Genomic DNA, 72,089 nt, shown 5'->3' with positions numbered 1-72,089 from the left:
GTGGAACTTGCTTGGCACCAGTGGGACACTAAATTTAGTATAGCAGACACTGTTTGGATGCCACTAAGTTTAAGAACTGTTTGCTATAAAAAATAGCGTAGCAAAATGTGCAGGAGGCTAGAATGCAGAGGTGATGAAACTTGCTTGGCACCAGTGGGACACTAAATTTAGAATAGGAGACACTGGATGCCACTAAGTTTCAGAACTGTTTGCTATAAAAATAGCATAGCAAAATGTGCAGGAGACTAGATTGCAGAGGTGGAGGAACTTGCTTTGCACCAGTGGGACACTAATTTAGTATAGCAGACACTGTTTGGATGCCACTATGTTTCAGCACTGTTTGCTATAAACATAGCGTAGCAAAATGTGCAGGATGCTAGAATGCAGAGGTGCTGAAACTTACTTGGCACCAGTGGGACAATAAATTTAGTATAGCAGACACTGTTTGGATGCCACTAAGTTTCAGCACTGGTTTCTATTAAAAATAGCATAGCAAAATGTGCAGGAGGCTAGAATGCAGAGGTGGTGGAACTTGCTTGGCACCAGTGGGAAACAAAATTTAGAATGGCGACACTGTTTGGATGCCACTAAGTTTCAGCACTGTTTGCTATAAAAAAAAAAGCGTAGCAAAATGTGCAGGAGGCTAGAATGTAGAGTTGGTGGAACTTGCTTGGCACCAGTGGGACACAAAATTTAGTATAGCAGACACTGTTTGGATGCCACTAAATTTCAGCATTGTTTGCTATAAAAATAGCGTAGCAAAATGTGCAGGAAGCTAGAATGCAGAGGTGGTGGAACTTGCTTTGCACCAGTGAGACACTAAATTTAGTATAGCAGACACTGTTTGGATGCCACTAAGTTTTAGCATTGTTTGCTATAAAAATAGCGTAGCAAAATGTGCAGGAAGCTAGAATGCAGAGGTGGTGGAACTTGCTTGGCACCAGTGGGACACTACTTTAGTATAGCAGACACTGTTTGGATGCCACTAAGTTTCAGCACTGTTTGCTATAAAAAAAAGCGTAGCAAAATGTGCAGGAGGCTAGAATGCAGAGTTGGTGGAACTTGCTTGGCACCAGTGGGACACAAAATTTAGTATAGCAGACACTGTTTGGATGCCACTAAGTTTCAGCACTGTTTGCTATAAAAATAGCGTAGCAAAATGTGCAGGAGGGTAGATTGCAGAGGTGGTGAAACTTGCTTGGCACCAGTGAGACACTAAATGTAGTATAGCAGACACTGTTTGGATGCCACTAATTTGTAGCACTGTTTGCCATAAAAATAGCGTAGCAAAATGTGCAGGAGTCTAGAATGCAGAGATGGTGGAACTTGCTTGGCACCCATGGGACACTAAATTTTGTATAGCAGACACTGTTTGGATGCCACTTAGTTTCAGCACTATTTGCTATAAAAATAGCGTAGCAAAATGTGCAAGAGGGTAGATTGCAGAGGTGGTGGAACTTGCTTTGCACCAGTGACACACTAAATGTAGTATAGCAGACACTGTTTGGATGCCACTAAGTTTCAGCACTGTTTGCTATAAAAATAGCGTAGAAAAAATGGGCAAAAGGGTAGCAGGCAGAGGTGGTGGAACTTGCTTGGCACCAGTGGGACACTAATTTGATATATCAGAGACTGTTTAGATGCCACTAAGTTTCAGCAGTGTTTGCTCTAAGAATAGTGTAGCAAAATGTGCAGGAGTCTAGAATGCAAAGATGGTGGAACTTGCTTGGCACCAGTGGGACACAATATTTAGTATAGCAGACACTGTTTAGATACCACTAAGTTTCAGCACTGTTTGCTATAAAAATAGAGTAGCAAAATGTTCAGGAGGGTAGAATACAGAGGTGGTGGAACTTGCTTGGCACCAGTGGGACACTAATTTAGTATAGCAGACACTGTTTAGATGCCACTAAGTTTCAGCACTGTTTGCTATAAAAATAGTGTAGCAAAATGTGCAGGAGGGTAGAATGCAGAGGTGGTATAGCTTGCTTGGCACCAGTGAGACACTAAATGAAGTATAGCAGACACTGTTTGGATGCCACTAAGTTTCAGCACTGTTTGCTATAAAAAATAGCGCAGCAAAATGTGCAGGAGGCTAAAATGCAGGGGTGATGAAACTTACTTTGCACCAGTGGGACACTAAACTTTGTACAGCAGACACTGTTTGGATGCCACTAAGTTTCAGCACAGTTTGCTATAAAAATAGCGTAGCTAAATGTGCAGGAGGCTAGAATGCAGAGGTGGTGGAACTTGCTTGGCACCAGTGTGACACTAATTTAGTATAGCAGACACTGTTTGGATGCCACTTAGTTTCAGCACTGTTTGCTATAAAAAATAGCTTAGCAAAATTTGCAGGAGGCTAGATTGCAGAGGTGGTGGAACTTACTTGGCACCAGTGGGACAATAAATTAAGTATAGCAGACACTGTTTGGATGCCACTAAGTTTCAGCACTGGTTTTTATTAAAAATAGCGTAGCAAAATGTGCAGGAGGCTAGAATGCAGAGGTGGTGGAACTTGCTTGGCACCAGTGGGAAACTAAATTTAGAATGGCAGACACTGTTTGGATGCCAATAAGTTTCAGCACTGTTTGCTATAAAAAATAGCGTAGCAAAACTTGCAGGAGGCTAGAATGCAGAGGTGGTGGAACTTGCTTGGCACCAGTGGGACACTAAATTTAGTATAGCAGACACTGTTTGGATGCCACTAAGTTTCAGCACTGTTTGCTATAAAAAATAGCGTAGCAAATTGTGCAGGAGGCTAGAATGCAGAGGTGGTGGAACTTGCTTGGCACCAGTGGGACACTACTTTAGTATAGCAGACACTGTTTGGATGCCACTAAGTTTCAGCACTGTTTGCTATAGAAATAGCGTAGCAAAATGTGCAGGAGGCTAGAATGCAGAGGTGGTGGAACTTGCTTGGCACCAGTGGGACACTAAATTTAGAATAGCAGACACTGTTTGGATGCCACTAACTTTCAGCACTGTTTGCTATAAAAAATAGCGTAGCAAAATTTGCAGGAGGCTAGAATACAGGGGTGATGAAACTTACTTGGCACCAGTGGGACACTAAACTTTGTAAAGCAGACACTGTTTGGATGCCACTAAGTTTAAGCACTGTTTGCTATAAAAAATAGCGTAGCAAAATGTGCAGGAGGCTAGATTGCAGAGGTGGAGGAACTTGCTTTGCACCAGTGGGACACTAATTTAGTATAGCAGACACTGTTTGGATGCCACTATGTTTTAGCACTGTTTGCTATAAAAATAGCGTAGCAAAATGTGCAGGATGCTAGAATGCAGAGGTGCTGAAACTTACTTGGCACCAGTGGGACAATAAATTTAGTATAGCAGACACTGTTTGGATGCCACTAAGTTTTAGCACTGGTTTCTATTAAAAATAGCGTAGCAAAATGTGCAGGAGGCTAGAATGCAGAGGTGGTGGAACTTGCTTGGCACCAGTGGGAAACAAAATTTAGAATGGCAGACACTGTTTGGATGCCACTAAGTTTCAGCATTGTTTGCTATAAAAATAGCGTAGCAAAATGTGCAGGAAGCTAGAATGCAGAGGTGGTGGAACTTGCTTGGCACCAGTGGGACACTAAACTTTGTCCAGCAGACACTGTTTTGATGCCACTAAGTTTCAGCACTGTTTGCTATAAAAAAAAGCGTAGCAAAATGTGCCAGAGGGTAGATTGAAGAGGTGGTGGAACTTGCTTGGCACCAGTTAGACACTACTTTAGTATAGCAGACACTGTTTGGATGCCACTAAGTTTCAGCACTATTTGCTATAAAAAATAGCGTAGCAAAATGTGCAGGAGGCTAGAATGCAGAGGTGGTGGAACTTGCTTGGCACCAGTGGGACACTAAATTTAGAATAGCAGACACTGTTTGGATGCCACTAAGTTTCACCATTGTTTGCTATAAAAATAGCGTAGCAAAATGTGCAGGAAGCTAGAATGCAGAGGTGGTGGAACTTGCTTGGCACCAGTGGGACACTAAATTTAGAATGGCAGACACTGTTATGATGCCACTCAGTTTCAGCACTGTTTGCTATAAAAAAAAGCGTAGCAAAATGTGCAGGAGGCTAGAATGCAGAGTTGGTGGAACTTGCTTGGCACCAGTGGGACACAAAATTTAGTTTAGCAGACACTGTTTGGATGCCACTAAGTTTCAGCACTGTTTGCAATAAAAATAGCGTAGCAAAATGTGCAGGAGGGTAGATTGCAGAGGTGGTGAAACTTGCTTTGCCCCAGTGAGACACTAAATGTAGTATAGCAGACAATGTTTGGATGCCACTAAGTTTCAGCACAGTTTGCTATAAAAATAGCGTAGCTAAATGTGCAGGAGGCTAGAATGCAGAGGTGGTGGAACTTGCTTGGCACCAGTGGGACACGAATTTAGTATAGCAGACACTGTTTGGATGCCACTAAGTTTCAGCACTGTTTGCTGTAAAACTAGCGTAGCAAAATGTGCAGGAGGCTAGAATGCAGAGGTGGTGGAACTTACTTGGCACCAGTGGGACACAAAATTTAGTATAGCAGACACTGTTTGGATGCCACTAAGTTTCAGCATTGTTTGCTATAAAAATAGCGTAGCAAAATGTGCAGGAAGCTAGAATGCAGAGGTGGTGTAACTTGCTTGGCACCAGTGGGACACTAAATTTAGAATAGCAGACACTGTTTGGATGCCACTAAGTTTCAGCACTGTTTGCTATAAAAAATAGCGTAGCAAAATTTGCAGGAGGCTAGAATACAGGGGTGATGAAACTTACTTGGCACCAGTGGGACACTAAACTTTGTACAGCAGACACTGTTTGGATGCCACTAAGTTTCAGCAGTGTTTTCTATAAAAAAAAGCGTAGCAAAATGTGCAAGAGAGTAGATTGAAGAGGTGGTGGAACTTGCTTGGCACCAGTGGGACACTAAATTTAGAATAGCAGACACTGTTTGGATGCCACTAAGTTTCAGCACTGTTTGCTATAAAAAATACCGTAGAAAAATGTGCAGGAGGCTAGAATGCAGAGGTGATGAAACTTGCTTGGCACCAGTGGGACACTAAATTTAGAATAGGAGACACTGGATGCCACTAAGTTTCAGAACTGTTTGCTATAAAAATAGCGTAGCAAAATGTGCAGGAGGCTAGAATGGCAGAGGTGGTGGAACTTGCTTGGCACCAGTGGGACACTAATTTAGTATAGCAGACACTGTTTGGATGCCACTAAGTTTCAGCACTGTTTGCTATAAAAAAAAAAGCGTAGCAAAATGTGCAGGAGGCTAAAATGCAGAGTTGGTGGAACTTGCTTGGCACCAGTGGGACACAAAATTTAGTATAGCAGACACTGTATGGATGCCACTAAATTTCAGCATTGTTTGCTATAAAAATAGCGTAGCAAAATGTGCAGGAAGCTATAATGCAGAGGTGGTGGAACTTGCTTGGCACCAGTGGGACACTAAACTTTGTCCAGCAGACACTGTTTGGATGCCACTAAGTTTCAGCACTGTTTGCTATAAAAAAAAGCGTAGCAAAATGTGCCAGAGGGTAGATTGAAGAGGTGGTGGAACTTGCTTGGCACCAGTGGGACACTACTTTAGTATAGCAGACACTGTTTGGATGCCACTAAGTTTCAGCACTATTTGCTATAAAAAATAGCGTAGCAAAATGTGCAGGAGGCTAGAATGCAGAGGTGGTGGAACTTGCTTGGCACCAGTGGGACACTAAATTTAGAATAGCAGACACTGTTTGGATTCCACTAAGTTTCAGCACTGTTTGCTATAAAAAATAGCGTAACAAAATGTGCAGGAGGCTGGAATGCAGAGGTGGTGGAACTTGCTTGGCACCAGTGGGACACTAAATTTTGAATAGGAGACACTGGATGCCACTCAGTTTCAGCACTGTTTGCTATAAAAAAAAGCGTAGCAAAATGTGCAGGAGGCTAGAATGCAGAGTTGGTGGAACTTGCTTGGCACCAGTGGGACACAAAATTTAGTTTAGCAGACACTGTTTGGATGCCACTAAGTTTCAGCACTGTTTTCAATAAAAATAGCGTAGCAAAATGTGCAGGAGGGTAGATTGCAGAGGTGGTGAAACTTGCTTTGCACCAGTGAGACACTAAATGTAGTATAGCAGACACTGTTTGGATGCCACTAAGTTTCAGCACAGTTTGCTATAAAAATAGCGTAGCTAAATGTGCAGGAGGCTAGAATGCAGGGGTGATGAAACTTAATTGGCACCAGTGGGACACTAAACTTTGTACAGCAGACACTGTTTGGATGCCACTAAGTTTCAGCACAGTTTGCTATAAAAATATCGTAGCGAAATATGCAAGAGGCTAGAATGCAGAGGTGGTGGAAGTTGCTTGGCACCAGTGGGACACTAATTTAGTATATCTGACACTGTTTGGATGCCACTAAGTTTCAGCACTGTTTGCTATAAAAATAGCGTAGCAAAATGTGCAGGAGGGTAGATTGCAGAGGTGGTGAAACTTGCTTGGCACCAGTGAGACACTAAATGTAGTATAGCAGACACTGTTTGGATGCCACTAATTTGTAGCACTGTTTGCCATAAAAATAGCGTAGCAAAACGTGCAGGAGTCTAGAATGCAGAGATGGTGGAACTTGCTTGGCACCCATGGGACACTAAATTTTGTATAGCAGACACTGTTTGGATGCCACTTAGTTTCAGCACTATTTGCTATAAAAATAGCGTAGCAAAATGTGCAAGAGGGTAGATTGCAGAGGTGGTGGAACTTGCTTTGCACCAGTGACACACTAAATGTAGTATAGCAGACACTGTTTGGATGCCACTAAGTTTCAGCACTGTTTGCTATAAAAATAGCGTAGAAAAAATGGGCAAAAGAGTAGAAGGCAGAGGTGGTGGAACTTGCTTGGCACCAGTGGGACACTAATTTGATATATCAGAGACTGTTTAGATGCCACTAAGTTTCAGCAGTGTTTGCTCTAAGAATAGCGTAGCAAAATGTGCAGGAGTCTAGAATGCAGAGGTGGTTGAACTTGCTTGGCACCATTGGGACACAATATTTAGTATAGCAGACACTGTTTAGATACCACTAAGTTTCAGCACTGTTTGCTATAAAAATAGAGTAGCAAAATGTTCAGGAGGGTAGAATACAGAGGTGGTGGAACTTGCTTGGCACCAGTGGGACACTAATTTAGTATAGCAGACACTGTTTAGATGTCACTAAGTTTCAGCACTGTTTGCTATAAAAATAGTGTAGCAAAATGTGCAGGAGGGTAGAATGCAGAGGTGGTATAACTTGCTTGGCACCAGTGAGACACTAAATGAAGTATAGCAGACACTGTTTGGATGCCACTAAGTTTCAGCACTGTTTGCTATAAAAAATAGCGCAGAAAAATGTGCAGGAGGCTAGAATGCAGAGGTAGTGGAACTTGCTTGGCACCAGTGGGACACAAAATTTAGTATAGCAGACACTGTTTGGATGCCACTAAGTTTCAGCACTGTTTGCTATAAAAATAGCGTAGCAAAATGTGCAGGAAGCTAGAATGCAGAGGTGGTGGAACTTGCTTGGCACCAGTGGGACACTAAATTTAGAATAGCAGACACTGTTTGGATGCCACTAAGTTGCAGCACTGTTTGCTATAAAAAATAGCGTAGCAAAATTTTCCGGAGGCTAGAATGCAGAGGTGTTGGAACTTGCTTGGCACCAGTGGGACACTAAATTTAGCATAGTAGACACTGTTTGGATGCCACTAAGTTTCAGCACTGTTTGCTATAAAAATAGCATAGCAAAATGTGCAGGAGGCTAGAATGCAGGGGTGATGAAACTTACTTTGCACCAGTGGGACACTAAACTTTGTACAGCAGACACTGTTTGGATGCCACTAAGTTTCAGCACAGTTTGCTATAAAAATAGCGTAGCTAAATGTGCAGGAGGCAAGAATGCAGAGGTGGTGGAACTTGCTTGGCACCAGTGGGACACAAAATTTAGTATAGCAGACACTGTTTGGATGCCACTAAGTTTCAGCATTGTTTGCTATAAAAATAGCGTAGCAAAATGTGCAGAAAGCTAGAATGCAGAGGTGGTGGAACTTGCTTGGCACCAGTGTGACACTAATTTAGTATAGCAGACACTGTTTGGATGCCACTAAGTTTCAGCACTTTTTGCTATAAAACGAGCGTAGCAAAATGTGCAGGAGGCTAGAATGCAGAGGTGGTGGAACTTGCTTGGCACCAGTGGGACACAAAATTTAGTATAGCAGACACTGTTTGGATGCCACTAAGTTTCAGCATTGTTTGCTATAAAAATAGCGTAGCAAAATGTGCAGAAAGCTAGAATGCAGAGGTGGTGGAACTTACTTGGCACCAGTGGGACAATAAATTAAGTATAGCAGACACTGTTTGGATGCCACTAAGTTTCAGCACTGGTTTTTATTAAAAATAGCGTAGCAAAATGTGCAGGAGGCTAGAATGCAGAGGTGGTGGAACTTGCTTGGCACCAGTGGGAAACTAAATTTAGAATGGCAGACACTGTTTGGATACCACTAAGTTTCAGCACTGTTTGCTATAAAAAATAGCGTAGCAAAATTTGCAGGAGGCTAGAATGCAGAGGTGGTGGAACTTGCTTGGCACCAGTGGGACACTAAATTTAGTATAGCAGACACTGTTTGGATGCCACTAAGTTTCAGCACTGTTTGCTATAAAAAATAGCGTAGCAAACTGTGCAGGAGGCTAGAACGCAGAGGTGGTGGAACTTGCTTGGCACCAGTGGGAAACTAAATTTAGAATGGCAGACACTGTTTGGATGCCACTAAGTTTCAGCACTGTTTGCTATAAAAAATAGCGTAGCAAAATTTGCAGGAGGCTAGAATGCAGAGGTGGTGGAACTTGCTTGGCACCAGTGGGACACTAAATTTAGTATAGCAGACACTGTTTGGATGCCACTAAGTTTCAGCACTGTTTGCTATAAAAAATAGCGTAGCAAATTGTGCAGGAGGCTGGAATGCAGAGGTGGTGGAACTTGCTTGGCACCAGTGGGACACTACTTTAGTATAGCAGACACTGTTTGGATGCCACTAAGTTTCAGCACTGTTTGCTATAGAAATAGCGTAGCAAAATGTGCAGGAGGGTAGATTGCAGAGGTGGTGGAACTTGCTTTGCACCAGTGAGACACTAAGTGTAGTATAGCAGACACTGTTGTGATGCCACTAAGTTTGAGCACTGTTTGCTATAAAAATAGCGTAGCAAAATGTGCAGGAGGCTAGAATGCAGGGGTGATGAAACTTACTTGGCACCAGTGGGACACTAAACTTTGTACAGCAGACACTGTTTGGATGCCACTAAGTTTCAGCACTGTTTGCTATAAAAAAAAAGCGTAGCAAAATGTGCAGGAGGCTATAATGCAGAGTTGGTGGAACTTGCTTGGCACCAGTGGGACACAAAATTTAGTATAGCAGACACTGTTTGGATGCCACTAAGTTTCAGCATTGTTTGCTATAAAAATAACGTAGCAAAATGTGGAGGAAGCTAGAATGCAGAGGTGGTGGAACTTGCTTGGCATCAGTGGGACACTAAATTTAGAATAGCAGACACTGTTTGGATGCCACTAAGTTTCAGCACTGTTTGCTATAAAAAATAGCGTAGCAAAATTTTCAGGAGGCTAAAATGCAGAGGTGTTGGAACTTGCTTGGCACCAGTGGGACACTAAATTTAGCATAGCAGACACTGTTTGGATGCCACTAAGTTTCAGCACTGTTTGCTATAAAAATAGCGTAGCAAAATGTGCAGGAGGGTAGATTGCAGAGGTGGTGAAACTTGCTTTGCACCAGTCAGACACTAAATGTAGTATAGCAGACACTGTTTGGATGCCACTAAGTTTCAACACAGTTTGCTATAAAAATAGCGTAGCTAAATGTGCAGGAGGCTGGAATGCAGAGGTGGTGGAACTTGCTTGGCACCAGTGTGACACTAATTTAGTATAGCAGACACTGTTTGGATGCCACTAAGTTTCAGCACTGTTTGCTATAAAACGAGCGTAGCAAAATGTGCAGGAGGCTAGAATGCAGAGGTGGTGGAACTTGCTTGGCACCAGTGGGACACAAAATTTAGTATAGCAGACACTGTTTGGATGCAACTAAGTTTTAGCATTGTTTGCTATAAAAATAGCGTAGCAAAATGTGCAGGAAGCTAGAATGCAGAGGTGGTGGAACTTGCTTGGCACCAGTGGGACACTAAATTTAGAATAGCAGACACTGTTTGGATGCCACTAAGTTTCAGCACTGTTTGCTATAAAAAATAGCGTAGCAAAATTTGCAGGAGGCTAGAATACAGGGGTGATGAAACTTACTTGGCACCAGTGGGACACTAAACTTTGTACAGCAGACACTGTTTGGATGCCACTAAGTTTCAGCAGTGTTTTCTATAAAAAAAAGCGTAGCAAAATGTGCAAGAGAGTAGATTGAAGAGGTGGTGGAACTTGCTTGGCACCAGTGGGACACTAAATTTAGAATAGCAGACACTGTTTGGATGCCACTAAGTTTCAGCACTGTTTGCTATAAAAAATACCGTAGCAAAATTTGCAGGAGGCTAGAATGCAGAGGTGGTGGAACTTGCTTGGCACCAGTGGGACACTAAACTTTGTAAAGCAGACACTGTTTGGATGCCACTAAGTTTCAGCACTGTTTGCTATAAAAATAGCGTAGCAAAATGTGCAGGAGGCTAGAATGGCAGAGGTGGTGGAACTTGCTTGGCACCAGTGGGACACGAATTCAGTATAGCAGACACTGTTTGGATGCCACTAAGTTTCAGCACTGTTTGCTATAAAAATAGCATAGCAAAATGTGCAGGAAGCTAGAATGCAGAGGTGGTGGAACTTGCTTGGCACCAGTGGGACACTAAATTTAGAATAGCAGACACTGTTTGGATGCCACTAACTTTCAGCACTGTTTGCTATAAAAAATAGCGTAGCAAAATTTGCAGGAGGCTAGAATACAGGGGTGATGAAACTTACTTGGCACTAGTGGGACACTAAACTTTGTAAAGCAGACACTGTTTGGATGCCACTAAGTTTAAGCACTGTTTGCTATAAAAAATAGCGTAGCAAAATGTGCAGGAGGCTAGATTGCAGAGGTGGAGGAACTTGCTTTGCACCAGTGGGACACTAATTTAGTATAGCAGACACTGTTTGGATGCCACTAAGTTTCAGCACTGTTTGCTATAAAACGAGCGTAGCAAAATGTGCAGGAGGCTAGAATGCAGAGGTGGTGGAACTTGCTTGGCACCAGTGGGACACAAAATTTAGTATAGCAGACACTGTTTGGATGCCACTAAGTTTCAGCATTGTTTGCTATAAAAATAGCGTAGCAAAATGTGCAGAAAGCTAGAATGCAGAGGTGGTGGAACTTGCTTGGCACCAGTGGGACACTAAATTTAGAATAGCAGACACTGTTTGGATGCCACTTAGTTTCAGCACTGTTGGCTATAAAAAATAGCTTAGCAAAATTTGCAGGAGGCTAGATTGCAGAGGTGGAGGAACTTGCTTTGCACCAGTGGGACACTAATTTAGTATAACAGACACTGTTTGGATGCCACTAAGTTTCAGCACTGTTTGCTATGAAAATAGCGTAGCAAAATGTGCAGGAGGCTAGAATGCAGAGGTGGTGGAACTTACTTGGCACCAGTGGGACAATAAATTAAGTATAGCAGACACTGTTTGGATGCCACTAAGTTTCAGCACTGGTTTTTATTAAAAATAGCGTAGCAAAATGTGCAGGAGGCTAGAATGCAGAGGTGGTGGAACTTGCTTGGCACCAGTGGGAAACTAAATTTAGAATGGCAGACACTGTTTGGATGCCACTAAGTTTCAGTACTGTTTGCTATAAAAAATAGCGTAGCAAAATTTGCAGGAGGCTAGAATGCAGAGGTGGTGGAACTTGCTTGGCACCAGTGGGACACTAAATTTAGTATAGCAGACACTGTTTGGATGCCACTAAGTTTCAGCACTGTTTGCTATAAAAAATAGCGTAGCAAATTGTGCAGGAGGCTAGAATGCAGAGGTGGTGGAACTTGCTTGGCACCAGTGGGACACTACTTTAGTATAGCAGACACTGTTTGGATGCCACTAAGTTTCAGCACTGTTTGCTATAGAAATAGCGTAGCAAAATGTGCAGGAGGGTAGATTGCAGAGGTGGTGGAACTTGCTTTGCACCAGTGAGACACTAAGTGTAGTATAGCAGACACTGTTGTGATGCCACTAAGTTTGAGCACTGTTTGCTATAAAAATAGCGTAGCAAAATGTGCAGGAGGCTAGAATGCAGGGGTGATGAAACTTACTTGGCACCAGTGGGACACTAAACTTTGTACAGCAGACACTGTTTGGATGCCACTAAGTTTCAGCACTGTTTGCTATAAAAAAAAAGCGTAGCAAAATGTGCAGGAGGCTATAATGCAGAGTTGGTGGAACTTGCTTGGCACCAGTGGGACACAAAATTTAGTATAGCAGACACTGTTTGGATGCCACTAAGTTTCAGCATTGTTTGCTATAAAAATAACGTAGCAAAATGTGGAGGAAGCTAGAATGCAGAGGTGGTGGAACTTGCTTGGCATCAGTGGGACACTAAATTTAGAATAGCAGACACTGTTTGGATGCCACTAAGTTTCAGCACTGTTTGCTATAAAAAATAGCGTAGCAAAATTTTCAGGAGGCTAAAATGCAGAGGTGTTGGAACTTGCTTGGCACCAGTGGGACACTAAATTTAGCATAGCAGACACTGTTTGGATGCCACTAAGTTTCAGCACTGTTTGCTATAAAAATAGCGTAGCAAAATGTGCAGGAGGGTAGATTGCAGAGGTGGTGAAACTTGCTTTGCACCAGTCAGACACTAAATGTAGTATAGCAGACACTGTTTGGATGCCACTAAGTTTCAGCACAGTTTGCTATAAAAATAGCGTAGCTAAATGTGCAGGAGGCTGGAATGCAGAGGTGGTGGAACTTGCTTGGCACCAGTGGGACACGAATTTAGTATAGCAGACACTGTTTGGATGCCACTAAGTTTCAGCACTGTTTGCTGTAAAACTAGCGTAGCAAAATGTGCAGGAGGCTAGAATGCAGAGGTGGTGGAACTTGCTTGGCACCAGTGGGACACAAAATTTAGTATAGCAGACACTGTTTGGATGCAACTAAGTTTTAGCATTGTTTGCTATAAAAATAGCGTAGCAAAATGTGCAGGAAGCTAGAATGCAGAGGTGGTGGAACTTGCTTGGCACCAGTGGGACACAAAATTTAGAATAGCAGACACTGTTTGGATGCCACTAAGTTTCAGCACTGTTTGCTATAAAAAATACCGTAGCAAAATGTGCAAGAGAGTAGATTGAAGAGGTGGTGGAACTTGCTTGGCACCAGTGGGACACTAAATTTAGAATAGCAGACACTGTTTGGATGCCACTAAGTTTCAGCACTGTTTGCTATAAAAAATACCGTAGCAAAATTTGCAGGAGGCTAGAATGCAGAGGTGGTGGAACTTGCTTGGCACCAGTGGGACACTAAACTTTGTAAAGCAGACACTGTTTGGATGCCACTAAGTTTCAGCACTGTTTGCTATAAAAATAGCGTAGCAAAATGTGCAGGAGGCTAGAATGGCAGAGGTGGTGGAACTTGCTTGGCACCAGTGGGACACGAATTCAGTATAGCAGACACTGTTTGGATGCCACTAAGTTTCAGCACTGTTTGCTATAAAAATAGCATAGCAAAATGTGCAGGAAGCTAGAATGCAGAGGTGGTGGAACTTGCTTGGCACCAGTGGGACACTAAATTTAGAATAGCAGACACTGTTTGGATGCCACTAACTTTCAGCACTGTTTGCTATAAAAAATAGCGTTGCAAAATTTGCAGGAGGCTAGAATACAGGGGTGATGAAACTTACTTGGCACTAGTGGGACACTAAACTTTGTAAAGCAGACACTGTTTGGATGCCACTAAGTTTAAGCACTGTTTGCTATAAAAAATAGCGTAGCAAAATGTGCAGGAGGCTAGATTGCAGAGGTGGAGGAACTTGCTTTGCACCAGTGGGGCACTAATTTAGTATAGCAGACACTGTTTGGATGCCAATATGTTTTAGCACTGTTTGCTATAAAAATAGCGTAGCAAAATGTGCAGGATGCTAGAATGCAGAGGTGCTGAAACTTACTTGGCACCAGTGGGACACTAATTTAGTATAGCAGACACTGTTTGGATGCCACTAAGTTTCAGCACTGGTTTCTATTAAAAATAGCGTAGCAAAATGTGCAGGAGGCTAGAATGCAGAGGTGGTGGAACTTGCTTGGCACCAGTGGGACACTAAACTTTGTCCAGCAGACACTGTTTGGATGCCACTAAGTTTCAGCACTGTTTGCTATAAAAAAAAAGCGTAGCAAAATGTGCAAGAGAGTAGATTGAAGAGGTGGTGGAACTTGCTTGGCACCAGTGGGACACTAAATTTAGAATAGCAGACACTGTTTGGATGCCACTAAGTTTCAGCACTGTTTGCTATAAAAAATACCGTAGCAAAATGTGCAGGAGGCTAGAATGCAGAGGTGATGAAACTTGCTTGGCACCAGTGGGACACTAAATTTAGAATAGGAGACACTGGATGCCACTAAGTTTCAGAACTGTTTGCTATAAAAATAGCTTAGCAAAATTTGCAGGAGGCTAGATTGCAGAGGTGGAGGAACTTGCTTTGCACCAGTGGGACACTAATTTAGTATAACAGACACTGTTTGGAAGCCACTAAGTTTCAGCACTGTTTGCTATGAAAATAGCGTAGCAAAATGTGCAGGAGGCTAGAATGCAGAGGTGGTGGAACTTACTTGGCACCAGTGGGACAATAAATTAAGTATAGCAGACACTGTTTGGATGCCACTAAGTTTCAGCACTGGTTTTTATTAAAAATAGCATAGCAAAATGTGCAGGAGGCTAGAATGCAGAGGTGGTGGAACTTGCTTGGCACCAGTGGGAAACTAAATTTAGAATGGCAGACACTGTTTGGATACCACTAAGTTTCAGCACTGTTTGCTATAAAAAATAGCGTAGCAAAATTTGCAGGAGGCTAGAATGCAGAGGTGGTGGAACTTGCTTGGCACCAGTGGGACACTAAATTTAGTATAGCAGACACTGTTTGGATGCCACTAAGTTTCAGCACTGTTTGCTATAAAAAATAGCGTAGCAAATTGTGCAGGAGGCTAGAACGCAGAGGTGGTGGAACTTGCTTGGCACCAGTGGGAAACTAAATTTAGAATGGCAGACACTGTTTGGATGCCACTAAGTTTCAGCACTGTTTGCTATAAAAAATATATTCTAAAATGCCTGCAGGCAAATGGCAGCGCTTAACCCTGAAAAAAACCTGCTGCAAGAGCAGCTTGATTCTATTGGCAAAGACACCCCTTTACTTAGCCAGGTTTTAATAAGTAATATAAGGGATTTTATACAAAAAATCCACAAAGAACCAGCGCTAAATGGGTTTTTTTATATATATAGATTTATTAAAGAAAATATTGCTATCCTTGTTCCAAGGCAAGGTGTTTAATAGTACACAATACACTAAAAAAAAATTTAAAACCACATATACCAAAAAAACACAAATTGAATATATCAGAATTGAAAATAAAAAATAAAAATAAAAATAAAAATAATAATATTAAAAATAATAGTGAAAATAATATGACACAGATAAATCAAAATCCACACAAAGGGTTTTGGTATAAACGCGTTTCCTCAGAGGTGATCCGAAATTCACAATAATTAATTTCTCACTCAGCTATCGTAATGCCCCGGCCGGTGGCATATACTTGATTTAGTAAAATATTGTGACTGATAGCATATAGGTGTACCACACCACCTCTGACTAATTTGCAAGCCTATTTTGCACACATCAAGCTTTGCACAATCTGTTGTAGAAATCAGAAACCCTCAATCCACAATGTGAGATCAGTGGGATTTGTCAGCAGATTTTGGTCTGCAGTAATATAGACTTGATTCCTCCGTTAGATAAACTGAAGTCGTTGTCAATGCAGGATTAACTTGTTAAATTTTCCAAGCACCTACTTGGAAGCATGTGGTCGTGAACAATACAGGTTGTGGAGGAGATGTCAGGTTACCACAACCCCCTTAGTTAGAGTCTCTAGACCACTTTACGGTGCCACAACTAAGCGGTTCCGTATTGTCCCAGTTACCCAGCAGCTAGGTACAGCCGCTGGAAGCACCGATTATTTGCTGCAATTAGAATGTATGATCAGCTTTTTTGCCTGCGACCATCCTCCAGTGGTGCCCTCTACGGCTACTCATTGTTCACATTGGAAGTGGACTGGATTGGAATCTTGCACTGTCTGCTTTACCTGTGTAGTGACAGCTTGCCAAGTAAACTCCTTCGGTGTGTGGACACATTCAGCTCACACTGGACACAGATCGGACTGTCCGCTGGAGAGGTTGAGTAAAACCGCTGATCATACATTCTAATTGCAGCAAATAATCGGTGCTTCCAGCGGCTGTACCTAGCTGCTGGGTAACTGGGACAATACGGAACCGCTTAGTTGTGGCACCGTAAAGTGGTCTAGAGACTCTAACTAAGGGGGTTGTGGTAACCTGACATCTCCTCCACAACCTGTATTGTTCACGACCACATGCTTCCAAGTAGGTGCTTGGAAAATTTAACAAGTTAATCCTGCATTGACAACGACTTCAGTTTATCTAACGGAGGAATCAAGTCTATATTACTGCAGACCAAAATCTGCTGGCAAATCCCACTGATCTCACATTGTGGATTGAGGGTTTCTGATTTCTACAACAGATTGTGCAAAGCTTGATGTGTGCAAAATAGGCTTGCAAATTAGTCAGAGGTGGTGTGGTACACCTATATGCTATCAGTCACAATATTTTACTAAATCAAGTATATGCCACCGGCCGGGGCATTACGATAGCTGAGTGAGAAATTAATTATTGTGAATTTCGGATCACCTCTGAGGAAACGCGTTTATACCAAAACCCTTTGTGTGGATTTTGATTTATCTGTGTCATATTATTTTCACTATTATTTTTAATATTATTATTTTTATTTTTATTTTTATTTTTATTTTTTATTTTCAATTCTGATATATTCAATTTGTGTTTTTTTGGTATATGTGGTTTTAAAATTTTTTTTAGTGTATTGTGTACTATTAAACACCTTGCCTTGGAACAAGGATAGCAATATTTTCTTTAATAAATCTATATATATAAAAAAACCCATTTAGCGCTGGTTCTTTGTGGATTTTTTGTATAAAATCCCTTATATTGCTATAAAAAATAGCGTAGCAAAATTTGCAGGAGGCTAGAATGCAGAGGTGGTGGAACTTGCTTGGCACCAGTGGGACACTAAATTTAGTATAGCAGACACTGTTTGGATGCCACTAAGTTTCAGCACTGTTTGCTATAAAAAATAGCGTAGCAAATTGTGCAGGAGGCTAGAATGCAGAGGTGGTGGAACTTGCTTGGCACCAGTGGGACACTACTTTAGTATAGCAGACACTGTTTGGATGCCACTAAGTTTCAGCACTGTTTGCTATAGAAATAGCGTAGCAAAATGTGCAGGAGGGTAGATTGCAGAGGTGGTGGAACTTGCTTTGCACCAGTGAGACACTAAGTGTAGTATAGCAGACACTGTTGTGATGCCACTAAGTTTGAGCACTGTTTGCTATAAAAATAGCGTAGCAAAATGTGCAGGAGGCTAGAATGCAGGGGTGATGAAACTTACTTGGCACCAGTGGGACACTAAACTTTGTACAGCAGACACTGTTTGGATGCCACTAAGTTTCAGCACTGTTTGCTATAAAAAAAAAGCGTAGCAAAATGTGCAGGAGGCTATAATGCAGAGTTGGTGGAACTTGCTTGGCACCAGTGGGACACAAAATTTAGTATAGCAGACACTGTTTGGATACCACTAAGTTTCAGCATTGTTTGCTATAAAAATAACGTAGCAAAATGTGGAGGAAGCTAGAATGCAGAGGTGGTGGAACTTGCTTGGCATCAGTGGGACACTAAATTTAGAATAGCAGACACTGTTTGGATGCCACTAAGTTTCAGCACTGTTTGCTATAAAAAATAGCGTAGCAAAATTTTCAGGAGGCTAAAATGCAGAGGTGTTGGAACTTGCTTGGCACCAGTGGGACACTAAATTTAGCATAGCAGACACTGTTTGGATGCCACTAAGTTTCAGCACTGTTTGCTATAAAAATAGCGTAGCAAAATGTGCAGGAGGGTAGATTGCAGAGGTGGTGAAACTTGCTTTGCACCAGTCAGACACTAAATGTAGTATAGCAGACACTGTTTGGATGCCACTAAGTTTCAGCACAGTTTGCTATAAAAATAGCGTAGCTAAATGTGCAGGAGGCTGGAATGCAGAGGTGGTGGAACTTGCTTGGCACCAGTGGGACACGAATTTAGTATAGCAGACACTGTTTGGATGCCACTAAGTTTCAGCACTGTTTGCTGTAAAACTAGCGTAGCAAAATGTGCAGGAGGCTAGAATGCAGAGGTGGTGGAACTTGCTTGGCACCAGTGGGACACAAAATTTAGTATAGCAGACACTGTTTGGATGCCACTAAGTTTTAGCATTGTTTGCTATAAAAATAGCGTAGCAAAATGTGCAGGAAGCTAGAATGCAGAGGTGGTGGAACTTGCTTGGCACCAGTGGGACACTAAATTTAGAATAGCAGACACTGTTTGGATGCCACTAAGTTTCAGCAGTGTTTTCTATAAAAAATACCGTAGCAAAATTTGCAGGAGGCTAGAATGCAGAGGTGGTGGAACTTGCTTGGCACCAGTGGGACACTAAACTTTGTAAAGCAGACACTGTTTGGATGCCACTAAGTTTCAGCAAGGATTTCTGTGTCTGACTTGATGTGCCTAAAGGGAGTGTGGGGTGTGGTGGTGTTGTTACCTGTGGCACCTGGCTTGTCCAGGGCGCCACATATGTAGCGCACCATGGGGCAGGTGGTTAACTTACTCGACGCCGGGCCGTTTCAGATCGGGTCGGGCGATGTCACGGGTGGCCTTGTCCGGTTCCGTTGCCCCAAGGCGTACAGTAAATGGTGAGGGATGTGGGGTATTTGGGAGAGTTTGTCGTGACGCCACCTGTGGTATACGGCCAGGAGTAGTTGCTGCTGCAGGATACCGGGGAAGGTGTTACAGCAGCCGGGAGGGTGTCGCTCCCCACAGGCGGAGCGAGCCCCGGGTGGATGATCAGGGATTTAACAGGCGTTAGCGCCTAAGCGCTGGGCGGCTGTGCCGGTAAGAACGAGCCAACATAGTCTCTGCGGGTTCAGGGTGTAGTTTACTCACAACTTCAGCTGCCAGCACGGTCGCACTGGTCACTGCCGTTATGGGCTCCGGTCAATCCCAGGCAGGTAAGGAGCCAACACCGGTGTTTAAAGAAAGAGAAGGATTGGAAGGAGGCGGGTTGTAATGTCGCGCTATTCACCAATCCAGAATCATAAATGATTAATGTCTTTTTATTTCATGCACAGGTCTACGTGTTTCAGGAGTACTCAGCTCCCTTCAACGGAACCGGACAAGGCCACCCGTGACATCGCCTGACCCGATCCGAAACGGCCTGGCGTCGAGTAAGTTAACCACCTGCCCCATGGTGCGCTACATACACATGACACCTAATTTTGAAACATTACCTGAAATGAGAGGTATGATTTAACCCCTTGCCGACAACCGCCGTACATGGCGGCTATGATGTATACTATACACAGTAAACAGAAAAAGAGGCTGTGGCAGTGACCAAAGCCCCTGCCCCCAATCACAACTCAATTCACTATCGATTCTCAAATGCTAAAATGCAGAGGTGTTGGAACTTGCTTGGCACCAGTGGGACACTAAATTTAGCATAGCAGACACTGTTTGGATGCCACTAAGTTTCAGCACTGTTTGCTATAAAAATAGCGTAGCAAAATGTGCAGGAGGGTAGATTGCAGAGGTGGTGAAACTTGCTTTGCACCAGTCAGACACTAAATGTAGTATAGCAGACACTGTTTGGATGCCACTAAGTTTCAGCACAGTTTGCTATAAAAATAGCGTAGCTAAATGTGCAGGAGGCTGGAATGCAGAGGTGGTGGAACTTGCTTGGCACCAGTGGGACACGAATTTAGTATAGCAGACACTGTTTGGATGCCACTAAGTTTCAGCACTGTTTGCTGTAAAACTAGCGTAGCAAAATGTGCAGGAGGCTAGAATGCAGAGGTGGTGGAACTTGCTTGGCACCAGTGGGACACAAAATTTAGTATAGCAGACACTGTTTGGATGCAACTAAGTTTTAGCATTGTTTGCTATAAAAATAGCGTAGCAAAATGTGCAGGAAGCTAGAATGCAGAGGTGGTGGAACTTGCTTGGCACCAGTGGGACACAAAATTTAGAATAGCAGACACTGTTTGGATGCCACTAAGTTTCAGCACTGTTTGCTATAAAAAATACCGTAGCAAAATGTGCAAGAGAGTAGATTGAAGAGGTGGTGGAACTTGCTTGGCACCAGTGGGACACTAAATTTAGAATAGCAGACACTGTTTGGATGCCACTAAGTTTCAGCACTGTTTGCTATAAAAAATACCGTAGCAAAATTTGCAGGAGGCTAGAATGCAGAGGTGGTGGAACTTGCTTGGCACCAGTGGGACACTAAACTTTGTAAAGCAGACACTGTTTGGATGCCACTAAGTTTCAGCACTGTTTGCTATAAAAATAGCGTAGCAAAATGTGCAGGAGGCTAGAATGGCAGAGGTGGTGGAACTTGCTTGGCACCAGTGGGACACGAATTCAGTATAGCAGACACTGTTTGGATGCCACTAAGTTTCAGCACTGTTTGCTATAAAAATAGCATAGCAAAATGTGCAGGAAGCTAGAATGCAGAGGTGGTGGAACTTGCTTGGCACCAGTGGGACACTAAATTTAGAATAGCAGACACTGTTTGGATGCCACTAACTTTCAGCACTGTTTGCTATAAAAAATAGCGTTGCAAAATTTGCAGGAGGCTAGAATACAGGGGTGATGAAACTTACTTGGCACTAGTGGGACACTAAACTTTGTAAAGCAGACACTGTTTGGATGCCACTAAGTTTAAGCACTGTTTGCTATAAAAAATAGCGTAGCAAAATGTGCAGGAGGCTAGATTGCAGAGGTGGAGGAACTTGCTTTGCACCAGTGGGGCACTAATTTAGTATAGCAGACACTGTTTGGATGCCAATATGTTTTAGCACTGTTTGCTATAAAAATAGCGTAGCAAAATGTGCAGGATGCTAGAATGCAGAGGTGCTGAAACTTACTTGGCACCAGTGGGACACTAATTTAGTATAGCAGACACTGTTTGGATGCCACTAAGTTTCAGCACTGGTTTCTATTAAAAATAGCGTAGCAAAATGTGCAGGAGGCTAGAATGCAGAGGTGGTGGAACTTGCTTGGCACCAGTGGGACACTAAACTTTGTCCAGCAGACACTGTTTGGATGCCACTAAGTTTCAGCACTGTTTGCTATAAAAAAAAAGCGTAGCAAAATGTGCAAGAGAGTAGATTGAAGAGGTGGTGGAACTTGCTTGGCACCAGTGGGACACTAAATTTAGAATAGCAGACACTGTTTGGATGCCACTAAGTTTCAGCACTGTTTGCTATAAAAAATACCGTAGCAAAATGTGCAGGAGGCTAGAATGCAGAGGTGATGAAACTTGCTTGGCACCAGTGGGACACTAAATTTAGAATAGGAGACACTGGATGCCACTAAGTTTCAGAACTGTTTGCTATAAAAATAGCTTAGCAAAATTTGCAGGAGGCTAGATTGCAGAGGTGGAGGAACTTGCTTTGCACCAGTGGGACACTAATTTAGTATAACAGACACTGTTTGGAAGCCACTAAGTTTCAGCACTGTTTGCTATGAAAATAGCGTAGCAAAATGTGCAGGAGGCTAGAATGCAGAGGTGGTGGAACTTACTTGGCACCAGTGGGACAATAAATTAAGTATAGCAGACACTGTTTGGATGCCACTAAGTTTCAGCACTGGTTTTTATTAAAAATAGCATAGCAAAATCTGCAGGAGGCTAGAATGCAGAGGTGGTGGAACTTGCTTGGCACCAGTGGGAAACTAAATTTAGAATGGCAGACACTGTTTGGATACCACTAAGTTTCAGCACTGTTTGCTATAAAAAATAGCGTAGCAAAATTTGCAGGAGGCTAGAATGCAGAGGTGGTGGAACTTGCTTGGCACCAGTGGGACACTAAATTTAGTATAGCAGACACTGTTTGGATGCCACTAAGTTTCAGCACTGTTTGCTATAAAAAATAGCGTAGCAAATTGTGCAGGAGGCTAGAACGCAGAGGTGGTGGAACTTGCTTGGCACCAGTGGGAAACTAAATTTAGAATGGCAGACACTGTTTGGATGCCACTAAGTTTCAGCACTGTTTGCTATAAAAAATATATTCTAAAATGCCTGCAGGCAAATGGCAGCGCTTAACCCTGAAAAAAACCTGCTGCAAGAGCAGCTTGGTTCTATTGGCAAAGACACCCCTTTACTTAGCCAGGTTTTAATAAGTAATATAAGGGATTTTATACAAAAAATCCACAAAGAACCAGCGCTAAATGGGTTTTTTTATATATATAGATTTATTAAAGAAAATATTGCTATCCTTGTTCCAAGGCAAGGTGTTTAATAGTACACAATACACTAAAAAAAAATTTAAAACCACATATACCAAAAAAACACAAATTGAATATATCAGAATTGAAAATAAAAAATAAAAATAAAAATAAAAATAATAATATTAAAAATAATAGTGAAAATAATATGACACAGATAAATCAAAATCCACACAAAGGGTTTTGGTATAAACGCGTTTCCTCAGAGGTGATCCGAAATTCACAATAATTAATTTCTCACTCAGCTATCGTAATGCCCCGGCCGGTGGCATATACTTGATTTAGTAAAATATTGTGACTGATAGCATATAGGTGTACCACACCACCTCTGACTAATTTGCAAGCCTATTTTGCACACATCAAGCTTTGCACAATCTGTTGTAGAAATCAGAAACCCTCAATCCACAATGTGAGATCAGTGGGATTTGTCAGCAGATTTTGGTCTGCAGTAATATAGACTTGATTCCTCCGTTAGATAAACTGAAGTCGTTGTCAATGCAGGATTAACTTGTTAAATTTTCCAAGCACCTACTTGGAAGCATGTGGTCGTGAACAATACAGGTTGTGGAGGAGATGTCAGGTTACCACAACCCCCTTAGTTAGAGTCTCTAGACCACTTTACGGTGCCACAACTAAGCGGTTCCGTATTGTCCCAGTTACCCAGCAGCTAGGTACAGCCGCTGGAAGCACCGATTATTTGCTGCAATTAGAATGTATGATCAGCTTTTTTGCCTGCGACCATCCTCCAGTGGTGCCCTCTACGGCTACTCATTGTTCACATTGGAAGTGGACTGGATTGGAATCTTGCACTGTCTGCTTTACCTGTGTAGTGACAGCTTGCCAAGTAAACTCCTTCGGTGTGTGGACACATTCAGCTCACACTGGACACAGATCGGACTGTCCGCTGGAGAGGTTGAGTAAAACCGCTGATCATACATTCTAATTGCAGCAAATAATCGGTGCTTCCAGCGGCTGTACCTAGCTGCTGGGTAACTGGGACAATACGGAACCGCTTAGTTGTGGCACCGTAAAGTGGTCTAGAGACTCTAACTAAGGGGGTTGTGGTAACCTGACATCTCCTCCACAACCTGTATTGTTCACGACCACATGCTTCCAAGTAGGTGCTTGGAAAATTTAACAAGTTAATCCTGCATTGACAACGACTTCAGTTTATCTAACGGAGGAATCAAGTCTATATTACTGCAGACCAAAATCTGCTGGCAAATCCCACTGATCTCACATTGTGGATTGAGGGTTTCTGATTTCTACAACAGATTGTGCAAAGCTTGATGTGTGCAAAATAGGCTTGCAAATTAGTCAGAGGTGGTGTGGTACACCTATATGCTATCAGTCACAATATTTTACTAAATCAAGTATATGCCACCGGCCGGGGCATTACGATAGCTGAGTGAGAAATTAATTATTGTGAATTTCGGATCACCTCTGAGGAAACGCGTTTATACCAAAACCCTTTGTGTGGATTTTGATTTATCTGTGTCATATTATTTTCACTATTATTTTTAATATTATTATTTTTATTTTTATTTTTATTTTTATTTTTTATTTTCAATTCTGATATATTCAATTTGTGTTTTTTTGGTATATGTGGTTTTAAAAATTTTTTTAGTGTATTGTGTACTATTAAACACCTTGCCTTGGAACAAGGATAGCAATATTTTCTTTAATAAATCTATATATATAAAAAAACCCATTTAGCGCTGGTTCTTTGTGGATTTTTTGTATAAAATCCCTTATATTGCTATAAAAAATAGCGTAGCAAAATTTGCAGGAGGCTAGAATGCAGAGGTGGTGGAACTTGCTTGGCACCAGTGGGACACTAAATTTAGTATAGCAGACACTGTTTGGATGCCACTAAGTTTCAGCACTGTTTGCTATAAAAAATAGCGTAGCAAATTGTGCAGGAGGCTAGAATGCAGAGGTGGTGGAACTTGCTTGGCACCAGTGGGACACTACTTTAGTATAGCAGACACTGTTTGGATGCCACTAAGTTTCAGCACTGTTTGCTATAGAAATAGCGTAGCAAAATGTGCAGGAGGGTAGATTGCAGAGGTGGTGGAACTTGCTTTGCACCAGTGAGACACTAAGTGTAGTATAGCAGACACTGTTGTGATGCCACTAAGTTTGAGCACTGTTTGCTATAAAAATAGCGTAGCAAAATGTGCAGGAGGCTAGAATGCAGGGGTGATGAAACTTACTTGGCACCAGTGGGACACTAAACTTTGTACAGCAGACACTGTTTGGATGCCACTAAGTTTCAGCACTGTTTGCTATAAAAAAAAAGCGTAGCAAAATGTGCAGGAGGCTATAATGCAGAGTTGGTGGAACTTGCTTGGCACCAGTGGGACACAAAATTTAGTATAGCAGACACTGTTTGGATACCACTAAGTTTCAGCATTGTTTGCTATAAAAATAACGTAGCAAAATGTGGAGGAAGCTAGAATGCAGAGGTGGTGGAACTTGCTTGGCATCAGTGGGACACTAAATTTAGAATAGCAGACACTGTTTGGATGCCACTAAGTTTCAGCACTGTTTGCTATAAAAAATAGCGTAGCAAAATTTTCAGGAGGCTAAAATGCAGAGGTGTTGGAACTTGCTTGGCACCAGTGGGACACTAAATTTAGCATAGCAGACACTGTTTGGATGCCACTAAGTTTCAGCACTGTTTGCTATAAAAATAGCGTAGCAAAATGTGCAGGAGGGTAGATTGCAGAGGTGGTGAAACTTGCTTTGCACCAGTCAGACACTAAATGTAGTATAGCAGACACTGTTTGGATGCCACTAAGTTTCAGCACAGTTTGCTATAAAAATAGCGTAGCTAAATGTGCAGGAGGCTGGAATGCAGAGGTGGTGGAACTTGCTTGGCACCAGTGGGACACGAATTTAGTATAGCAGACACTGTTTGGATGCCACTAAGTTTCAGCACTGTTTGCTGTAAAACTAGCGTAGCAAAATGTGCAGGAGGCTAGAATGCAGAGGTGGTGGAACTTGCTTGGCACCAGTGGGACACAAAATTTAGTATAGCAGACACTGTTTGGATGCCACTAAGTTTTAGCATTGTTTGCTATAAAAATAGCGTAGCAAAATGTGCAGGAAGCTAGAATGCAGAGGTGGTGGAACTTGCTTGGCACCAGTGGGACACTAAATTTAGAATAGCAGACACTGTTTGGATGCCACTAAGTTTCAGCAGTGTTTTCTATAAAAAATACCGTAGCAAAATTTGCAGGAGGCTAGAATGCAGAGGTGGTGGAACTTGCTTGGCACCAGTGGGACACTAAACTTTGTAAAGCAGACACTGTTTGGATGCCACTAAGTTTCAGCAAGGATTTCTGTGTCTGACTTGATGTGCCTAAAGGGAGTGTGGGGTGTGGTGGTGTTGTTACCTGTGGCACCTGGCTTGTCCAGGGCGCCACATATGTAGCGCACCATGGGGCAGGTGGTTAACTTACTCGACGCCGGGCCGTTTCAGATCGGGTCGGGCGATGTCACGGGTGGCCTTGTCCGGTTCCGTTGCCCCAAGGCGTACAGTAAATGGTGAGGGATGTGGGGTATTTGGGAGAGTTTGTCGTGACGCCACCTGTGGTATACGGCCAGGAGTAGTTGCTGCTGCAGGATACCGGGGAAGGTGTTACAGCAGCCGGGAGGGTGTCGCTCCCCACAGGCGGAGCGAGCCCCGGGTGGATGATCAGGGATTTAACAGGCGTTAGCGCCTAAGCGCTGGGCGGCTGTGCCGGTAAGAACGAGCCAACATAGTCTCTGCGGGTTCAGGGTGTAGTTTACTCACAACTTCAGCTGCCAGCACGGTCGCACTGGTCACTGCCGTTATGGGCTCCGGTCAATCCCAGGCAGGTAAGGAGCCAACACCGGTGTTTAAAGAAAGAGAAGGATTGGAAGGAGGCGGGTTGTAATGTCGCGCTATTCACCAATCCAGAATCATAAATGATTAATGTCTTTTTATTTCATGCACAGGTCTACGTGTTTCAGGAGTACTCAGCTCCCTTCAACGGAACCGGACAAGGCCACCCGTGACATCGCCTGACCCGATCCGAAACGGCCTGGCGTCGAGTAAGTTAACCACCTGCCCCATGGTGCGCTACATACACATGACACCTAATTTTGAAACATTACCTGAAATGAGAGGTATGATTTAACCCCTTGCCGACAACCGCCGTACATGGCGGCTATGATGTATACTATACACAGTAAACAGAAAAAGAGGCTGTGGCAGTGACCAAAGCCCCTGCCCCCAATCACAACTCAATTCACTATCGATTCTCAAATGAAGCATCATCAAAAAGGAAGTAGTAAAAAATAGACATAAAGCAGTGAGTGTAGTGAGGGCACAGAAGGGAATTTTTAGTTAAAGCTTATTATTAAAGAGATTGGATTATGACATTAAATAGATAGGCATTAAGGAGTAAAACAAAATGTAGGTCTGTACTTCTCCTTTAATTCTGAAGCTACATCATGATCTCCTCCTTATTGTATTAAGTGCTCCTCGCTCCTGCCCTCTCCATAGAGTACATTAGGAGGTGTAACCTGATACCTCACTGCACTGGCAATTTATCTTGCTTTGACCATAGTCAAAGTGGATTTCATAGTGGATTGTAAGTTCAAGAGGCCGTGAAAGAAGAGACATAAATGAAGACAGAAGCAAAATGTATTGTATGAGATACAAAGTTTCCTATAGTCGCTTGTATTATGGATCTATTCAAATGTTGTTAACATTACAATGACCACTTAAAACTTTCCAGTCATTTATTGTAAATTTTCAGAATTACGTAATAAACCCACTAAACATTGGAGAAATTGCAGTCTTCTTTTCATTCCCTCCAAATCTGAAAGTTTTCAAAATAGTGCCAAAAAAACGCCCCCTGAAGATCAGTAAGAAGAGCAACGACGCTCTGACACAGCTTAGTGGCACCTGATGAGCACTGCAGATCAGATTCTGTAGAAAAGGATAGGAATTGAGCCGTCTGTAGCCACTAACGAGTGTAAGGAGTGTATGGTGATAACTGCTGATTGGTAGGGTGCTGGGTGTCAGCTCTCCCCAATCTTAGGCCCGTTTCACACGTCAGTGAAAAACACTGACGTTCTTCACTGACGTGTAAAACACGCACATGTCCCTCCGTGTTCCGTGATTCATGGCACACGTGGGTTGTCCATGTGCAATCCGTGATCGCACATGGACATTACTCACCTGCCTTCACTCCTGTTGTCCATGGTGCTGAACCCCTCGGCTCTGCAGCGTCCGCCCACCGCTCTCTGCAGCTACTTCTCGGTCGGCAATACCTGCTTTCATGAATATTCATGAGCCGGGCAGGAGCTGCAGAGAGCGGAGGCTGCACAGCGAATCGCTGGCAAGGTAAGTGGAAAATGTTTATTATTTAATATGTCAGTGTTTTTCTGGTATGTGTTTCATGGATCACACCCTAGTGTGGTCCATGGGTCATCAGTGATGCCAGAAAAAAACGGACTTGTCTCCATGCAGAATCACGGACACGCGTGTACGCTGCATGGAGACACGGTCAGTGAAAAATCACTGATGTGTGAGCAGACCCATTGATTATAATGGGTCTGCGTATCTCAGTGATTCTGGTGCGTATAAAAAAAGCACAAACGTACCAGAATCACTGACGTGTGAAGGGGCCTTATATTGACAATCTACACACTGCTTTGCTCACGAATGCAAGGGGGAGTGGACCCACTGGGTCGCAGCGCCGGTTTAACCTGGAGGGGAGGAACTACATACCTACTGGGCATTCACCAGAGCCTCTGATGGGGAGGTTGGGTTTAGCTGCCAGTAGTCTCTAGGTGCTAGTCCGGGGAGTCCCGGGACTTCAACAGATGGCCCCTATTTCCTACCAACTATTGTGAGAAGCTTGTGGAAGGAGATCCAAAATGTTTCACCCAAGTAATACAGTTTAAGGGCAATGGTACCAAATACTAATGAAATGTATGTAAACTTTTGACCTTCCAAAAAATAATAAAAATGTCTTAAAACACATTCTCTCTCTGTCTCATTCTGTAATTTGGCAAATATAAATAATTTTGGTTCCTAATTGACCTAGAACGGGAATCGTTTATTCTGATTTCATGTCAGATAGTGAGAAAAACCTGCAGATGTGTCTATAGAGAGTGGATGAAACCAGACGATTCCATCCACTCTCTATAGACACATCTGCAGGTTTTTCTCACTATCTGATATGAAATCAGAATAAACCTTTCCTGTTCTAGGTCAATTAGGAACCAAAATTATTTTTTTTTTTGCCTAAAATACAAAGGAAATTTGTCATCTTTATTCAGTTAACTTTATGCATTTTAGAGATCATTTTATCTTCAAATTGCTTAACTATTCACAATAACAGTAATTTTGACCAGGGTGTTCAAACTTTTGCATGCCATTTTGTAGTTACTAAACGACTTTGTATACCCACACTTCCCCTGTAAGAGAAAAAGAAAATACTGGCCTATAATGAGCGATCACTGTGTGATGCCCTGGCAAAACCAGGTAGTCACAAAAGTTGTACATCCTCCTTGTTACCACCAGAAACTCACACTTAGGCATAACACACAGCCATTAATCCTAACCACCCCCTCATGATAATAGGGACACACCAGTGGGCAGGATCAGGCGGATGAGAACTCCCACCTAGGGGTCCTGAGGTGTCATAGGCGGGAACACAACAATTAAGTGGAGGAGGTGAAGAATAGATCAAGTTCAGGCTTTGAAGTTGATAGTTGAAGTGTGGAGAGCTGAAAAGTAGACAAGGCACTCCCAAAATGCTTTGCATGAAAATTTATTTATGTGCTTTATAACGTTTTCGGTCCTATTTGGACCTTCATCAGTAGCACATACGTGGTGAACAAGGTGTACGTGGGCTGTCAGGCGCGGTATCCACCGCTGCATGGGGGCTGCCATCTGAAGTGTGGAGAGCTGACAGCAGTGTAGTCAGGGGTAGTAGCCCTTGGACTACCCGGCTAGGTGGCAGACAGTGAACAGGGCCACAGGCGACGGAGATTCGGTCGCGGGAGACCTAAAGTGGACCGGGGCAGGATTGTATCCCGCCGGTGCCGACAGCGGGAATCCGGTCTGGAGGCCGTGCACAGTCGGGGTGCCTGGACCCTAGGGCGAGGAAGGTTGCAAGCCCCTCTCCAATTAACCAGCCGAGGACAAGGATCCAGACACACAGAACCAGGAGTGGACTTCTCCGTTCCATGCAAAGTCGTCCAGAAGGAAAGACAAACACAAAGTGCAGGAGGAAGGGTTACCTGCTCATTAACCTGGGTGCGGGACCCGAATGCACCCTCCTAAGGCAGCCAGCCACTGGCAACTTGGTTTACTACTGGACTTGTGTGAAATTACTGAACTGTAAGTATACCATTGTCCCCCGGTCCAGCCCAGCGCGCCACCTCCAGCAGCCATCACTCCTGTGTTCAATCCTCGGGCCCCGGAACTACACCCCCCTACCCGTGGAGGAGATCCCATCTTGCTGCCCCGCTCTATCAGCCCCGGGCACCCCATCACCAGGCAGCAGCAGTGCCACCATCCCTCACCGCAACCCACGGGTGTCGTCACAGACACAACAACTCCCCTGTAAATATCCCCTATCCGACGGTTGTGAGGACGGGCGGCCGTGCGAGCACGGGTCCGGTCACCACTCGAGCCGCAGCAGCGAACCCGGATCCGAGCAGGCCCCCGAGAAGAAGCGGCAGCGGCCCCCGCCCACAACAACTGTAATGTTTTTTATATGTAAGTGTAATATACTTGCAAACAAGTAGGCTTATTTCTTAGTAGGATAAATTGAAGCCTTAAATGGCGGCAGCAGCGTTCACTTTATGATAGATATCATACGGAAAAGTATGGAAGAAGATTCCAAGTTGGATGAAATGGTCAAAACAACAAATTGCCATCATTGTTTTTTGGGGTTTGCTTTTATACCGTTTAACGTGCAGTAAAAATAAGCAGGCAGTATGATTCTCCTGGCCCGTTATATGGCAATTTCAACCTCATATGTGTTTGTTTTTTTGTTTGTTAATTTTTTATGTTCGTGGGTCTAAGAAATGGACTTAAAAAAATACAAAAAACAAAATAGTTTGTCACCATTTTCTGAGACCCAACATTTTGCATTTTCCAATGATGGAGAAGTATGAGGGCTTGTTTTCTTTTCTTCAGTGAAATGGACATTTTTGTACCCTTTTGGGCTATAGATTATATGTGTATATATATATATATATATATATATATATATATATATATATATATATATATATATAGCCCAAAAGGGTCCAAAAATGTACCCTTGTATATATATGTGTGTGTATATATATATATATATATATATATATATACATATATATATTAGTTTGCATAGCTTTATATTTCGTTTTGAGATGCGAGATGAGTGGAAAATGCCATGTTTCTGTTTCACCTTCTTTTGTGATTAGAACACTTACTGTATGGGTTAATTCTTTTTTTCTTTTGATATATCTGACTGTTACAGAGACAGCAATAACATATGTGCTTTTTTCCTTTAGATCAGGAAGGAGGAGAATATTTCAACTTTGATATTTTCTTTTTTATGCAAATTATCGCTTTTGTAAAACAAAAGAAACTAACTCCCGAGTTACAAGTAGGAGCGGTAGCTACCCAATAAGTCAATGTCCGACCTTCTATCAGGCATTGCAATATGACCAGGGCTGTATTTAGAGTTTATGCTGCTGTTATCACTTTAAGGATGCTTTACTGCCATGGTACTTTTTTTTTTTGCTGGGACCTTTTAAAATAATGTTTCTCTGCAATTTTTGAAGATCGCAACAAAAACATTATGGTTTTGTGACGCCCTGGACCCCAGGGGTCACAGGTAACAACACCACCAACATCACACACACACCCCCATCCCTTGTGAGGACACACCTGTCACCCGAGAGGGAGACCTGATGCCTCCCTCAGGGCCAGTAGGACACACCAGGTGGGCGGAGTCAGGCAGAAAGGCACGCCCACCGAGGAGACTACTGTCCTGAGGCAGGAAATACAAACAGATTGAGTTGTAGAGTGACAGTGACAGGAGGTGTAGAGGAGAGAAACTGTCAGGGACCCGGGTTGGAGCCTGGGATTCCCGTAACATCAGGCAGGCAGACGGTGGTGGCCGCCTGCAGGAGTACCGGTATAGCAACCGGCGGAACCGTAGGGACCGGGCCAGGGTTGGAGCCCGCCGGACCTGAACCGGGGAGTCAACCGTTTACCGGAGCACCAGAAACCGGGAACTCAGACCCCGTCCTAGCTTGGAAGCCACTGAGTGTAGGCAAATTAACTGATTGCAGTCTGGACCTCACGGGTTCATCCTCACCCAAAGTCTCGAAAGAAGGCAACAGCCCACCGATACCGGGTGAGAGCCATCGCCAAGGGCCAAACACCCAACGGGCCAGCGCCTGCGGGCAACCGAGGGCTCCTCCGGCAGCTAAACGTCGGGGAGCGGGCTACCACTGTCTAGGCAGGGGAGCCAAAAGTCAAAACAAGAGGTGCCCCCACCATCAGCCTCACAAGGGACACAAGCAGCCGGCTGCGGGACCCGACCATACCCGAACTTTGGTTTACCAGTGACTCTGAGTGTGAATTAATAGTGAGTACACCAGTGCCATCCGGGCACGACATCGCACCGCAGTACGGCACCTTGCACCCTGACATCACCATCGCCCGTCCCACCGGGCCCCGGGACACACCGCCCCTAGGGCCACCGAGGGGCTAAGATCCAGGCTGCGCCTTCAACACCGATCCCGGGAGCCCACTTCACTCCAGCCGCAGAGGTGGTGCATCCCGTCACCCGAACCCGTGGGTGGCGTCACGACCCGTACAACGACAACACGGCCTCCAGCTGCGAACCTCGTCCCACACCACCACCCCCACTGCCTCCCCTTAACAGAGCGACGTGGCCCCCGGTCCAGAGGCGCTCGAGCCACCGACAACCCAAGCCCGGACCTCGAGCGTCTCGGCCCGGCGAGGGAGCAGCCGAGCCCCTCTCAGGGCGGTACAGTTTTGTATGGCAAAAAAGTCACTGTGGCCAAAACATGTAAGGCTAGAATTAGTGCTCACTTTTAGGCCAGGGTCACATTAGTGTACAGCACCCGATGTGGGAGAATCGGATGTGATTTGCTAATGACACTTGGCTCAGGCTCCGCTGAGAGCACGACGGAGTGTCAGTCACTGCGCTCAGATCCTTTCACATCTGGGAATTGGAGCACAGGTGCAGAGAAGATGGAGAGATTAATCTCTCCCTCTTCCCTATTGCCTGCCTCGGCGTATACCGCACTGCACTCGGATGTCATCAGTGCAGTCTGATGTGTCACACACACCCATAGACTTGTATGGGTACAAGAGAAAAATGTAACAGCACTTTTTTTTTTTCCACTTGCGTTTTTTTCAGGCTCCACAAAGAAGTCTATAGAGAAAAAGAAAACACCAAAACTGCACAGTTCAGTGGCGTCTTTAGGGCTCATGCGCACGTAACTGCTGAATATTCTGCAGGGATTTGACAGCACATGTGCGCTTCAAATCGCTGCAGAAACGCTGCATAATGGATGCAGTTTTTTTTGTATAAAAAAGCCGATTTCATGCGCTATGGCTGCTGCCCCCACCATAGACAAAGTGGGAGCTGCATCCGAAGCGCACGGAATAATTGACATGCTCATTTTATGAACGCACGGATTTGGGTCAAAATTTTAGCACCCAAATCGCTGCGTTCATAAAAGTATCGTGTGCACGTCTCATGCACAATCTACATAGATTGTGCAGGGGACGCAGGACGCATGCATTTACGCTGCAGTGTAATACGCAGCGTAAATGCATATAAGTACGCAACGTGCGCATGAGCCCTTAAGATGAAATCACATCCATTTTTGTTGGACATTTAGTTTGTGTTCACATATAGTATAAATGCCGCAGTTTTTTCTGCTGGTGTTTTTTTGTACATACAGTATATTCTGCTGTGTTTAATTGTCCAAGCAAAGTGGATGTGATTTTGTGGCTCCCTGGACTAGCCAGGTCGTCACAGGTACTGCAACACACACCCCCACCCTGAGACAGGCACATCAGACAGACACAAAATCCTTGTTGCCTCCTTCCAGGGGCTGATGTCCACACCAGGTGGGCTGGAGCCAGGCGCACCCACTGAGGAGTTCACAGTCCTGGAGGCGGGAAAAGGAAGCAGTTCAGTTAGGGAAGTCATGAACAGCAAAGAAAAAATGGAGTTTCCAAGTCCATTAAAAAATTGTACATTTTATTTTATCACATAATAAATTAATTACAAAAGATCATATACAAAAATACATTACAAAAAAAAAGTGAGGCAAAAGAAGGGGAGGAAAATACCTCCAGGCAAGGTGATATGGCTACAATTACATGTGGGGATTAAATATTAACCTTTTCCAAGAAGGGTACAATCCAATTACAACTGCATTCCTATCAGCAGTGGATTAGTCACAATGGACATTAGTAAACTGCAGTTATTTGCTTAGCCATTTAAATTCACAGTTATCCCCACAGGAGGTTGATGCGCCCACCAGAATATAATAGAGGTCAAATCCGTCAGTGACCGGAACCCTAGGGGTTTCCTAACAGCCAAGACCCGATTGAAGGCAACCGTCCGACCAGTAGAAGGAAATACAGCTACTGCCACAGCTAGAGTTCCAAGGGCCAGAGCCTGCGGGCAAAAGGGCTCATCCGGCACATATATACGCTGGGGAGCGGGTTACCGGTGGGAATCCATTGGGACCGAACATACACAAAGGTGCAGGGAAAGGCAGCCACCACCAACCGTCCGGGAGAAGCTACAGCAGCCGGCTGCGGGACCCGTCCATCCAGCCGTTTGGTTTACCAGAGACTTTGCGTACATTTGTGGCTGAGTGAGTACAACCGTGCCATCCGGCACCGCGCTGTGCAGTCCAGGCGACCCCGCACCTTGCCAACCCTGCCTCCCCGTCACCTCACCGGGCCCCGGGACAACCAACCCCTACCCACGGAGGGGGAGAACAACATCCCAGCTGCTCCCTGCCATCGCTCCCGGGATCCCCGTCACCAGCAGCGGTGGTTCCCAACCTCACCACAACCCATGGTTGGCGTCATGGACTAAATACCCAAACCAAACTACCCCTTTCACTCACGGGCGAGGAGCGCCACTCGAGTCCCCGGATTGGGCCCACCGCTCGAGCCACCGAGCAGTCATCGCAGCAGCGCCGGACCCGAGCATTAGCGAGCGCGCGGCGGCGGCGTCCTCCCCGCCCGCGACAACTTGGCATCACAAACAGGATCTTACCGTTCTACCGGCTGGTAGAAGTGCGCCTTGTGGCCCGCCGGCAGTGTCCGGCCGAAAAATTTCAGAATCCGCCATCTTGGGTGCGAAGATTTTTCCCGCTCGAGCGTCTTCTCGAGCAGTGGAGGCGCGAAAGCCGAAGCCCTGCCCCTGAAGAGGAGGTGCCGAGAGAAGACCAAGGGGGGAAGGATGGCGTCCGGCCGCATGTAAACTGAGGTTATAAAAGCAGGGACGCCAAGACTCTGCCGCCATTTGGTTCCTGGAAGATACCGCTGCCAGCATGCACCGTCCGTCTGGTAGCCCCGCAGTACCCGAGCCCGCGCCCTAGACCGCAGCGTGGGTGGAGGTCCGGACCATCCAACTGAGCAGCCGTCTGCAGGTGCAAGTGCAGCTCCTCCTGGAGGAGTGGAAGGCCGACATGGCGGATGTGGTGGCGGCCATACGGAGACGCGAGGTGGAGGAAGATTTGGAGGAGCGGGTAAGCGACCCACGCCCCTGTGTCCCTACAGGATTGGTCGCTGCGGCTGAGGGACCCAGTCTGCGCCCGCTCACCCTGCTGCCTCCCCCGCTACCTGTGTTCGCTGCTGCCGCCCCGCCACTAGGCCCGCTACCCCTACAACCGGTAGCGGAACCCTGCCTGTCCGCCCGAGCGGACCAGCCTGCAGACGAGGTCCGCAGACGAACCGCACCACTTCCGTGGAAGCTCCTGAGGGCAGCGTCAGTCCGCGAAGATGCACCGGTGGCATCGGAAGTGACCACACCCAGTACCGTCCCGGCTCCGGTGATCCGTCCCGTTCAGGAGGAGGCGGAGGTTCAGCAGGTGAGGACCCCTGTACCCATATCCCACGCCTCGGTTGAGGCTGCGCCGGGTCGTCGCTGTGAGGCAGCACCCCAGGCCATGACACCGCGGGACCTTCCACAGGGGGCGCCAGTAGTAGCCAGTGTGAAGGAGGTCCTGCGGGGCCTGACCCGCGAGCAGGGGCAGACAGACGCCCCTTACTGGGACAGGGAACCAAGCCAGCTGGGCCGGGAAATCGCGGAGAGGGAGAAGCGGAAGGCCGAGATGATAGCCCGCATGATCCAGGAGGAGAACCTCCGCAGAGCCACCTTCCGGGTACGGGGCCCAATATACGAGGGCCAGGTGCGAAGATTTGACCCCCGCCGGGGGTATGGATTTATTTTCGAGCCGGGCCTGGAGGCCGAGGTGTTTGTGGCCCGCCGGGATGTCAATGCCCATCTACCAGAGGGCCACCCGGGCCGTAACTTGCTTCCAGGCGATCCAAGGCGTGACATACACGCGGCACTGTGGAGAGAGGGGCTGGTTTGGCCTTGATGCCAAGCTGAGAGGAGGCCAGGAGGCCCAAAAACCGGCCCAGTCCCCTCCTCCATCCTGCAATGTGGACTTGAAGTAAGGCAGCGGTCCCTCCGTTGCACCGTTGTCCCCGTTGGGACCCCCGGTACCGTTACCTTGTTAAGTAAATGAATGATAAGACTAATCAAACCGAGAGAATGACCTGATTGACACCGTGATTGACCCGGCCGTTGCCGGCAAGTTGTCCCCGTAGGCATGAGGAACTCTTCATGGACTTGCCTGAGAACTTGCAGGGCACCCACGAACTGGTGGGATTGTAAATAAGTTTGGGGCATGTTTTCCATTGCCGCCTCCGGAAAGGCAGATTTGGAGGATGGGCCTGGAGGGAAGTGTTGGCCCAGGCCCGCCACTACCGAAACCGGTGGCGATCCTCCGAGGATCAGGGGTCCCCCATGGACGTGGGGTCCCCTGAAGTGACAGCCGGGTGCGAGTCACTGTACCCATTCCTGCTCGGGCAGCCTGGATCTGGACTGGGGTCAAGGGGTGCTGACCACTTCTTAGGGGCAGCATCAGGGCTAGGTTGCTTGGGTGGGAGAGCGGAAGCCGTCCGTCCGTTGGTATTAAAAATGTATCTATATATATAATTGCCTTATTCTGTCTGTCTGTCTGTCTGTCTGTCTTGCTCCAAAATTGTGTCCTTACGGTGACACAAAGCTGATTGGCCGCTGGGCTCGCCATGGCCCCGCCCCCCGCACAGATTGGCCGCTCGCCCAGGCTGCGCCCCCACATGGGTTGGCCGGCCGCTCGCCCAGGCTCCGCCCCCCCACAGATTGGCCTCTCGCCCCGGCACCCTGCAGGCATTGGCAACTCGGCCACGCTACGCCCCCCTCACGCAATGCACGCTAGCTCTGGCCCCGCCCCCCCACGCATTCCCCGAACCGACACGGTCACGGAGCCACGACTCCCAGGTGAGTACTGTACCCCCGGGAGCCCACATCAGCGTACGCCGCCAACCCAGTCGACACATACCCTCGCATTGCTGGGGTTGCCGGCGTATGCTGGTGTGGGCTCCCGTGCGAGCGGGGGACGAGATACGCTGGTAACCATGGTAGCATAGTTACCAGCGCATCAAGGTCTTGCAGCGGCGGAACATACACACACGCACACACATAACAACACACACATCAGATCACACTCACTCTCACACACACATCACACACACATCACATCGCATCCACACACACAACATCCTGGGATATCGCTTGCTTCTCGGCGGCGATACTGTGCTGTGAACTTCCAGGACCTGCCGGAGGATCAGATGGCCAGAAGCATGTGGTATCTCCGGATGTTGTGAGTGTGAGCGCGTATGTGTAATATCGTCAATGTGTGTGTGCGTGAGTGTATGCGATCGGGTGTGTGTGAGTGTATGCGATCGGGTGTGTGTGTGTGTGTGTGAGTGTATGCGATCGGGTGTGTGTGTGTGTGAGTGTATGCGATTGGGTGTGTGTGAGTGTATGCGATCGGGTGGGTGTGTGTGTGAGTGTATGCGATCGGGTGTGCGTGAGTGTATGCGATCGGGTGGGTGTGTGTGTGAGTTTATGCGATCGGGTGTGTGTGTGTGTATGTGATCGGGTGTGTGTGTGTGTGAGTGTATGCGATCGGATCTGTGAGTGTCGGCAGAGGAGCACGGCGTGCTGGAGGAGGCTGGGAGGAGAGAGGCTGATCCTGGGGAAGGCTGGGATGGGGAGGCTGGGAGAAGAGAGGCTGATGCTGGGGGAGGCTGAGGCTGGGGTAGGCTGGGAGGAGAGAGGCTGATGCTGGGAGGAGAGAGGCTGATGCTGGGAAGAGAGAGGCTGAGGCTGGGGTAGGCTGGGAGGAGAGAGGCTGATGCTGGGAAGAGAGAGGCTGATGCTGGGAGGAGAGAGGCTGATGCTGGGGGAGGCTGAGGCTGGGGTAGGCTGGGAGGAGAGAGGCTGATGCTGGGGACAGAAAAGGCTGATGCTGGGAGGAGAGAGGCTGAAGCTGGGAGGAGAGAGGTTGATGCTGGGAGGAGAGAGGCTGATGCTGGGGGAGGCTGAGGCTGGGGTAGGCTGGGAGGAGAGAGGCTGATGCTGGGAGGAGAGAGGCTGATGCTGGGAGGAGAGAGGCTGATGCTGGGGGAGGCTGAGGCTGGGGTAGGCTGGGAGGAGAGAGGCTGATGCTAGGGACAGAAAAGGCTGATGCTGGGAGGAGAGAGGCTGATGCTGGGGACAGAAAAGGCTGATGCTGGGAGGAGAGAGGCTGAAGCTGGGAGGAGAGAGGCTGATGCTGGGAGGAGAGAGGCTGATGCTGGGGGAGGCTGAGGCTGGGGTAGGCTGGGAGGAGAGAGGCTGATGCTGGGAGGAGAGAGGCTGATGCTGGGGGAGGCTGAGGCTGGGGTAGGCTGGGAGGAGAGGCTGATGCTAGGGACAGAAAAGGCTGATGCTGGAAGGAGAGAGGCTGATGCTGGGGACAGAAGAGGCTGATGCTGGGAGGAGAGAGGCTGATGCTGGGAGGAGAGAGGCTGATGCTGGGGGGAGAGAGGCTGATGCTGGGATGAGAGAGGCTGATGCTGGGAAGAGAGAGGCTGATGCTGGGAGGAGAGAGGCTGATGCTGGGAAGAGAGAGGCTGATGCTGGGAGGAGAGAGGCTGATGCTGCGGGAAGAGAGGCTGATGCTGGGAGGAGAGAGGCTGATGCTGCGGGCAGAGAGGCTGATGCTGGTGCAGTATGGGGGATGGAGCACGATGGGGGGTGCGTAGCATGGGGGATGCAGCACGTTTGGGAGTGCGCAGCATGGCGGATGGAGCACGTTTGGGAGTGCGCAGCATGGCGGATGGAGCACGTTTGGGAGTGCGCAGCATGGCGGATGGAGCACGTTTGGGAGTGCGCAGCATGGCAGATGGACCACGTTTGGGAGTGCGCAGCATGGCGGATGGAGCACGTTTGGGAGTGCGCAGCATGGCGGATGGAGCACGTTTGGGAGTGCGCAGCATGGCGGATGGAGCACGTTTAGGAGTGCACAGCATGGCGGATGGACCACGTTTGGGAGTGCGCAGCATGGCGGATGGAGCACGTTTGGGAGTGCGCAGCATGGCGGATGGAGCACGTTTGGGAGTGCGCAGCATGGCGGATGGAGCACGTTTGGGAGTGCGCAGCATGGGGGATGCAGCACGATGGGGAGTGCGGAGTATGGCGGATGGAGCACGTTTGGGAGTGCGCAGCATGGCGGATGGACCACGTTTGGGAGTGCGCAGCATGGTGGATGGAGCACGTTTGGGAGTGCGCAGCATAGCGGATGGACCACGTTTGGGAGTGCGCAGCATGGTGGATGGAGTACGTTTGGGAGTGCGCAGCATGGGGGATGGAGCACGATGGGGGGTGCGCAGCATAGGGGATGGAGCACGATGGGGAGTGCGCTGCATGGGGGATGGAGCACGATGGGGAGTGCGCTGCATGGGGGATGGAGCACGATGGGAAGTGCACACCTCCCCCCAACACACACACACACACACACACACGCGCGCGCGCACTGCACAACACACCACACACACACACTGGGAACCACGAACAACTGCCCTACACAGACACCCACACACATAGACAACGCTGCACACACACAACACCCAACACACAAACACCGCGGCATACATAAATATACGCACATACCGCACAACACACACATTGCACAAAACATACCTCCCCCCAAAACACACCACACACACACACAACGCTACAGACACACAGCGCTCCACAAACAACGCAACACACGCAACACACATAGAACACCGCTCTCACCCCCGTCACACCCAGACAACACCCAGAACATGTACAGCGCCCTACACAAACACTTGGTAACTACACACAACAACATCTATATATATATATATATAACAAAAATCATACATGAACTACACAATACGTAAATTCTAGAATACCCGATGCGTAGAATCGGGCCACCTTCTAGTATATATATATATATGTTTTGCAACGTTTAAGTGACCTACCTCCCGTAAGGGAAGATTTGAAGTGCATAAATTGTTGTTACTTTTATATTGTTACAGTTGAAAAGAAAAATAAAACTGGTGATGGATGGGCAGCCCGCGGACGGTCTGCATTTAACCAAGGGGGAATGTGGCACCCTGGACTAGCCAGGTCATCACAGGTACTGCAACACACACCCCCACCCCGAGACAGGCACATCAGCCAGACACAAAATCCTTGTTGCCTCCCTCCAGGGGCTGATGTCCACACCAGGTGGGGTGGAGCCAGGCGGTTGGCCCCACCCACTGTGGAGTTCACAGTCCTGGAGGCGGGAAAAGGAAGGGAGTTCAGTTAGGGAAGTGCAAGGGAGAGGAGTGAAGTAGTAGTGGAGGAGTAAACTGACCGTGTCCGGGTGTGTGGCCCGGGCACTAAGAGCAAGGTTGGCAGACGGTGGTGGCCGTCTGCAGGAGAGGCGAATCAACGCGGAACCGTAGGACCGGGAACGGGCGGTGGCCCGCCGGTACCGAACCGGGGAGCGAAGTGAAGCCAGCACACACAGGCAGGGCCTGCGGACCCCGACCAGGCTTGGAGTCGCCATTAGAGGTCAAATCTGTCAGTGACCGGAACCCCAGGGGTTTCCTAACAGCCAAGACCCGATTGAAGGCAACCGTCCGACCAGTAGAAGGAAATACAGCTACTGCCACAGCTAGAGTTCCGAGGGCCAGAGCCTGCGGGCAAAAGGGGCTCCTTCGGCACATATATACGCTGCGGAGTGGGTTACCGGTGGGAATCCATCGGGACCGAACATACACAAAGGTGCAGGGAAAGGCAGCCACCACCAACCGTCCGGGAGAAGCTACAGCAGCCGGCTGCGGGACCCGTCCATCCAGCCGTTTGGTTTACCAGAGACTTTGCGTGCATTTGGCACCGCGCTGCGCAGTCCAGGCGACCCCGCACCTTGCGAATACTGCCTCCCTGTCACCTCACCGGGCCCCGGGACCACCAACCCCTACCCACGGAGGGGGAGAACAACATCCCAGCTGCTCCCTGCCATCGCTCACGGGATCCCCGTCACCAGCAGCGGTGGTGCCTAACCTCACCACAACCTGTGGGTGGCGTCACGGACTAAATCCCCAAACCAAACTACCCCTTCCACTCACGGGCGAGGAGCGCCGCTCGAGTCCCCAGATCCGGCCCACCGCTCGAGCCACCGAGCAGTCATCGCAGCAGCGCCGGACCCGAGCATTAGCGAGCGCATGGCGGCGTCCTCCCCGCCTGCGACATTTACATTTGTCATGAGTTTGCCAGAGGGTGCGTTTTTGTCGTCAAACCAGAACGCAGCGTGCAGACTAAATTCAACATCACATTGTTGCAGTACATAATGAAAAACGCAGTCTCTTATATGTGCGCCCTGTGGTTGGGCTTCACAGGAGTGCCAAAATGTCAGCGGCAGGCAGCTACCAAGACAAACAAAGGTGTACCATGGAGGACTGAAGGGAGCCGATGTGTGCAAGCCCCACAAGTACATCATTTATACGCCATTGTTAACAATCAAGTGTTTAAATAGTTAAAAGCAGCAATGGAAATTCAGCTTCTGCCACCGCTGTTCAGACATTTGTCAGCTATTTACTTATCCCACATCTACCACGTGTTGTGGCAGACTAAACCATAAAGAGGAATTATATTTTCCCCATAAAATTCACAGAAACAAAGGGCAACAATGTTTACCGGCCCAGGCCATAGGAACAAATGCACTAACAGACGCAGAATAAGCCCAGGGCCGGATTAAGGTTGGTGGGGGCCCCTGGGCAGAAAATCTGGTGGGGGCCCCATAAACGTTAACATTTTTAGCCATAACAGTAGAGCACGAACTGTAGCATTTAGATATAAATCCAATAAACATGTATCTTAAGGCCCCGTCACACTAAGCAACATCGCTAGCAACATCGCTGCTAACGAACAACTTTTGTGACGTTGCTAGCGATGTTGCTGTGTGGGACATCCAGCAACAACCTGGCCCCTGCTGTGAGGTCGTTGGTTGTTGCTGAATGTCCTGGGCCATTTTTTAGTTGTTGCTGTCCCGCTGTGAAGCACAGATCGCTGTGTGTGACAGCGAGACAGCAACAACTAAATGTGCAGGCAGCAGGAGCCGGCTTCTGCGGAGGCTGGTAACCAATGTAAACATCGGGTAACCAAGAAGCCCTTTCCTTGGTTACCCGATATTTACCTTTGATACCAGCCTCCGCTGCTCTCACTATCAGTGCCGGCTCCTGCTCTGTACACATGTAGCTGCAGCACACATCGGGTTAATTAACCCGATGTGTGCTGTAACTAGGAGAGCAAGGAGCCAGCGCTAAGCATTGTGCGCTGCTCCCTGCTCTGTGCACATGTAGCTGCAGCACACATCGGGTTAATTAACCCGATGTGTGCTGTAACTAGGAGAGCAAGGAGCCAGCGCTAAGCATTGTGCGCTGCTCCCTGCTCTGTGCACATTTAGCTGCAGCACACATCGGGTAATTAACCCGATGTGTGCTGTAACTAGGAGAGCAGGGAGCCAGCGCTCAGTGTGCGCTGCTTCCTGCTCTCTGCACGTGTAGCTGCGTGCGCTGGTAACCAAGGTAAATATCGGGTTGGTTACCCGATATTTACCTTAGTTACCAAGCGCAGCATCTTCCACGCGGCGCTGGGGGCTTGTCACTGGTTGCTGGTGAGCTCACCAGCAACTTGTGTAGCGACGCTCCAGCGATCCCTGCCAGGTCAGGTTGCTGGTGGGATCGCTGGAGCGTCGCAGTGTGACATCTCACCAGCAACCTCCTAGCAACTTACCAGCGATCCCCATCGTTGTTGGGATCGCTGGTAAGTTGCTTAGTGTGACTGGACCTTTACCCTGATCTGCCATATTCAGATTTACAGGACTACAATACAGATACAGTCCAGGATAACTCACAGCCGTCACTTATACAAAGAAAGTAGAGTAAAGGGGGCTTTACACGCTGCGACATCGCTAATGCGGAGTCGTTGGGGTCACGGAATTCGTGACGCACATTCGGCCGCATTAGCGATGCCGTTTTGTGTGACACCGATAAGCGATTTTGCATCGTTGCAATAACGTGCAAAATCGCTAATCGGTGACATGGGGGTCCATTCTCTAATATCGTTGCTGCAGTAGTAACGAAGTTGTTCCTCGTTCCTGTGGCAGCACACATCGCTCCGTGTGACACCGCAGGAACGAGGAAGCTCCCCTTACCTGCCTCCCGGCCGCTATGCAGAAGGAAGGAGGTGGGCGGGATGTTACATCCCGCTCATCTCCACCCCTCCGCTGCTATTGGGCGGCGGTTAAGTGACGCTTCAGTGGCGTCGCTGTGACGCCGCATGGACCGCCCCCTTAGAAAGGAGGCGGTTCGCCGGTCACAGCGACGTCGCCGGACAGGTAAGTATGTGTGACGGCTCTGGGCGATGTTGTGCGGCACGGGCAGCGATTTGCCCGTGTCGCGCAACAGATGGGGGCGGGTACGCACGCTAGCGATATCGGGACCGATATCGCAGCGTGTAAAGCGGCCTTTACTCACATATTTTTAATTGATCCCAATGTTAAGGCAGCCAGGGACGGCTCCAGGTTTTTGTGGTCCCCGGTTGAGTCTCAGTGGGCCCCATCCACACACAGACACACACATACACATACAGGCATACGTACATATACATATTTGAAGACAAATTCACAAAAATACATTTAAACAGACAAATATATGCACAGTCATATACACTGACATACATGCAGACACAGACGCATTACAGGTGTTAATATGGAGAAGTCACAAGCAGCCTCACTCACCTCTCCCGCTTGTATCCAGCTCCTCCAGGACATATGGCTGTGTTGCATGATGGCCATCAATAACAGACATGACTGCACACCATGCACACTGACACAGCACTGATGTATATACATCACAGGAGGGGCTGGGGCCTACAATAAATACATTACAGGAGGGGCAGGGGGCATAGACATTACTGGGGGGGGCATAGACGTTACTGGAGTGGCAAACCGCTCTGGTGGCGTACACATTACTGGGATGGGTGGCTTAGCGCTCTGGGGGACCCATATAGTTCTGGGGTGCCGCATAGACTGCTCTGATTCATATATACACACACACAGCTCTGCTTCAAACACACAGCTCTGCTTCACACACACAGCTCTGCTTCACACACACAGCTCTGCTTCACACCACACATCTTTCTTCAGCTCTGCTTCACACACACACAGCTCTGCTTCACACACACACAGCTCTGCTTCACACACACACACACAGCTCTGCTTCACACCACAAATCTTTCTTCAGCTCTGCTTCACACACAGCTCTGCTTCACACCACACATCTTTCTTCAGCTCTGCTTCACACACACACACAGCTCTGCTTCTCACACACACACACAGCTCTGCTTCACACCACAAATCTTTCTTCAGCTCTGCTTCACACATAGCTCTGCTTCACACCACACATCTTTCTTCAGCTCTGCTTCAAACACAGCTCTGCTTCACACCACACATCTTTCTTCAGCTCTGCTTGACACACACACACACAGCTCTGCTTCACACCACACATCTTTCTTCAGCTCTGCTTCTCTCACACACACACACAGCTCTGCTTCACACCACACATCTTTCTTCAGCTCTGCTTCTCTCACACACACAGCTCTGCTTCACACCACACATCTTTCTTCAGCTCTGCTTCTCTCACACACACACAGCTCTGCTTCACACACAGACACACACACAGCTCTGCTTCACACACAGACACACACACAGCTCTGCTTCACACCACACATTTCTTCAGCTCTGCTTCACACACACACAGCTCTCTTTCACACACACTCACACACAGCTCTGCTTCACACACAGACACACAGCTCTGCTTCACACCACACATATTTCTTCAGCTCTGCTTCACACACAGCTCTGCTTCACACACACAGCTCTCTTTCACACACACACACACAGCTCTGCTTCACACCACACATTTCTTCAGCTCTGCTTCACACACAGCTCTGCTTCACACACACACAGCTCTCTTTCACACACACACTCACACACACAGCTCTGCTTCACACACAGACACACACACAGCTGCTTCACACCACACATTTCTTCAGCTCTGCTTCACACACAGCTCTGCTGCACACACACACAGCTCTCTTTCACACTCACACACACAGCTCTGCTTCACACACAGACACACACACACACAGCTCTGCTTCACACCTCACATATTTCTTCAGCTCTGCTTCACACACAGCTCTGCTTCACACACACACAGCTCTCTTTCACACACACACACACACAGCTCTGCTTCACACACACAGCTCTGCTTCACACACACACACAGCTCTCTTTCACACACACACTCACACACACAGCTCTGCTTCACACACACAGCTCTGCATCACACACACAGCTCTGCTTCACACACACAGCTCTGCTTCACACACACAGCTCTGCATCACACACACAGCTCTGCATCACACCACACAGCTCTGCATCACACCACACAGCTCTGCATCACACCACACAGCTCTGCATCACACCACACAGCTCTGCATCACACCACACAGCTCTGCATCACACCACACAGCTCTGCATCACACCACACAGCTCTGCATCACACCACACAGCTCTGCATCACACCACACAGCTCTGCATCACACCACACATCTTTCTTCAGCTCTGTCCCTACCTGCTCTGATGCCATCCTCCTGCTGCTCCGGTATAGGCCGCCATCGTCCTGCTGCTGTTCCGGTGCCGCGGCCATTCTCCTGCTCCGGTTAGTCTCCTCTCCTGGCCGCGGCGTGGGTCTTCTCCGCGGCCGGCCGCGCGCGTGGGTCCTCTCCTCCGCGGCCGGCCGCGCGCGTGGGTCCTCTCCTCCGCGGCCGGCCAGCCAGCCGGCCGCCCGCGTGGGTCCTCTCCTCCGCAGCCGGCCGCCCGCGTGGGTCCTCTCCTCCGCGGCCGGTCAGCCGGCCGCGCGCGTGGGTCTTCTCCGCGGCGGCGTCCTGCTGTGACGTCCGCGGCGGCGTCCTGCTGTGACGTCCGCGGCGGCGTCCTGCTGTGACGTCCGCGGCGGCGTCCTGCTGTGACGTCCGCAGCATTGGACGCCGCAGCAGAGCAGGGAGCAGGCACACCTCTGACCCCGGAAGTACAAACGATGGTACTTCCGAGGTCAATCAGCGTCCTGTGCCCGCAGCTTGTTTTTGCGTCTTAGAGACGCAGATACAAATAAATGTAGGTGCCCCCCCGAAAACACAGCTGATTTAGACTGTCTTAACGGAGGGGGAGCGGGTGTGAAGAAAAGAAAAAAAAAATTGCTGACGGGTGGCAAGTATGGCCCTGGTGGTAGGGGCCCCCTTGGAAGCTTTTTTGGTGGGGGCCCCGGGGCTGAAGCCCCGCCTGCCCCGCCTATAATCCGGCCCTGAATAAACCACTAATACAGATGGAGGCAACAGGGGCAAAACACTGATGGAGCAACCACCCACACACCACCAGTCCATGGAGGAGGTGACTGCTTAGTATTAAAATTCCACACAAATGGCTTGTATAGGGCGCCGTTCACACATGTAGGTGCACAGTGTCTGGCTTACAGCCTACTGATGACGCCCATACTATTAGATTAGGTGGGCTGCCCAGCACTATATAAGTGCACCACACAGGAATGGAGACCCTAGTTTACAAGGCCTACATTAATGGGCCTGGCTGCATCCTGTGTAAAGATATGATAAGTGCAAAAAATATATTATCTATCTATATATGAGGTATTAGTTGATATTGTGGCCAGAATACAGAAGCCCACAACCCAACGTCAGGGGTCCTCATGTATTGTGGGTCCCTAACTAAATGTAAAAGCTAAACCACAGAGAGGAATTTGTGCATTTGTTCCTATGGCCTGGGCAGGTGAACAGCCCAGATACTGAGGCCTCTCTGCACACCGGCTCCCCAGCAATGGCGTGCCTATAGTGGAGTATGGTGGCTCATAGGCAATGCATCTTGTCATATTTGCGAGGCTTGTTAGAGAAGCAGATATTTACTTTTACAGTAGCTGCACACGCAGTGTTAGGGCTCCGTCACATGAGTGTAGCGTATAACAAGGTTGCGTGCTAGCTGATGGTTTATTGGACAGCCCTCTGTCCACTCTTATACTATGCCGCCGGCTGATCAGACATTTTATTTTTCTTGTGCCTATTTGTAATGAGAAAATAGGCACAAGAAAGCGCAGTTTGATCAGAGGGTCATTTCCATAATCAATCCGATTGTCTCTCATGAGAGAATCTACGCTTGTGGGACCACAGCCATAGGACTTCTCACACAAGTGTGAGACATCGGACTGCACACCGATGTCATCCAAGTGCAGGCCAATTTACGTGGACTCAGATAATGGAGAAATTATACTCTCCATCTTGTCCTCACTTGTGCTCTGATCCTGATAGACAGAAGATTCGGATCACAGTAAATGCCACTCGCATTACACTCTGATCAGAATCTGAGCCCAGTGTCATTAATATAATCGGGCCGATTCTCTCGTGAGAATACATATGCTTGTGCAGCCACAGCTGGAGGCCACGTGCACACGTTCAGTATTTACCTCAGTATGTGTAAGCCAAAAGCAGGAGTGGAACAATCAGAGGAAAAGTATAATAGAAGCACGTCACCACTGCTGCATTTATTACCCACTCCTGGCATTGGCTTACAAATCCTGAGGTAAAAAACCCTGACCCAATACTCAGTGTGTGCACGTGGTCTTCGAGAAATCTCTCTAAGGGTATGTGCACACTAGAATAAGGATTTTTCTTAAGAAATTTCTTGAGAGTGAAGGATTAGCGCACCTGCGTTAAAAAACGCACCAATAACGCACCTGCGTTTTTACTGCGATTTGGTGCGGTTTTGGTGCGTTTTTTTAGGTTGGTCCCTGCGTTTTTTAATGCTTTTACAGCAATAAAGCTTGTTGAAAAAAATAAATTGTGATGTCACTTCCTTCATCAGTCTTCTCCATTTTCTGTAGTGTGGATCTTTGCAATTGTGTCGTACAACATGGCTAGCAATATAATTGAAACACAGCTACACAGACCGCACTTTCAGCAGCTTTTGGTGACTTTAATCCACTTCTACGTCGTCGGAGACAACAGGTATCTTTTTTTTGTTTTTTTTTCTATACTAATTAACTATTTTTTTCCTGTGTTAAATTTTAACCTTCCTTTTTTAGGCACAAAGAAAAAGATTGTGGGTACATCCCCTGCTTGTGGCTCGTGAAGCCAAAGGGCATTTTAGTGTTCTTTATCAAGATTAAAGAAGGTAAGAAACCTGAAAACACTGTTTCTAATTATCTATCTCTATATGTGGATCTATTTATCTATCTATCCCTCCATCTATCTATCTATCCCTCCATCTATCTATCCCTCCATCTATCCCTCCATCTATCCCTCCATCTATCCCTCCATCTATCCCTCCATCTATCTATCCCTCCATCTATCTATCCCTTTATCTATCTATCCCTCCATCTATCTATCTATCTATCCCTCTATCTATCTCTTTATCCATCCCTCTATCTATCTATCTATCTATCTATCCCTTTATCTATCGATCTATCTCTTTATCTATCTATCTATCCCTCTATCTATCTATCCCTCTATCTATCTATCATTTTATCTATCGATCTATCTCTTTATCTATCTCTCTATCTATCCCTTTATCTATCTATCTCTCTATCTATCTATCCCTCCATCTATCTATCCCTTTATCTATCTATCCCTCCATCTATCTATCTATCTATCTATCTATCCCTCTATCTATCTCTTTATCCATCCCTCTATCTATCTATCTATCTATCTATCTATCCCTTTATCTATCTATCTATCTATCCCTCTATCTATCTATCCCTCTATCTATCTATCCCTCTATCTATCGATCTATCTCTTTATCTATCTCTCTATCTATCCCTTTATCTATCTATCTATCTATCTATCTATCTATCTATCTATCTATCTATCTATCCCTTTATCTATCTATCTATCTATCTATCCCTTTATCTATCTATCTATCTATCCCTTTATCTATCTATCTATCTATCTATCTATCTATCCATCCCTTTATCTATCCCTCCATCTATCTATCTATCCCTTTATCTATCTATCCCTCCATCTATCCCTTTATCTATCTATCCCTATCTATCTATCCCTCTATCTATCTATCTATCTATCCCTCCATCTATCTATCTATCTATCTCTCTATCTATCCCTCTATCTATCTCTCTATCTATCTATCTATCTATCTATCCCTCTATCTATCCCTCTATCTATCCCTCTATCTATCTATCCCTTTATCGATCTATCTATCCATCTATCTAACTATATTTATTTAGCTATCCTTATCTCTGTCTCTCTTTATTCTTTATCTATATCTCTCTTTACGTATGTATCTACATATTTTTTTTTTATATCTGTAATTAATTGCTTCTTTTTTTTGGCAGATATCCTGAAAAGTTCACATCTTTTTGTCGTCTTCCCATCGGCTTTGACCGACTGTTATCATTGATCCGTGATGATTTATCGTATGCCGATACGAGAATGAGGAAGCCAGTGTCTGCTGAGGAGCGGCTGCTCATCACCTTGCGGTAAGCAACTTCAAAAATCCTTTTTGTGTATATATTTATATTTTTTTTTAAAAAAAAATCAAACTAGAGTATATTGTTCGGGATTGCATGTGGCAGGTGAAAGATGCGCCAATTTAGCACATCTAACCCAAGGGTACTGTTCATCAAGACTGACTTGTAATGTGGCATATAAATCAGGGCCATATTTTTTTATTTTGTTGTGGAGATAGTGTAGTTACTCTCTGTAGAGCCATGACCCCAACCAAATGAAACTACTTTTGTATACGGAGACTAGCTGTAGTAACCAGTGTTGCCCGGGATAGTAAGGGGTACTTTGCACGCTGCAACATCGCTAGCCGATGCTAACGATGTCGAGCGCGATAGTCCCCGCCCCCGTCGCACATGCGATATCTTTTGATAGCTGCCGTAGCGAACATTATCGCTACAGCAGCTTCACATGCACTCACCTGCCGTGCGACGTCGCTCTGGCCAGCGACCCGCCTCCTTCCTAAAGGGGCGGGTCGTGCGGCGTCACACGGCAGGCGGCCAATAGAAGCGGAGGGGCGGAGATGAGCGGGACATAAACATCCCGCCCACCTCCTTCCTTACGCATAGATGTTACTGGTGCCGGATGTGCGTCACTTTCGATTTGACCCTGACAATATCGCAGTAGCGATGTCGCAACGTGCAAAGTACCCCTAACTGTCTCTTAATGTCTCTTTCCCTGGCTGTCTCTATCTCTCCCCGTCTATCTCTTTCTGTCTGTGTCTTTGACTGTCTCTTTACATGTCTGTCTGTCTCTCTCCACCAACATCATCGTCTGTCTCTTTCCCTGTCTGTCTTTCACTGTCTCTCTCTCTCCATCAACATCATAACGCCTCACACATAAGCTTCTTATACTAAAAAAGCGTGTACCTTTATCCTATAGCAACCAATCTCAGCTCCTATTAATGATCTGTACCTCCCAGATCCATTCACTTTAATGGATGAAGGTTTTTTTTGAGAGTAACTGGAAAGTGCGTGGTTACATGTTCCCTTAAAAGCATAGTCTATGATGTACCCTGAGTCACTTGAGGCGTCTGAGCAAAATTTCGTGATTGTAAATGTGTGTGTGCAGATTGCTTTAGCGGAGATACATACATACACTCAACTTTATATATTAGATCATGTGAAGAGTTAATTTTTAAATGCATACAATGCTTTATATTGTGTTTTTCTAATTCTTTCTACTTGTAATTTTCAGGTTTCTGGCCACTGGAGAGAGCTTCACATCCCTGCACCTGCAAGTTCGCGTTGGCAAATCAACCATCTCCGGATATGTGAGGTGCACATGTGGCGTGATCTGGCAGAAGTTGCAGCCCATGGTGATGCCTTCCCCAACCAAGGAAAGTTGGCTGCAGATTGCAGCAGGCTTTCAAACTGTGGCCAACTTCCCCAACTTCATAGGTGCGGTCGATGGCAAACATGTAAGAGTTCAGAAGCCACCGCGATCAGGATCACTCTTCTTTAATTATAAGAATGGTTAACAACCTCATGTCCTATTTAGTGGAAATTAGCACTCTATATAACATAATTGAACACAACCATGGACGTCAGTAGACACCCATATTGAAGAGTGACACAAAAGAACAATAAAAAAGACACCTTTATTGATATTCATTAATAATGTTTAAAAACAAGCAAAAGGTACCGTATACAGAAGAGGGACACAGACAGGAAAAATTTGAAAAAAAATGATGATTTTTCACAGGTGGAAGAATATACACCTGCGCCGGCACACCTCTTAGATTAAGTAATGAGAATTGAACGCATTGCTGTATCCTGTGCTACACATTAGTTACAATGAATCATTGATTAATTAATTAATTGCCATACAGGTGGAACTCCACCAACATGCAGAGCATATATATAAATATAGGTAAATGACCTTGTGCAGAACTCTGAGCACAGCAATAAAGTGTTCTACTTGTAGTAAAATACACCCACTTAGTACCCTTCACCAATCTAGACCTACATGCTACCCGTGTAGCATACATCAGGATCATACCGAAGCAGATCCCACCCCTTAGTGGGGCAACCATCCCAAAGTGGGAACACCAAATTAATGGCCCAATCACAGTAATGCTAACTCTAGAGTCGAAAAATACCGATGTAGTAACCAGAGTAAATAGCAGAGGATTAAAACAGAATTATTTTATTGTAAACATTTTTAGAAAAACATCTTTTCTTTAAAAAAACATTTTTGGAGAATATAGAATACATGGGGGAATTTTGCCAATAAACAATCCTTCCATAAACCACTTCGCTAAACGTATGTGTGTATCACGGTAAACCACAAATGTTTCACTTTGCTAAGAGCAGGAAAAAACTCCTAAAAAAACCATATATATTGCATATCCACAAGGGAAAATGTTATGCAATCCAAAGGAGAGGGTTAAAAGGACAAAGCAGTGGTTTGTAAAACCTCAAAATAGTGAACAATTATTGTACTTCCCCATCGATGTGAAAAATATTAAAGCTGGCACATACATATTATGACAAATGTTGCCAAAATGGCTTTTTTTTAGGCAGAAAAACATATTAAAGTGAGATTTTTTTAAAATCACTTGCCCATATAAAGAGGATATAAATGCCTGAAAGGAAATAGGAGTAAGAGGGCAGTGCAATCACAATAGAATAAGATAATAGTACTGCCTAAAGAAAAAATATATATAAATTATATATATATACTGGCTTTAAAGTAGATGGAAAAGTATCAGCCAGAAATAAACGGGCAGTAAGATCACAGTTGGATAAGATAATAGTTCTGCCTAGAGAAGAATTATATGCTGGCTTTCAGATAGATGGAAAAGTGCCAGCCAAGAATAATGCAACAGGGAAAAGACAGGATACACAAGCAGTCAAAAATGGAACAAATGCCTGACTGCCAAATACCATACTGAAGTGGGTGGAAGGATAAATACCCTGACGGCCGTTTCGCCTAGGGCTTCTTCGTGAGGGCAGCGAGGGGTGTGTGTGGATGGGTTTTTATAACACTCACCTAGGCAGTAGCGTCGGCGCCCATGGCCACGATCCCGCACCGGAAACACATGCGGCGTCCAACGTCACTTCCGCCCGCTCTGAACACAGAGGGGAGGGAAGCAAGTACAGGACGCGTAGGCGTAACAATCAATTTTTTGGATTTGAGGATTGTCGTGTCATCTAATGGCCTATTGTCCACACAAGTTTATCGTAAGCCGACGGCCACTAACTCGTTACTGTTGGCATCCTCTGCTCACCCCAAAAGTACCATCCAGGGGATCCCTAGTAGCCAGTTCCTCAGAATTAGAAGGATTTGTTCGGATGATGCCAGTTTCATGACTCATTCGGAAGAACTGGCACATAGATTTGAGACTAGAGGCTATAGTCGGAGAGTTATCAGACATGGTTTCAAAAGGGCAATGAAATCGTCTAGAAATTCTCTTCTTTTTTCCAATGTTATAAAAGATAGTAATAGGAGTGATCCAATTGTGCGTCTCATCACAACCTACAACAGTAGGTGGGATGAGTTGAAAAAGATTGTTCAGAAACATTGGAATATTCTTATGACGAATCCAATTTTGAGATCAATTCTACCATCACGACCATCCATGGTGGCTAAGCGTGCTAAAAATCTGAGAGACATGCTGGTCCATAGCCACTATAAACCATCCCGGGTGGGTATGCCTAGCCATTGCTTGGCTTTTTTCCTTGCGGTTTATGCAAGGCGTGTGCCAACCTTGTAAAGGCCAAAAGATTTCATAACTTTGATGGATCTCGTGAGTTTGATATTAGACATCGAATCACGTGTTCATCAAAGGGGGTCATCTACAGGGCCGAATGCCCGTGTAAAAAGGCATATATTGGTCTGACCACGAGGGAGTTAAAAATTAGGATCCGCGAACATTGTCTAGATATAGAGAAGGCTAAAGGTATCAATGATGAAAGCCTTTTGAAAACTATTCCAAGACATTTCAAGAAATTTCATTGCTGTAATTCTACCATGTTGAAGGTCAAAGGCATAGATCTGGTCTCCATGGGAAGAAGAGGGGGAGATTTGGGTAGGGTTCTTGCCCAAGTCGAAAGTAAATGGATATACAGACTGGGGACTTTGGCCCCTAATGGTCTGAATGAGAATATGGGGTTCTCAGCTTTCCTGTAAGGCGATACAGGTGGTCGTTCAATGCATTTGGTTTTTGTTTTTTGTCCTGGTTTTTTGATGAGCATCTATAGCTATACCTGGTTTTAAATAGGTGTTTGTGGTGGGTGTTTCATACAATTTTAATTGTTTGTTGTTTTTTTAGTTCACTAGGTTACCAATGTCTGGCTTTGTTTATTCTGGAGCATATACCTTCACATCTGTGCCTTGGAGTTTATCTTCTCATGGTATCCATCTAAAGAAAAGAAGAGGATTTTGTTCCCATGAACTACAATTGTCGATCTATGCTCTTGTTATGTTCCATGGGATATAATTGTGACATAATGTACTGGTGTATGTATTATAACACAACAGAGGTGACTGAATGTTGCCTATGGGATGTATATTTTGCCCAAAAAAACATTTAGTCATCATTTGCAATGTATGTATCAGCGTATGTTTACTGATGCAATATCTGTTATTTTCCTGGTGAATGTGTTATAACACAACAGGGGTAACTGAATATTGCCTATGGGATGTATATTTTGCCCAAAAAAAACTTCTAGTCATCATTTGCAATGTATATATCAGAGTATGTTTACTGATGCAATATCTGTTCTTTTCCTGTTGTGGTTTTGCGTTACTGATAATGTTGTGACATATATGATCCCCTTGAAATATGAGGTTGGCTGTTGGAAGCCCAATGGGTTTAAATATCTTCCTTTTGTCTCTACAAGAATTTACCTAGTGCGCATGCCTGCTGTGCTGCTTGCTCGCTTCCTATGCCGCGTCTGAAAGTGTCCTGTGGTCTCCATGGCTCCATTATCACATGGGCCGTGACGTCACGGGCACGTGATCGCGGCATACGGGAAGCTTATTTCAATAGCGGTGGTGGCAACGGTTGTCATGCGCCGCGTCATTAGGTTGATTCTTTCGCGTCCAGCGGATCACATGATCTAAAAGTTTATCTCCATAGGTTGCTCCAGCCTTTTTAACCAGCCTGCCCCTCACCTCTGACACGCTCCTTGAGAAAGCGACTGCGAAACACGTGTCGGAGTGTGAGGGTCACGGCAGGATATCTTCAGGTGATGTAATTTGTCATTTTCACTCTTCTGTGTGCCTGCTTTGCCGGCTTGCCCGTTTACACCCGCCCCCCCTCCCCCCTCTTTGGCATTTACTTAGCTGCCTGTGCGTTGCATGCACTGTGCTTTGTTAAACTGCATACTTGTTCACCTTATTTGTTTAGTGAACCTTGTACTATATATCCTGCCCCACTTTGGGATGGTTGCCCCACTAAGGGGTGGGATCTGCTTCGGTATGATCCTGATGTATGCTATGCACGGGTAGCATGTAGGTCTAGATTGGTGAAGGGTAGTAAGTGGGTGTATTTTACTACAAGTAGAACGCTTTATTGCTGTGCTCAGAGTTCTGCACATGGTCATTTACCTATATTTATATATATGCTCTGCATGTTGGTGGAGTTCCACCTGTATGGCAATTAATTAATTAATCAATGATTCATTGTAACTAATGTGTAGCACAGGATACAGCAATGCGTTCAATTCTCATTACTTAATCTAAGAGGTGTGCCGGCGCAGGTGTATATTCTTCCACCTGTGAAAAATCATCATTTTTTTTCAAATTTTTCCTGTCTGTGTCACTCTTCTGTATACGGTACCTTTTGCTTGTTTTTAAACATTTTTAATGAATATCAATAAAGGTGTCTTTTTTATTGTTCTTTTGTGTCACTCTTCAATATGGGTGTCTACTGACGTCCATGGTTGTGTTCAATTTAATTATAAGAAGTATTTTTCAGTGGTCCTCATGGCGGTGGCTGATGCACATTACAAATTTGTTGCCATAGATGTCAGTGCTTATGGCAGTACGGGGGATTCCCGGGTGTTGCAATCATCACAGATTGGACTGCAAATTCTTCTAGATTGCGCAACGCTCCCAGCCCCACAACCTTTGCCAGGCTCCACAGATCCAGTCCCCTTTGTGATGGTATCGGATGAGGCTTTTCCTTTCTTGCCTAACCTGCTGCGCCCATACCCACGGAGGGGACTGGATACCCGGCGGAGGATTTTTAATTATAGGCTGAGTCGTGAACGCAGAGATGTGGAGTGCACCTTTGGAATCATGACTAGAGTTGAGCGCGGTTCGTGGTTCGTGGTTCTCCAGTTCGCGGCTCGAGTGATTTTGGGGCATGTTCTGGATCGAACTAGAACTCGAGCTTTTTGCAAAAGCTCGATAGTTCTAGAAACGTTCGAGAACGGTTCTAGCAGCCAAAAAACAGCTAAATCCTAGCTTGGTTTCTGCTGTAATAGTGTAAGTCACTCTGTGAATCAAACTATTATCACATTTCAGTGTATAGTGTGCGTGAACAGCGCCTTCAGATCACTGCTGTTTCTATAATGGCGATCGCCATTTTTTTTTTTTTTTTCTTGTCTTCCTTCCCTAAGCGCGCGCGTCTTGTGGGGCGGGCCAGCATGTCAGCCAATCACAGACACACACACACCTAAGTGGACTTTGAGCCAGAGAAGCAACGGCATGTGTGATAGGATCTGCATGTCACATGTCCCTGCATTATAAAACCGGACATTTTCTTCACGAACGCCATTATCTGCCTTCTGCGTCTTTGGTGTCAGACATCAGTGTCGCAGCTCCGTCCTCCTGAGTCCTATAGCCGATACAGCTGTATGCGCTGCATACACAGCGTTAGACAGCTTAGGGAGAGCACATTCTAGCAGTCCTTTTAAGGGCTCAAAGCGGCAGGGTCAGAGAGCCATAAGTGACAGGTCCTGCAAACAGCAACAGCGTCTGTGTAGCCCAGGTCAGGGATTTCCTCCCTGCATTTCACCATTAGGAGGGAATAGAAAGGCAGGCTTCCATTCCTCTACCCAGAGCACCACAATCCTGCCACTGTACCCTCTTGTCCTCTGCACACTCCAACTCATTCTAAGTAAGCCATTATACTAGCAAACACTCAGTGTACCTAGTGGCATCCTAAACGTGGCTATTGGACTTTGCTATAGTCCCACTAGTGCAAAGACATTAGCAGAGCACATCTGCCTGCATTGCACACTCCAACTTTTTTAAACTAAGCAATTTTACTAGCAAACACTCAGTGTACCTAGTGGCATCCTATACGTGGCTATTGGACTTTGCTATAGTCCCACTAGTGCAAAGACATTTGCAGAGCACGTCTGCCTGCATTGCACACTACAACTTTTTTAAACTAAGCAATTTTACTAGCAAACACTCAGTGTACCTAGTGGCATCCTATATGTGGCTATTGGACTTTGCTATAGTCCCACTAGTGCCAAGACATTTGCAGAGCGCATCTGCCTGCGTTGCACACTCCAACTAATTATAACGAAGCCATTATACTAGCAAACACTCAGTGTACCTAGTGGCATCCTATACGTGGCTATTGGACTTTGCTATAGTCCCACTAGTGCAAAGACATTAGCAGAGCACATCTGCCTGCATTGCACACTCCAAGTTTTTTAAACTAAGCAATTTTACTAGCAAACACTCAGTGTACCTAGTGGCATCCTATACGTGGCTATTGGACTTTGCTATAGTCCCACTAGTGCAAAGACATTTGCAGAGCACATCTGCCTGCATTGCACACTACAACTTTTTTAAACTAAGCAATTTTACTAGCAAACACTCAGTGTACCTAGTGGCATCGTATACGTGGCTATTGGACTTTGCTATAGTCCCACTAGTGCAAAGACATTTGCAGAGCACGTCTGCCTGCATTGCACACTACAACTTTTTTAAACTAATCAATTTTACTAGCAAACACTCAGTGTACCTAGTGGCATCCTAAACGTGGCTATTGGACTTTGCTATAGTCCCACTAGTGCAAAGACATTAGCAGAGCACATCTGCCTGCATTGCACACTCCAAGTTTTTTAAACTAAGCAATTTTACTAGCAAACACTCAGTGTACCTAGTGGCATCCTATACGTGGCTATTGGACTTTGCTATAGTCCCACTAGTGCAAAGACATTTGCAGAGCACGTCTGCCTGCATTGCACACTACAACTTTTTTAAACTAAGCAATTTTACTAGCAAACACTCAGTGTACCTAGTGGCATCCTATACGTGGCTATTGGACTTTGCTATAGTCCCACTAGTGCAAAGACATTTGCAGAGCACGTCTGCCTGCATTGCACACTACAACTTTTTTAAACTAAGCAATTTTACTAGCAAACACTCAGTGTACCTAGTGGCATCCTATACGTGGCTATTGGACTTTGCTATAGTCCCACTAGTGCCAAGACATTTGCAGAGCGCATCTGCCTGCGTTGCACACTCCAACTAATTATAACGAAGCCATTATACTAGCAAACACTCAGTGTACCTAGTGGCATCCTATACGTGGCTATTGGACTTTTGTCAATTCACAGTATTGGAACGTTATTTGCATGACATCTGCCTGCATTGCACACTCTAACTTTTTTAAACTCAGCCATTATACTAGCAAACAGTCACTGTACCTAGTTGTATCCTAAACGTGGCTATTGTACTTTTGTCAATTCACAGTATTGGAACGTTATTTGCAGCACGTCTGCCTGCATTGCACACTCAAACTTTTTTAAACTCAGCCATTATACTAGCAAACACTCACTGTACCTAGTTGTATCCTAAACGTGGCTATTGTACTTTTGTCAATTCACAGTATTGGAACGTTATTTGCAGGACATCTGCCTGCATTGCACACTCAAACTTTTTTAAACTCAGCCATTATACTAGCAAACACTCACTGTACCTAGTTGTATCCTAAACGTGGCTATTGTACTTTTGTCAATTCACAGTATTGGAACGTTATTTGCAGCACGTCTGCCTGCATTGCACACTCAAACTTTTTTAAACTCAGCCATTATACTAGCAAACACTCACTGTACCTAGTTGTATCCTAAACGTGGCTATTGTACTTTTGTCAATTCACAGTATTGGAACGTTATTTGCAGCACGTCTGCCTGCATTGCACACTCAAACTTTTTTAAACTCAGCCATTATACTAGCAAACACTCACTGTACCTAGTTGTATCCTAAACGTGGCTATTGTACTTTTGTCAATTCACAGTATTGGAACGTTATTTGCAGCACGTCTGCCTGCATTGCACACTCAAACTTTTTTAAACTCAGCCATTATACTAGCAAACACTCACTGTACCTAGTTGTATCCTAAACGTGGCTATTGTACTTTTGTCAATTCACAGTATTGGAACGTTATTTGCAGGACATCTGCCTGCATTGCACACTCAAACTTTTTTAAACTCAGCCATTATACTAGCAAACACTCACTGTACCTAGTTGTATCCTAAACGTGGCTATTGTACTTTTGTCAATTCACAGTATTGGAACGTTATTTGCAGCACGTCTGCCTGCATTGCACACTCAAACTTTTTTAAACTCAGCCATTATACTAGCAAACACTCACTGTACCTAGTTGTATCCTAAACGTGGCTATTGTACTTTTGTCAATTCACAGTATTGGAACGTTATTTGCAGCACGTCTGCCTGCATTGCACACTCAAACTTTTTTAAACTCAGCCATTATACTAGCAAACACTCACTGTACCTAGTTGTATCCTAAACGTGGCTATTGTACTTTTGTCAATTCACAGTATTGGAACGTTATTTGCAGGACATCTGCCTGCATTGCACACTCAAACTTTTTTAAACTCAGCCATTATACTAGCAAACACTCACTGTACCTAGTTGTATCCTAAACGTGGCTATTGTACTTTTGTCAATTCACAGTATTGGAACGTTATTTGCAGCACGTCTGCCTGCATTGCACACTCAAACTTTTTTAAACTCAGCCATTATACTAGCAAACACTCACTGTACCTAGTTGTATCCTAAACGTGGCTATTGTACTTTTGTCAATTCACAGTATTGGAACGTTATTTGCAGCACGTCTGCCTGCATTGCACACTCAAACTTTTTTAAACTCAGCCATTATACTAGCAAACACTCACTGTACCTAGTTGTATCCTAAACGTGGCTATTGTACTTTTGTCAATTCACAGTATTGGAACGTTATTTGCAGCACGTCTGCCTGCATTGCACACTCAAACTTTTTTAAACTCAGCCATTATACTAGCAAACACTCACTGTACCTAGTTGTATCCTAAACGTGGCTATTGTACTTTTGTCAATTCACAGTATTGGAACGTTATTTGCAGGACATCTGCCTGCCTTGCACACTCAAACTTTTTTAAACTCAGCCATTATACTAGCAAACACTCACTGTACCTAGTTGTATCCTAAACGTGGCTATTGTACTTTTGTCAATTCACAGTATTGGAACGTTATTTGCAGGACATCTGCCTGCATTGCACACTCAAACTTTTTTAAACTCAGCCATTATACTAGCAAACACTCACTGTACCTAGTTGTATCCTAAACGTGGCTATTGTACTTTTGTCAATTCACAGTATTGGAACGTTATTTGCAGGACATCTGCCTGCCTTGCACACTCAAACTTTTTTAAACTCAGCCATTATACTAGCAAACACTCAATGTACCTAGTTGTATCCTAAACGTGGCTATTGTACTTTTGTCAATTCACAGTATTGGAACGTTATTTGCAGGACATCTGCCTGCATTGCACACTCAAACTTTTTTAAACTCAGCCATTATACTAGCAAACACTCACTGTACCTAGTTGTATCCTAAACGTGGCTATTGTACTTTTGTCAATTCACAGTATTGGAACGTTATTAGCAGCACGTCTGCCTGCATTGCACACTCAAACTTTTTTAAACTCAGCCATTATACTAGCAAACACTCACTGTACCTAGTTGTATCCTAAACGTGGCTATTGTACTTTTGTCAATTCACAGTATTGGAACGTTATTTGCAGGACATCTGCCTGCCTTGCACACTCAAACTTTTTTAAACTCAGCCATTATACTAGCAAACACTCACTGTACCTAGTTGTATCCTAAACGTGGCTATTGTACTTTTGTCAATTCACAGTATTGGAACGTTATTTGCAGGACGTCTGCCTGCATTGCACACTCAAACTTTTTTAAACTCAGCCATTATACTAGCAAACACTCACTGTACCTAGTTGTATCCTAAACGTGGCTATTGTACTTTTGTCAATTCACAGTATTGGAACGTTATTTGCAGCACGTCTGCCTGCATTGCACACTCAAACTTTTTTAAACTCAGCCATTATACTAGCAAACACTCACTGTACCTAGTTGTATCCTAAACGTGGCTATTGTACTTTTGTCAATTCACAGTATTGGAACGTTATTTGCAGCACGTCTGCCTGCATTGCACACTCAAACTTTTTTAAACTCAGCCATTATACTAGCAAACACTCACTGTACCTAGTTGTATCCTAAACGTGGCTATTGTACTTTTGTCAATTCACAGTATTGGAACGTTATTTGCAGGACATCTGCCTGCATTGCACACTCAAACTTTTTTAAACTCAGCCATTATACTAGCAAACACTCACTGTACCTAGTTGTATCCTAAACGTGGCTATTGTACTTTTGTCAATTCACAGTATTGGAACGTTATTTGCAGGACATCTGCCTGCCTTGCACACTCAAACTTTTTTAAACTCAGCCATTATACTAGCAAACACTCACTGTACCTAGTTGTATCCTAAACGTGGCTATTGTACTTTTGTCAATTCACAGTATTGGAACGTTATTTGCAGGACATCTGCCTGCATTGCACACTCAAACTTTTTTAAACTCAGCCATTATACTAGCAAACACTCACTGTACCTAGTTGTATCCTAAACGTGGCTATTGTACTTTTGTCAATTCACACTACTGCAAATCTATGTGCAGCACCTCTGCATGACAACCTCGTGCTCTGTTTTTAATAAGCTATAATGATAGCACAAAATACTGCCATTTTGTGGCATCATAGAACTGGCTGTTGTATTCCATTAGTGCCCCACTGGTGACAAGCTATTTCTAGCACCTCTACATCACACCCTCATGCACATTTTGCTACGCTAATGTTATAGCAAACTCATGGAATTCATTGCTGCATTTCATAATTCGGAGGGATAGAAAGTCAGGCTTCCTTTAGCTTTTCCTTCTGTTCATAGACAGCATCTCCAAGACAAATTTCCCCTCCACGTCTAAGTGTGGAGAGGCAGCTAGTGCGCATGCGTGTGCCGATGTACCCCAGCTGCAGCATAATTACAGTGTTTCGCCTAGTGAGTATGCTCAGCCTGACTGTGCCATTCCTGACGCTAAGTTTTCATTTCGGGATACAGCGCATGCTCCCACACTAAGTGTGAAAAGCCTCTTTGCACAGGTGCTTGCATTCCGTGCCGGGTATAAGTCCTGTTTTGGGCATAGACACCATGCTAAAGCTGATAGTCTTTTTTCAGAGACTGTATTTCATGCTACTGAGCATGCTCAGGCACTTCCTGCATCAGAGACTAGGTCCGGTAATGAACTCTTTGGCCCTGGCCCTGATGTGGGGGTCCCATATAGACCACAGGGCATCAGGTGTCCTCCCAAATGGCTTGCAGAGGCCCACACCTATGACTTGTCACCGCATTATTGATGCTCAGACGATGACTGGTGAGGTGTTTGGGTCATGGCAGCCATGAGGTCATCATTGAAGTTGCGTTTCCAAATAGGACGCTAGTTATGCCACTCATGACGTGTCACTCTACTTTTGTCTCCAGGAGGTGCATTGTGGTTCACCCTGGTTTGGGGCGGACCCAGGTTATAAAAGGGGCTGGAGCCAACAAGGAGGTGCGCAGTCTTCTATTATGCTCCGAAAGAGCACACCTCCATGTGTTGAACCCATTGCGGCTTTAGGCCAGAGGTAGGCAGGGATCGGGTGGTGGATGCAGGCCACCACCACAGTTGGTAACGCAGAACGGTTAAGACCAGCTCCTGTCCTAACAGTCCTGCTTGTGCAGCCCAGTGGCATTAACAGGCCTGCTGCTGCTGATGCGCCTGCTGTCCACAGGTGTGGCCCCTACGCACACGGTCAGCGTACTCAATGGCCCCTGTGTTGTTAACAGGGAGTTCCTGGGCTGGGTGGGCATGTGGACCCTGTGACGCTAACAGGGCTCACAGTCTCCAGATCCGAATGGCGTCTAACTCGGTTCAGGCTACTATTAGTTTCATAGCCACACAGCTCTGTATCCTCCACCAAACCTTCAAGTTGCCAACCTCTCCTTTTCCAACTGGGAGCACGGTGGACACTGACTGCTGATGGGGATATATACCTTTCTCTTTCTTTTCTTATTAATTTTCGTTATATAGCGGTCACAGATTATATACCACTTTATCCAAATCTGCCAGTCCCACTGTAACAGATGTTGTTTCTTCAGCAAATGTTACAGTTGCTTAACCACCAAATCCACGGACCAAAACTTTTTTCCCCTTTCCAACACACCTGTTCCCCTTTCCAACAGCATCTGTCCTTTTTCAACTCATTTTGGGATATGACCAAAAGTGCAACTGTGCAGGGACACCGTACTCAACGCCATCTCAGCACAGCAGCCATCCCTCGGTCCCTCCGATGTGGACAAGTAAAAGACCATTTCCTCCTATCCATGACAAAGCGTTGAGATTCACTCTGTGCAGCACTGGTGTTTAGTGGACAAGTAGATCTAAGATTGCGTACCACATTCTGCAGATACTCCTGTATACGTGCGTCTATTTCTATGGCAGGAATTAGTTCACCAAATTTTGTCTTGTACCGGGGATCTAACAGTGTGGCCACCCAGTATTCAGGATTAGTTCAAATTCATACAATCCGAGGGTCATGTAGGTAGTGCAGCAAGAAGGCTCTCATGTGTCTTGTGCATCCAGGAGGACCAAGTCCTTGGTGTGTTGGTGGCAGAGAGGTGAGAATCGTGCATCCTTCCTCTGCCCTCTCCCCCCAACCTCGCACAACCGAAATGTGAGCAAGCTCTCACTCATCTGCTGAGTCTTCCATGCCCATCGCCAGTTCGTCCTCCATTTCTTCATGGGCTCCTGCACTTTCATCAACACTTTTTGCTGATACTATGCGCCCTTGTTAATCCCTCTCCCTCACCATGACTGCCGCATAGGTGCCGCTGACCATCTGGACCTCGTAGATCTTGTTATCCCTTCCGCATATGACTCCTCCTGTACTTCCTCCCCTTCCTCTTGTCCCAACACCTGACTCCGAATAATAATTACAGTGTGCTCCATCATGTAGATGACCAGAATTGTCACGCTGAGAATGACATTGCCAGTGCTAAACATCTTCGTCGACATTTCAAAACTGTGTAGCAGGGTGCATAGGTCCTTGATCTGACACCACTCCAGCAGCGTGATCTGCACCACCTCTGGATCAAGTTATCCCAGGCTATATGTCTTACCGTATTTCAGCAGGGCTCTGCGGTGCTGCCACACACGCTGCAACATGTGCAGATTCCAATTCCTGCGTGTCGAAACATCGCATTTACGGCGTTTAACTGCCAGACCCTAAGACTTCCGGAGTGATGAAAGTTGTTGAGCTGCTGTGTGCGCACGATGGAAGTGAGCACATAGCGAGCGTGCCCACTGCACAAGGCCATGTAGGCCGTGATGGTGTTTTAAAAATTGCTGGCGAATTCGGTTCAACACGTGAGCCCTAAAAGGCACGTGTGTCACATTGCCCTGAGGATGGCCCGCAGCCAGGTTTGCATCATTGCCGCACACGGCTGTTAAGTCACCAACGGAGTCCGCTCCGTCAATTTGTACTCCGGTCGCCAGGTGACAACGTGTTCCTTTCATGAATAGTGCTGATGATGGGAGAGTAGTCGATGCCAGCGGCGCAGGTGGACGCAGGTTAGGCTCACCCACTGTGCTGCATTACCTTGACAGATGCAGAATCTCTGGCTGAATGTAGCTGGTGGGTATCTCACAGATGAAATACCATCATTCAGCTACAACCAATGGGAAGACACCACACCCTTTTTTATGCCCATCCTGTCTGCAGACCACTGCCAGACATAGCTATGAACCTCTGGTTAATTTTACCCCCAGTTCAGTTTTATGATTTTGTGTGCTTGTTACCTGACTACTTTTCCTGCTTGCTGTTTATGTACCTTGTTGGCCGATACGCATTTCACCTCTGCTTGTTTTCTGATTCTTTCCTGGCCGTCCCATTCTGTTCCTGTTCCTCAATTAATGTTTTGACCCTGCCTGACTACTATTCTCTGTAATAGCGGTGTGACTCACATTTCCCATACATTTCAAAGTAAAACTTTGACCGCCTGATGGCATTGAGCTCTGCTGCCAGCATAGTAAGGAGGTGTGTGGTAGTCCTTGTGCGCAGTTGCAAGGAAGGGTGGCCTGACCACACAGGGTTTGCGCCAAGGTAGAGGACCCACACGAGGTTGAAGAGGCAGAAGCAGTGTATTAACTTCTACATACAGAACAAGGATTGAAACAACTCGTGGGGACGGCAAGACTTGTACAGCAGACCCTTCTCCATCTCTCACCATAGTTTGCCAGTGCCCAGTCAGTGACATGTAATGACCCTGTCTATGCTTACTGGTCCAAGTATCTGTGTTGAAATGCACCCTGTCGCACACAGATTTTCTCAAGGAAGTGGTGATGTTGTGTGCGACATGCTGGTGTAGCGCGGGCATGCTTTTCTTGGAGAAGCAGTGGTGATTGGGCATCTGGTACTGGGGCACAGCGACAGACATAAGGTCTGTAAAATCCTGTGTGTCCACTACGCGTAAAGGCAGCATTTCGGTAGCCAACAGCTTACAGAGGGATAGAGTCAACCACTTAGCTTTGTCATGGGTCGCAGTAAGTGGCCTTTTATTTGACCACATCTGAGGGACAGAGATCTGGCTGCTGTCTGTAGACGGTGTTGAGTAGGGTGTCCCTGGAAAAATGCAGGTTTGTGAGAAAAGTGCAGGCGGAGACATGATGTTGCCTTCATCTTGCCTTCAGATCTGTTCATCTTGTATCATTTTTAAAAAACACAGCAAGCAAGGGTTATTCCAAGCGGAGTCTACCTTTTTTCCCCAAATTGGGCACACAGACACCCCATCAGTGGCAGGACTTGTGCCCTAGTTGCAAACAGGATGTTTTGATTTGCATCAAGCACATTCCAAATCCACAAGCATTTACTCTCCCCAGGATGACACAGGGGTAGTAAATTCCTTCTGGATCCATGACTTGTTCATTTTGATGAACGTCAGTCTGTCCACATTGTCACTGGACAGACGCGTGCGCTTATCTGTCAGCACACACCCAGCAGCACTGAAGACACGTTCAGAGACAACGCTGGCAGCTGGACACGACAAAATCTTCAAGGCGTAACTGGAGAGCTCTTGACATTTTTCTAGATTTGAAGCACAAAAGGAGCAAGGCTCCATTTGCAAAGTCATTGCATCGATGTTCATTTGGAGATACTCCTGTATCATCCTCTCCATCCGTTGACTATGTGACACACTTGATGTCTCTGGTGGCCTTGCAAAGGAGGGTTTAAAAAAATTATGAAAAGATTCCATAAAATTGCTGTTACCAGCACCAGATACGGTCCTACTGGTACGGGTAGACTGTTGAAGATGACGAGGCCGTCCCATGTTTGTCAAGTTACAACTGGGAGAATCACTCCCTTCACCTGCACGGTTGTTTGGTGGAAAAGCCGAGCTAAGATCGAGTAACAGCTTCTGCTGATACTCCTGCATACGTGCGTCCCTTTCTATGGGTGGAATTATGTCACAAAATTTGGACTTGTCCCGGGGATCTAATAGTGTGGCAAGCCAGTAGTCATCATCACTTCTAATTTTGACAATACGAGGGTCATGTTGGAGGTAGTGCAACAAGAAGGCACTCATGTGTCTTGCGCAGCCATGCGGACCAAGTCCACGCTGTGTTTGTGGCATAGAGGTGCTAACCGTTCTTTCTTCCTCTGTCATCTCCTCCCAACCTCTTTCAACTTAAATTTGACCAAGGTCCCCCTCATCAGCTGAGTCTTCCATGTCCATGGACAGTTCGTCCTCCATATCTTCATGTCCTCCTGCACCTTCCTCAACATCTCGCCTGCTACCATGCGCCCTTGTTGATCCCTGTCCCCCATGGTCCCATGCCTGCCGCGTTGGTGATGATGAACGTCTGGACCTTGGTGATGTTGTTGTGTCTTGCGCATATGAATCCTCCTGTAGTTCCTCCCCTTCCTGTTGTCCCACCCCCTGACTCCGAATAGTGTTTAGCGTGTGCTCCAGCATGTAAATGACTGTAATCGTCATGCTGATAATGGCATTGTCAGCGCTAAACATATTCGTCGCCATGTCGAAACTGTGCAGAAGGGTGCATAGGTCCGTGATCTGAGATCACTCCATCAGGGTGATCTGCCCCACCTCTGCATCTCGTTGGCCCAGGCTATACGTCATGACGTATTGCACCAGGGCTCTGCGGTGCTGCCACAGTCGCTGTAACATGTGGAGAGTTGAATTCCAGCGTGTCGCCACATCGCATTTCAGGCGATGAACCGGCAGGCCGAAAGACTTCTGGAGCGATGCAAGTCGCTCAGCTGCGGCGCTTGAACGGCGGAAGTGAGCACTGCAGACAGTTTCCGTGCCCTGGTCAGAAGGCCATCTAGGCCGGGATAGTGTGTTAAAAATTGCTGGACAACAAGGTTCAACACGTGAGCCATACAAGGCACGTGTGTCACCTTGCCCAGGCGAAGGGCCGCACCCAGGTTTGCAGCATTGTCGCACACGGCCTTACCAGGCTGCAGGTTGAGTGGAGACAACCATTTATTAAACTCGGACCGCAGAGCTGACCACAACTCCTCAGCTGTGTGACTCTTATTCCCAAGACATGTCAAGCTAAAGACCGCCTGATGCCGTTGCGCTCTGCTGCCAGCATAGTAATGAGGGGTGCGTGATTCCTTCTGCGCAGTGAGAACGCTGATGGCCTGACCAGGCAGGCTTGGGGCGGAGGTGGAGGACCCAGATGAGGTGGAGGATGCAGAAGCAGTGGCGGAACTTGGACAGACAGAGGATTGACACACAAGTCGTGGGGACGGCAAGACTTGTGCAGCAGACCCTTCACCATCTATCACCATAGTTACCCAGTGCCCAGTCAGCGACATGTAACGTCCCTGTCCATGCTTACTGGTCCAAGTATCGGTGCTGAAATTCACCCGTTCACACACAGAGTTTCTCAAGGAAGCGGTGATATTGTGTGCGACATGCTGGTGTAGCGCGGGCACACCTTTCTTAGAGAAGTAGTGGCGACTAGGCATCTGGTACTGGGGCACAGCGACAGATATAAGGTCTCTAAAATCCTGTGTGTCCACTAGGCGGAAAGGCAGCATTTCTGTAGCCAACAGCTTACAGAGGGATAGAGTCAACCTCTTCGCTTTGTCATGGGTCGAAGGAAGTGGCCTTTTATTTGACCACATCTGAGGGACAGAGATCTGGCTGCTGTGTGTAGACGGTGTTGAGTAGGGTGTCCCTGGAAAAATGCAGCTTTGGGAGGAAAGTGCAGGCGGAGACATGATGTTGCCTTCATCCAAAGTTGGTGCTATCGATGTCTGAGAGAGCTGTACACACTCACTTGTTTCCCCTTCCAAACCAACTGACGACCTACCAAGCAAACTGCCTGTTGCGGTTACAGTGGTGGAAGTTGTGGGTGGAAAAACAGGTGTGACAGCTGTCCCCACAGTCCTAGAAGATGACGAGCGCGCAGATGCCCTGGAAGGGGCAGGCGGTGGATGGTTGGCTCCACTAGGCCGCATTGCAGCACGGTGAGCTTCCCACCAGGCCATATGATATTTATTCATGTGACGATTCATGGAAGAAGTTGTCAAACTGCTGAGGTTTTGACCTCTACTAAGATAACCATGGCAAATGTTACAGATCACATAATTTGGCCGATCTTTTTTTATGTCAAAAAAGGACCAGGCTAGGCAAGGCTTAGAGGCCATGCGACCTGTTGATCCACCCCGAATAATGCTCAGAGGCAGAGTGGTGGCTGAGGATGCAGTTGTAGACGTGCTACCAGTGCTCCGACTGTGTCCAGGAAGGCGCCAGGTTACTTCGACGTCGGTTGCATCCTCCTCCACCGCCTCTATTGACCTCCTCGAGTGTCTGACTGTGGGTTGACAGTAGGTGGGATCTAGAACTTCATCATCAATTGTTGTGTTTGCACTCCCCTCCCCCTCAGACCGAGTTTCTTCTTGCCCTGACCGAATATTTAAGTTGTCATCCCAATCGGGTATCTGCGTCTCATCTTCATCAGTATGTTCCTCATTGCCTATAACCACAGTTGTTGGAAAGGCAGCATTTTGGTAGCCAACAGTTTGCATTTTATGAAAGTCAACCTCCAAGCCATGTCATGCCCTTCTAAAAGCATGTATAACACAGCGAGGGGACTCCAACCACAGTCTCCCTCGTTGCCACTCACTGGGCCACACACACCCCACTTGACTGGCATCGGTTGAGCCCCCTTTTGAAAAAGAAAAAGATGCTTTGCATGAAGCACTCTCAAAAATACGCGTGCCTTTCCCGTCCCCTGGCTGACCCCGGGGAAGAAAAGTCCTCTGAGAGCCATGACTTGTTCATCTTGGTTCTTTTAGAAACACAGCGAGGGGACTCCAACCACAGTCTCCCTCGTTGCCACTCACTGGGCCACACACACCCCACTTGACTGGCATCGGTTGAGCCCCCTTTTGAAAAAGAAAAAGATGCTTTGCATGAAGCACTCTCAAAAATACGCGTGCCTTTCCCGTCCCCTGGCTGACCCCGGGGAAGAAAAGTCCTCTGAGAGCCATGACTTGTTCATCTTGGTTCTTTTAGAAACACAGCGAGGGGACTCCAACCACAGTCTCCCTCGTTGCCACTCACTGGGCCACACACACCCCACTTGACTGGCATCGGTTGAGCCCCCTTTTGAAAAAGAAAAAGATGCTTTGCATGAAGCACTCTCAAAAATACGCGTGCCTTTCCCGTCCCCTGGCTGACCCCGGGGAAGAAAAGTCCTCTGAGAGCCATGACTTGTTCATCTTGGTTCTTTTAGAAACACAGCGAGGGGACTCCAACCACAGTCTCCCTCGTTGCCACTCACTGGGCCACACACACCCCACTTGACTGGCATCGGTTGAGCCCCCTTTTGAAAAAGAAAACGATGCTTTGCATGAAGCACTCTCAAAAATACGCGTGCCTTTCCCGTCCCCTGGCTGACCCCGGGGAAGAAAAGTCCTCTGAGAGCCATGACTTGTTCATCTTGGTTCTTTTAGAAACACAGCGAGGGGACTCCAACCACAGTCTCCCTCGTTGCCACTCACTGGGCCACACACACCCCACTTGACTGGCATCGGTTGAGCCCCCTTTTGAAAAAGAAAAAGATGCTTTGCATGAAGCACTCTCAAAAATACGCGTGCCTTTCCCGTCCCCTGGCTGACCCCGGGGAAGAAAAGTCCTCTGAGAGCCATGACTTGTTCATCTTGGTTCTTTTAGAAACACAGCGAGGGGACTCCAACCACAGTCTCCCTCGTTGCCACTCACTGGGCCACACACACCCCACTTGACTGGCATCGGTTGAGCCCCCTTTTGAAAAAGATGCTTTGCATGAAGCACTCTCAAAAATACGCGTGCCTTTCCCGTCCCCTGGCTGACCCCGGGGAAGAAAAGTCCTCTGAGAGCCATGACTTGTTCATCTTGGTTCTTTTAGAAACACAGCGAGGGGACTCCAACCACAGTCTCCCTCGTTGCCACTCACTGGGCCACACACACCCCACTTGACTGGCATCGGTTGAGCCCCCTTTTGAAAAAGAAAAAGATGCTTTGCATGAAGCACTCTCAAAAATACGCGTGCCTTTCCCGTCCCCTGGCTGACCCCGGGGAAGAAAAGTCCTCTGAGAGCCATGACTTGTTCATCTTGGTTCTTTTAGAAACACAGCGAGGGGACTCCAACCACAGTCTCCCTCGTTGCCACTCACTGGGCCACACACACCCCACTTGACTGGCATCGGTTGAGCCCCCTTTTGAAAAAGAAAAAGATGCTTTGCATGAAGCACTCTCAAAAATACGCGTGCCTTTCCCGTCCCCTGGCTGACCCCGGGGAAGAAAAGTCCTCTGAGAGCCATGACTTGTTCATCTTGGTTCTTTTAGAAACACAGCGAGGGGACTCCAACCACAGTCTCCCTCGTTGCCACTCACTGGGCCACACACACCCCACTTGACTGGCATCGGTTGAGCCCCCTTTTGAAAAAGAAAAAGATGCTTTGCATGAAGCACTCTCAAAAATACGCGTGCCTTTCCCGTCCCCTGGCTGACCCCGGTGAAGAAAAGTCCTCTGAGAGCCATGACTTGTTCATCTTGGTTCTTTTAGAAACACAGCGAGGGGACTCCAACCACAGTCTCCCTCGTTGCCACTCACTGGGCCACACACACCCCACTTGACTGGCATCGGTTGAGCCCCCTTTTGAAAAAGAAAAAGATGCTTTGCATGAAGCACTCTCAAAAATACGCGTGCCTTTCCCGTCCCCTGGCTGACCCCGGGGAAGAAAAGTCCTCTGAGAGCCATGACTTGTTCATCTTGGTTCTTTTAGAAACACAGCGAGGGGACTCCAACCACAGTCTCCCTCGTTGCCACTCACTGGGCCACACACACCCCACTTGACTGGCATCGGTTGAGCCCCCTTTTGAAAAAGAAAAAGATGCTTTGCATGAAGCACTCTCAAAAATACGCGTGCCTTTCCCGTCCCCTGGCTGACCCCGGGGAAGAAAAGTCCTCTGAGAGCCATGACTTGTTCATCTTGGTTCTTTTAGAAACACAGCGAGGGGACTCCAACCACAGTCTCCCTCGTTGCCACTCACTGGGCCACACACACCCCACTTGACTGGCATCGGTTGAGCTCCCTTTTGAAAAAGAAAAAGATGCTTTGCATGAAGCACTCTCAAAAATACGCGTGCCTTTCCCGTCCCCTGGCTGACCCCGGGGAAGAAAAGTCCTCTGAGAGCCATGACTTGTTCATCTTGGTTCTTTTAGAAACACAGC

General features: G+C 46.4%; 1 long non-coding RNA gene across 1 annotated transcript; it reads left to right on the top strand.

Moving 5' to 3' along the window:
* The first annotated feature begins 26,657 nt into the window (after positions 1-26,657).
* On the top strand, positions 26,658-48,627 carry LOC142309899 (uncharacterized). The gene is made up of 3 exons (XR_012754032.1): positions 26,658-26,740; positions 48,339-48,462; positions 48,540-48,627. It is a non-coding gene; the product is annotated as an uncharacterized LOC142309899 (long non-coding RNA).
* The last annotated feature ends 23,462 nt before the right edge of the window (positions 48,628-72,089 follow it).

This window comes from Anomaloglossus baeobatrachus, chromosome 5, assembly GCF_048569485.1.
Source record: "Anomaloglossus baeobatrachus isolate aAnoBae1 chromosome 5, aAnoBae1.hap1, whole genome shotgun sequence".
Lineage (NCBI taxonomy): Eukaryota > Metazoa > Chordata > Amphibia > Anura > Aromobatidae > Anomaloglossus > Anomaloglossus baeobatrachus.
Note: the sequence above shows the minus strand (reverse complement) of the source record. Positions and strands in the feature narration are given on the sequence as shown.